Source organism: Meles meles, chromosome 1 (genome assembly GCF_922984935.1).
Source record: "Meles meles chromosome 1, mMelMel3.1 paternal haplotype, whole genome shotgun sequence".
NCBI classification, from domain to species: domain Eukaryota; kingdom Metazoa; phylum Chordata; class Mammalia; order Carnivora; family Mustelidae; genus Meles; species Meles meles.
In genome coordinates, this window is record NC_060066.1 from 131,565,787 (window position 1) to 131,637,875 (window position 72,089).

Consider the following 72,089-nt stretch of genomic DNA (forward strand, 5'->3'; position numbering starts at 1 on the left):
TTACTGCTGAAATTCTAACATTATAGATTCATTCTTCCTTTGAGTATTCAGTTGTTAAATCAAAAAAGAGTTTCTTCTTATTTCCAAAGGACTTGAATCAACAAATTAATTCTAGGGGATAATAAATTTCTCTTTCGAATGCACATCACCCTGGCAAGTACAATACACTGACATTTCCATCAGCCATTTACATTATATTTCAAAATAATTTAATCAGACTTTTCTGGCAAACCTATGAGAAACCTGGCTCTTAGGAATGGGAATGTGGACAAGTAAATACAAAAAAGGGAGAGTGGTTCTGCACTGGTGCCCTGGAAGCTTGTGGAGGGGGGCCTAGAGCTGCTGGGGCCGAACAAGTGTTTGACAGAGGTCATGGGGAAAGGATAAGAAGGGGCAGAACAAAGAGTTTTATGACAAATTGGATGGAGAGACAGGAAATAAGAATTGAAAGATAATCCTGAGATTTCTAGAATTTACCTGTTGTTACTATTTTAATGCTTAGACCCCTTTTCAAAAGCTATAAACAGAAGTCTTGGAATTTACATGATAATTATGGATTTTTCTAAAACGGAGTATTGCCTTTGAGCCCTTAAAATACAGTGCAAAATAACCCTTTCTTATATTGATAATGAGAAGTTATTTGTTACCAATTTTTTCTAAGTTGAATTATTTCATATTAATTCACCTTATAAATTTAGAAAAGTTCTATAGGTTACTTATTACTTTATAATTTTTTAAAGATTTTATTTATTTGACAGACAGAGATCACAAGTAGACAGAGAGGCAGGCAGAGAGAGAGGAAGGGAAGCAGTCTCCCTGCTGAGCAGAGAGCCCGATGCAGGGCTCGATCCCAGGACCCTGGGATCATGACCTGAGCCAAAGGCAGAGGTTTTAACCCACTGACCCACCCAGCTGCCCCATTACTTTATAATTTTATTATTTTATTCTTTATGCTCTCTGTCAAGCAGTTAGTATGTGTTAACAGTTAGATGTATTACAGTTAGTATTTAAGAAAAAGTAATTATTTTGTATCACCTTTATTTCTCAGAATATATAAGTTTCCTCTTATAGTCAAATAATACAAATCCAAATAAAAATATAGCTATTTTCTGATTTAAAACATTTTTATTTCAGTGGCCAGAGAGTCCATGTTTGTGACACTTATTTTACATATTTTAAGTTAAATTAATAATGCTCATGTGTATAATTATTTGTTATGTGTTATGCTTTGGGGGAGTATTTTTTGGTGGTTGTTGTTTTACTGGTAAGGCTGTGTCCTAGGTCTACTCTCTAAAAAGCTTTTCGATATAGACATAGGACAAGATTCAGACTTTCGTGAATCTATTTCCCTTCATGGCGGAAGACGCTGGAAAGACCAGTTTGTAAAAAATTAAATAAAATCTCTAAGGAAAAGAAAGGTTGTAAATACTTATTAGTTATGGAAGGTTTTTAGAGATGACTTTGGAAAATGTAATTAAATGAGAGCAATGTGGGGCTCATGACACGTTGGTGGTGTGAGTTCAACTTACCAGGAGGCAAAGCTGTAGCTCTAACAGGTTTTTCTGTTGTTACATCTGTTCCTGTGGAAACTGACCTGTCTTGCACACTTCTCTCTCTCTCTCTCTTTGTTTATTTATTTACTTATTTTTATTATTTATTTGACAGACAGAGAGCACAAGTAGGCAGAGAGGCAAGCGGTGGGGTGCTGAAGCAGAGAGCCCGATGCGGGACTAGATCATAGGATCCTGGGATCATGACCTGAGCCGAAGACATCGGCTTAACCCACTGAGCCACCCAGGCGCCCTCTCTCTCTCTTTTTAAAAAGAGGTTACAGAAGCAATGCCCGGGAGGAAATGTGAAATATTCATACAGTCACTACTTAGAAGTTTTGACTGATACACAGTTGTATGATTGCTTTTATAGGCCATGTACACAAACCCACATACTACCTATTTATAGTATATATATGTGTATGTGTGTGTGTATATATATATGTATATATATTACTATATGTATATATGTGTGTGTGCGTGTGTATATATATATATTACTATATATACTAGGTAGTATATATATTTATACTACCTAGAACACAGTAACAGAGTCTCTCTGACTTGGTAATGACACAACTTAATGATGATGCTCCAAGGTCTTGCAAGGCATGTGTGACGTGGACAGAGCAGGTTTAACAGAGCTGAAACTTAGTTTTGGGACAATACAAGTGTGTAGGCTCCTGACCCACACCTGGTGTCTATTGATTAATAAAAATATTAGAATAGAATAAAAGCTCAGTTTAGAGATAGTAATCATGACCTTGTTGGTCATGGATTTTTAAAGAGACCATTATTTTTTTCTCTAAGATTTACCTAGAGTTTTCTAAATAAGCTATTATAGTGTTTCTTTAAAAAAAAAAAATTATTTGAGAGAGGGCATGAGAGAGAGAGATCACAAGCAGGAGGGAAGGGGAGAGAGAGAAGCAGACTCCCCGCTGAGCAGGGAGCTCCATGTGAGACTAGGTCCCAGGACTCTGGGATTGTGACCTGAGCCCAAGGCAGAGGCTTAGCTCCTGTGCTTAACTGACCAAGCCAGCCAGGCACCCAAGCTATAGTGTCTCTTAAAAAAAATGACTTAAAAAAAAAACAGAATGAGAAAAAAAAAAAAATAAAAAATAAAAAAATAAAAAAATAAAAAAAAAACAGAGTTAGTAATTTGATTTACCTTTATCTTGTGAACTAATAAGTTCACAATAATAATAAGAAGAATGAAATAATAAGTAATAATATCTTGTGAACTAATAGCAAAGTGAACATGTTATGAAACGTGTGAAGTGATGAAACAAAGTGAAATTTTAAAACAAGGCTTCTAGTCAAACGTGTTTTATAAAAAAAAAAAAAAAAATCAAGGGACGCCTGGGTGGCTCAGTCAGTTAAGCACACGACTCTTGATCTCAGCTCAGGTTGTGATCTTGGGGTTGGGACTTTAAGCGTCATGTTGGGCTCCATGCTGGGTAGGGAGCCTACTTAAAAAAATAAATCTATCTATCTATCTATCTATCTATCTATCATCTACCCACCTAGGGCTATTGATAAGGAATTTTCCAGGCTAAATTACCTTGACATGGTTTTGGTGAATTAAATGCTTTGTTCCACCTTCCTCCAAGTCTCCTCCAGGCTGAATGAGTGGATATTTTTGAACCTGATATTCATCAAAAGGGGGGAAAATTCCAACTATTTTGTGGCTCACCATCACAGACAGAGCTGCAATCCCAGAACCCTGGATTTTAAAATCAGGTCTGTCAAGAGCTAGTTCGTGAGCTTGACAAAGTTTTTGCCTGTCATTTTTCAGATTGAAACAGTAATAGTTATTAAGTTAGGAGGATTTAACAAAGTCATATAGATAAGTTTGAGTTTCTTCAATGCCGAAGCACTGTAGTAAGCATTAGAAATACAATGATGAGTAAAATACAGTCCCTCTCCAACTGGTGAGTATGGCCTATTGCAATGGTTTCCAAATGGTTCCAAATGTTAGTGAGAAAAATCATCAGGTATTTACTAAAAGATGGAATTGTTAAAATGTGGACCATATTGCAGCTTTCTTGTGAAACAATCACAGGTTTGTATAAAATTATTTATAGCCCTTTCACTCAAGCACATATGTATTTATTCTTTTTAAATATTTATTTATTTATTTTAGAGAAAGGAAGAGAGAGAACAAGTGGGAAAGCGTGGAGGAAGAGAGAGAATCTCAGACTCCCCGCTGAGCACGGAGCCCCATATGGGTCTCAGTCTCACAACCCCGAGATCATGACCTGAGCTGAAATCAAGAGTGGGAGGCTTAACTGACTGAACCCACCCAGGGGCCCTTCAAGCACATATATGCTTTAAAAATTGATCAAGGAAAGTTTGACTACTTTCAAGCAAAATTTCCTCAGTATGTCCAAAACAGTATGTGTTTTGGACACAGGTAAAAACTGAAAACTGGAAGATTCAAGTGATTCATCAATATACGCTGATTAATATAAGCAAAGGAAAAAAAAAAGAAAGAAAGAAAGAAAGGAAAGGAAAAGATTGGAGAGGAAGGATTAATTATAGAGGCAAGAGAATAAAATCACCCTTGAAAGATTTGTCTTACTTCGCAACGCTTTTGGATTGGAAAGTGCATTGGAAGGACACACTTTAAGACCTTAGTAGAGACATCTCTTCTGCACTTTCTCCTCAGTATTTTTCTTTCTTGACCTGGAAGATGACCAATCAATGGTAAAAGGGAAGACTGAAAATCTAGTCAGGAAGTGTATTGTAAAATGGTCACCCGTTGATCTCTCCATAGTTTCACCTTTTCCAGAATGTCATATAATTGGAATCATGTAGTGAAGACTTTCAGACTGGCTTCTTTCACTTAGTAATATGCATTTAAGTTTATTCCATGTCTTTTCATGCTTGGCAGCTTTCTCTTTAATCGTAAGAATTCAATTTTAAGCACAAAGTTTCAATATTTTCACCCCCTATACTTATCATATCCTATGGTTACTTGAATACATCTGTATAGATGCATATATATGGTAGCATAGAGAACAAAAGAAAGGAACAGTAGCAAGAATTTTGCTTTTTCTTGATCTTCCTCCCCGTTAAATCTATGTGAAAGGAACAACATCGTATTTAGTTACCATGCTTAATAGAGTTTGGTGGTGACAAGCAGAGGGCCAGTGTGATACTAGAAGCATGTTTCAGTACAAGCTGAGAAGCAACTGGTGGGTGAAAAACTCAGATAGGATCTGAATTAATAACCTGTCTTATTTTCCCTAAAAATACAAGAAGGATGTGGTGGTTTATTTTTTATTTTTTTATTTTTTTACAAATTTTATTTATTTATTTGACAGAGAGAGAGATCACAAGTAGGCAGAGAGGCAGGCAGAGAGAGAGGAGGAAGCAGGCTCCCTGTTAAGCAGAGAGCCCGATGTAGGCCTCGATCCCAGGACCCTGAGACCATGACCTGAGCTGAAGGCAAAGGCTTAACCCACTGAGCCACCCAGGCGCCCGGATGTGACACTTTGAAGGTATGATAAAAATGACAGTGGGGATATACATTTGTAATCTCATAGCAAACTTTAAAATATATGTATATATGTAAATAGCTTTTCAAAAAGGGTAGAAATGCTCAAGGTCACAAAATTGGTGAGTGATCCAGCTAGGATTGCACTCAGTGCCCTGCATTTCTAAAATCTATCTCTGGAAGATAGACATGTTGAATATGATTAATAAGTATTTACTAATTGAATAAATAAAAGAATTATTTTGGGGTTATCAGTAACATTAGAGGAGTCTTTATTTGGATTAATTAAGGTCACTAGACAGCCTAACAGTGCATGGATAGTGCCACTGAGGTAGAGAAAATAGGTGTGGACTTCTCTCACTTTGTCCTCTGCTCTCGTTAAGTTCACTCTACATTCTCCATTTCATAGGTACCATCCCTGAAGGTTGGAGTTCCTTCATCGGGAAACTTCTCTTTGCCAATGAAGGGTACTGGATACCCATGTGTAAAGTTTTCATTGTTTTTCAAACTTGAATTTTCATAAACAATTTGAGGAATTTTAGGAGAATATCTTACCTGATTTGTGTTTTAAAGATGTTTACTCTGGCTGCCATGTGAAAAATGGACTATAAGGGAGCAAAAATGGAAGCCTTAAACCTAGAGAGGAGTATCAAGAGTCCATGGTGGTCTGGCCAAGACGAAAGACAATGAAGTTGGGGGAAAGAGATCATAGGATATATTTTGAGGCAGACGTGATAGGACTTAGTTCAGAAGTGAATGGTAAGGGAAAGGAAAGGATTACATATATAGTTTAGATTTTCTGCTTTTGCAACTGTAGTGGAGGTCAACAGTTTACTATTACTAAGATGGAAGAATACATTTGGGAGTAGAAATGAAGAAAAGTATTTTGAAAACGTTAAATCTGAGGTAATTATAGATATGTAAGCATAGATATCAATCTAGCAGGCTGTTGTGTATTTCTAGAGAGAGGAGAAGACTGAAGATAAAGAAGTCACACAGCATTGCCCAAGATTAAGAACCAATAGTTGTGTACTGCCACACAGTATTTCAAATGTTTTGCCTATATTTTTTTTCAAGATTTATTTATTTGAAGGAAAGGTACAATGGCAGGGGGAGAAGGACACACCCTGCTGAGCAGGGAACCCAGTGTGGGGCTTAATCCAGGACCTTGAGATCATGACCTGAGCCCAAGGCAGACACTTAACTGACTGAGCCACCCAGGTGCCCCTGTTTTGCCTATATTTATTCATTTAATCTCCATACCAACCCTAAACTATTATCCATATTATACAGGCAAGAAAAGTGAGGAACACAGTTGTTGGAGCTAGAATTTGAATACTTGTCAACCTGACCCCAAAGACATTACTCCACAATTATGAAAATAGTTGTGGAATCCTAAATGGTAGATTGGGTGGGAATAAGGGACCAGTGGAAGGCCAGATATAAAGAAATTGCTATAATCCTTGGACTCTAACAACTGATTTTGAATTAGAAAAATAAGTTTCAGTGTTGACTATAAGGAGGGCTTTCTTTCTTTTTTTAATGATAAAATAAGTCTTTATTGGCACCTTCCTCTACCAAGATTACTGTGGAGGTGGGAACATTTGAACAAACAACTGTTCCAAAATCATATCTATTGTGAGGAGACTGTTTGTTCCAGGAAATCTGGCTTACACAATGTCAACATTTGAAAAAGAGGCTTCAAATAAGAAAAAGGGGAAAAATATAAATAACAGTTATTTGGCTTCAGAGTCTTGGAGGGGGTTTCTGAGAACTGTAGGATTTGGAGACACAATCAAATAGATGACCATTTCTTTCTCTTCAGAATGCTCTCATACTTTCCTTTATGTGATGAATTCTATAACTTACTCATTTTGATCATTTTTTCTCTTATACTAGATGGAACATACTGTACTCATCCAATTATCCTTATATTTGAGTACCTGTTGGTCTAGGAGCTGCTTATAAAAGCTTGTAATTTAATGTGTAATAAATATCCAATGCCTCATTACTCAAATTGATTGATAATACAAACTGAGTAAGTGACTACATTGGTCATGCAGAACAAGGATTATAAATATAAATATTTCATTCATTCATTCATTCATTTCAAAGTTTATTGAGTGTCCAACCTATGTGGTGGGTGATGTGTTAAACTCTAGGGATTACAAAATGAGCAGGAGGTATTTTTTTCCTGCCCTCAACATCCTTCTTGGATCTACCACTTGTGCGGTTTTGAGTAAATCTCTTTTCATGTGTTCTTCTTTTCTCATATGTGAAATATAGGTAATTGTAGTGATTATACCTAAAAGGATGAGTGATATCTCAAATCCCTTCCAGCCCTAAAGTTAGAATAAAGGAAAAATTGAAAATAAAGGAATATTGACATTTAGCCTTGAAAGACAAAGGGGATTTTAAAAAGGGAAACAAAGACTTTCCAGAGAGTTAAAAATAAACCACACACACAAGCACCCACCCACGTCCCATCCCCCCACACAAATGAAGAAGCTGGACCTGTGGCAGCAAATAACTTTCAGTGGAGAAGCAGTGAAATAGAAGGCTCTACAGCCCTGTTGTGAAAGGTCTTGAAGCTATTATGACAGAAACTGATCATGAACCTCCAGGAGCCATTCTCATCCTTTTTCATTTCATAAGAGAAAACAGATTTTTAGCTGAGCCCAAGGCCTCTCACCTAGAGACTTCATCCCCAGCCTCTCTTGCAGTAAGGTGATCTGGTTTGTGCCATTTGGGTAGATTACACCTGACATACAAAACCTCTGGGCTTCTTAAAAACAAAGCTGCATGTCTTTGAATTCCTCCTTCCCACCCCATTCCTGCTGGGAAATTATGGCAACTGGAACAATTGTGGTAGTTGTGTGGTAAGGATGGCAAAACCACTTCCCCATATGTGGGTTGCTCATATCTGTACTGTCTCATGAGGTGGACTCATACAGCATGGAAACTTTTGATAGTGGGTTTTTCATTCAGCATAATTCCCTGGAGATTTATTCAAGCGGTACGTTATCAATAGTTCATTTATTTTTATTGCTGGGTAGCACTTCGTGGTTTGTTTAACCATTTACTCATGGAAGAACATCTGAGTTGTTTCCAGTTTGGGGCTATTAGTCATGAAACTGAGGTGAATATGTAAAGTATTTTGGGTGTGGACATAGTTTTTATTTCTGTGGGAAAATGTCCCCAATGTAGTTCCTGGGTCATATAACTGTATGTCTAGTTTTGTTTTTTAAAGAAATTGACAAATTGTTTCCAGAGTGGTTATACCATTTTTCATTTGCACTAGCAATGGATAAATGATCCAATTCCTCAACATTCTTTTCAGCATTTGATATTATTACCATTTTTTTAATTTTAGTCATTCTTATATGTGTATAGTAATATCTCTTTGTGGTTTTAATTTCTATTTCCCAAATGGTTAATGATGTTGAACACTGATTCATGTGTAATGAATCTTTGGTAAAATGTTTCTTCATACCTTTGTTCATTTCTTTTTTTTAAAAAATATTTTACTTATTTGACAGAGAGAAATCACAACTAGGCAGAGAGGCAGGCAGAGAGAGAGGAGGAAGTAGGCTCCCTGCGGAGCTGAGAGCCCGACGCGGGGCTCGATCCCAGGATCCCGGGATCATGACCTGAGCGGAAGGCAGAGGCTTTTAACCCACTGAGCCACCCAGGCGCCCCCCTTTGTTCATTTCTTATTTTACAGTTTTACTCTTTTAATCTTTGATATTTACTATGCTATTGTTAGTTTACTGTTTTTGATATTTATTGCCCTTATTGGCATTTTATTGTTGAGTTCTGAGGATTTTTTTCCTGTATTTTAGATTTGACTTTAAAAACATGGCCAAAGGGAGAGGACACATTGAACTTCATTAAAATGTAAGACATTTGCTCTTTGAAAGACCTTGTTACAAGGATGAAAGAATAGGCTACAGGTTGGAAGAAATATTTGCAAACCACATACCTAATGAAGGACTAGTAGCTGGTCCTTGTACTAGGTCCTGAATATTTCCTCTTGTATTTTTTATCAGGAGTCTTATACTTTCATAATTACATTTAAGTCTTTAACTCATTTTGAGTTAGTTTTTAAAAATACTTCTTTTTAGGGGCACCTGGGTGGCTCAGTGGGCTGGGCCTCTGCCTTCCTCTTAGGTCATGATCTCGGGGTCCAGGGATCAAGCCCCTCATCAGGCTCTCTGCTCAGCCTGGAGCCTGCTTCCTCCTCTCTCTGCCTGTCTCTCTGCCTACTTGTGATCTCTGTCTGTCAAATAAACAAATAAAATTTTAAAAAATACTTCTTTTTATGCCTTTGGAAATACCTGTCATTAATTTAGATGCAGAATGGGAAAGATTGATCTGGGAGTGGAGTGAATTAGATTTTCCTAGTACTCAAAGATTCTTTACCTTTTCTCAAAGGGACGTCTCAGGTTTGAAAGGTATAAACCATAACATGGGGGGAAGAAAGAGTTTCTAGTATAGAATATCTAACTTTGTTTCTAAAAGGCAGTACCTGGGTGCAGTGTGTCCTGAAGTGATTAAGGAAAAGGAGAGATTTTTTAAAGGAATACCATTCTCATACTTTTTTTTAAACCCATTTCCCACTTGTCAGTTGTACTATTTTGTAAAGCTAACATTAAACTTTAGATGGATTTCCTTCAAAGGCAATGGCTGAGAATCTTAGTGTAGGGAAAGTAAAGGAGATAAAATGGGCATTCAACAAATTTGTTAAATAGAATTAGTGGTAGAACTATAGATTTGCTCAGTTTGCCCTCATTATTATTGAACACAGTGCACAATTACAAACAGGAGCTTTCATTAACTAACAACAGTATAGACAGTGAAATAAATGTCATTTTTGTATCAGAGGATTCATCTAGATATTCTTTTGCAATTAGAAAATATGGTCACTGGGAATTTCCTATAATTGGATCTTACCTGTAATATCATATACTATTACTGAAAACTCTATTTTCTTCAAACTGGAACATTTGATCTTAGAGCATTTTAGAAGCTTTCTACAGATTAAAGACAGGAGACACATTCAATAAACAGAGGAAATGAAACACCCAGTCACAAGCAGACCTTGATCCATTTCCCAAGTTACATTTTCCTTTTAGATGAAACCACTTCAATTCCTTTTGATTTCCTTCAGTTATATTATGTTAATTAAATTACTTTCTGAGCTACACTTAAATTTTGACATTCCCTTTGAACTATAATAGCAATGACCCACAGATATTAAGTAAAGACTTGACCTGTACAAGACAGAAATGATATTGTTCCCTAATGATAGCTTTATCATCATATGATATATGATATATGATCCAGAATGCACTCACTTGGTATCTGACAAGAAAAGTACTAGGATGAGGGTTACTTGCATACCAGTCACCTAGTCTGACACGTTATGTAATGAAATGGTTGATGTAGGCTCTTCGCAACTCCATTGTTTTGCTTATATCCACTGTATGATCAAAGATGACAGTACTCATTTGTTAGTCATGTTAGACCAGCAAGTTATTTTCTATTGTCCTGACATTAGATTTCGCTCTCTGGATAAAATAGTTAATAATTATATATAGAACTTTAGAAAAGACTTTAGGATATCTTTTAGAAAGGATAATAGAGCCAAACATCCCTGTTTTAGAGTTGAAAAATCAAGATCCAGAGAATCTTATTATTGTATTTCGACCACAATAAGATACACATCGTTATACATATGTTAACATCTCTAAAATCAATGTGGTTTGGTTTTGTTTTACCAATGTGTTTTCTATAGTGAATTGCATCATACTGTGTTCGTTGGCCAGGTGGCAATCACGATGCATGAACTTGATGGCATTACTGGATAACTGTGACTTCATGTTTCAGTAAGTGCACCACTTCAGGATCATTTGAGTAAAGCATAATTCCCGGTCGAGGTCTAAAAACTTGTGTTAGTACCTTCTAGTGAAACATATCAGCAGTATCAGCAGTAAAACTCATATAACAGTTGCTCATGTCTTGGAAAACAATCCTGGAGTTAATAGTAGAGTATTCTTTTAAGGAAAAGTTGGCACAAAGGGCAATAATAATGGAGAAAAGAGGCCCAACAGCTATTTCATTCAAAAATTGATTCAGAGCAATTAGCCCTGACATATTTTCATTTTTATACTTTATAATGTTGATATGTGAGAAATCTATGTTTAAGTAAATTTAAAAGAGATCCTGTGATAAGCATAAAATCAAAATTCTAAATTATGTGGAAACATTATGGTATAGTTTGACAAACTTCTCTTTGTGAGTGCAATACTCTTTCTTCTAAACAATTATGAATATATTCAGCTCTGATTCATTCTTGTTTCTTCAGCTGTTTTCCAATAAGCCAAGTTATTATCCATTCATACTCTCTCTGAAGTAAAAAACCAAAATGTTCCAATTTTGGTGAAGAAATCTAATCTTTATTTCTATGATGTTAGCACAATATACTCACACAATAGCTTTAATCTGTACTTAACAAAATACATTATAGCACTTTACAAACTTTATCAGTTTGGAAAACATTGCATAACACTTTATTAAACACAATACTTTATATATATTATATATATTTTCATAATTTTATTTACTTTAAAAAGATAATTACTCTCTTTATTCAATACTTGGTTTTCTCAGTAAAGCACAGCCTAACAAAGGAAGAAGTGCTCTCATTAGCAAATCAGATAAATAGAACACTAAGAAGAGATACCACCTGTTAGTCTCATTTATTTTAAATTAAGGTACCAGTGGAATGTAAACAAATATTTTTTTGTAATTTTTTTTTTACAAAAGATGTATTATCAAATATACATGCAGAGGTCTGAGTTCTAGTGACTATCATTATATTTCCTTAACAATGTGGTACAATTGGTTCAGTCATTAAAAACTGTAGCCTTTGGCACTTTGAGTAGAAAAAGAATATATCAATATTTATGTAAAGAAAAAAAAAACCCTCAATGACTAGAGAAGTACTTTAAAATCTTTTGCTAAGAAATAGGAAAGATTAGGAAACATCTTACTGCACCTGAAATGCTGCAGCTTTTTTTTTTCCTCAGAGTACTAAAACCAGTCCACCTTTCTCTCTATGAAATGGCAGAAGCCAGTAGGAGTGTGGTGACGGTGGTAGTGGCGAGAAGTGGGGAAGGCAACGTTTTACTCCCACTCCCCTCTCTGAGAAGGAAATTGCCAGAAGGGATATAGGTGAATCATATTTTATTGCCAGAGTTTTCAATTCTGCTGGTTTCAGCTAAATCCCTAATGCTTTTAGGAAGTTGGTGACTCTAGAAAGCTTTGCCCTTTTCCTGTAGAAGTTGATAATGAAGTGATAGTCTTTATCTCAAACAACTCCTTCTGTCCTCAAAGATCAGTTCAACCAGCTTTGTTGTTACCTTCTATCCCCTTGGCAATCATTGAGTGTATATTAGAATTCTTAAGAAATGGTGTAAAAAAGGCTTGATAATAAATTCCAAGAACCAAATATTTCTCCATACTTAAATTTTTAAGTTGGAAAACACCTCCAAATGTTTTGGTTTTATCTTCTTCTCATTGTATTGGTTTCCCTTGATTTAGGCTGAAGGCTTTATTCAGGATAGGTAGCAAAACTATTATTTGCATATTAAGCACTAGCACTGTGACTACTTAGAGATTTTGAAGAAATATGTTCTTAATTTATACTGATATTTTCACTTATCAATTTGCATTTTTTTTTTCAGATCTTCCTGTTGATGTCCAATGAACAAAAATATCTGAGGGAAGAAGGTAAAACCCAACAACTGCTGTTCTAATTTACTGGTTATTAGGATATAAAAAATAATAATCTGGAACAAAATGAAGTTTTTGGATTACTTGTTAAGATAGCAACCAAAGCCAGCTGTTTGGAGACATCCAAGTGTAGACTCACCCAACATTGCTGGCAATGTAATCCACAATGTCAAGTGTTGGTTCAGATTTCTTATTCATAAATTCACAGCAATATATTTTGCTCAAGGAATGTCAACTGTTATTCTTGCTTCAAAAATAGAAAAACATATCCATAACATCAAAAGAATTTTCAATTAATAAATAAAGGAGGAGCCATAAAATGCAAAATATGATCACAATTTCCAAAGATGCTAAAACAAAGTATTTTTAAAATTCTGCCAATTTACTTACTAAAAAACAGAATCAGGAGTAGTAGCTATACTTAAATAAAAAGTAAGCAGTCAAAATAAAAACCACCTCTGTAGAAAAGTACTAGTTATTCCCTCTCACTGAAAATATTCCTACACAATTTTTGTTGCTGAACAAAGCATAATTTTGAAGAAATGCACAAAACCTTTTCGTTTTTTGACTGTGACAGAGCCACGACAGAGAAGCTGCGGGGTGTCCTATTCTACACAAAGCAGCCAGCATCTTCTTAATACAGTAGCATTTCTTTGACAAGGAATTGCACACCACTATTTCACAGCTAAATAGAATTTGAGAGTTTACATCGTATATGTACTATAATAATCAGCACCACCCTTACTGAGCTCTAGGTGCAGATTCTGCAAAATGAATATATAATACTGCATGGCCTCTGCTGTAGGGAAACATGTGTTCTGGATTCCCACAGCTAATTATAAAGAAAGATCCCTAAAGTTGGCACATTCAGGAAGTAAAATAGTATACACTGAAGGAAACCACTTTCTTCTGATACTGCCTTCTGCAAACCTTTTGAGTTTGAAGATAGGTTTTAAGATTCTTCACAATATCACATTAGTTAGGTTCCTGCATTGTGCTTTTCCCTCCCCATGATGTGAAATCTACAAGCTTGAGTGTAGTAGTTCTCAAGAGTCATTGAGTTGTGGGCTGACGGTAGATGACCCAGTTCGATGAGAAGTTTTCTCAAGCTGCTGGAACAGAGCACAGGTAGAATCAAGACGTGGTCTTTTGGGGGTCGCTCAAGTGCCAAATGCCATCACTCAATCTTTATAAGCCCGTGTTGGGGAGGTTCCCTTGTAGAAGATATTTCTAGTGTTTTCAGGGCTGTTACTTCTTTCAGGGATTAAGATGATGTTGCCCTTTCTCCGCAGGGTAGAGTCGCGGGAGGAGGAAATGGACAGCGTCTCTGACCCAATTTCGCTGCCCTCTACTGGGGTGACCCGGATTGTGGTGATTCCATGGTGGTGATGCTCATTGTTATCTATGTTGCTTCTCTTGCGGTCTCCAGAACCAAAACTGTCTTTCAGGGACTCACAGCTTTCTGAGTCCCTGTTGAGATCGTTGAGCTCATAAGTTTGGCGAAGGCTGCCCTTTTCAGGGGCTTTCCATTTCCAGGAGCCACTACCTTCACCTTCGGTGGATGGGATCTGTATGATGGGCCTGTTGTTCTCTGGGTGAGCCTCAACCCTTACGATCCCACTGGGTTCATGGTCTGTCAAGGTTTTGTAGCGGATGGAGCCCGTGCAGGAGACCGTGCTGCCTTCGGTGTTCTTAGGGCTGCTTTGGAGGACGCCCTGCTGCTTGGACATAGCGATTACTTGCATGATTCGGGGCTGGCTGTTGCTTCTATTACAGGCCACAGTCTTCTCGGCAGCTTTCAACCACTTGGCTCGAGCAGAGCTGCTTTTGGGAGAGGTGCTTATGTTTTCCTGGGTCTCCTCTGGGATGTGCACTAACTGTGAGGACCCAGGGCGGGACTGAATGGACACTCTTGGTCCCCCAGGCATGCTATTGTTACACCCAGGGACAGTGCCAGGCTGTACTTTGAGGTACTGATTGCTGGGAGCATGGTGGTCTCCATTCACCCCCACCCTGGAGGGCTCTGAGCTTGATCTCATTTCTATGGATCTGGGTGGTGACTGTCCAGGCTCAGTCTCTATAACTTGCAAGGACAACTTCCGACTTTCATTCTTATTCTTCCACTGGGTGAGAAGCTGCTTTGATCGAGCAGAATCCATAGAAGCATGAATGGAGGCATTTCTTCTGACGGGGTCTTCTACGGATGGAGTGTTGGCTCTAGGCAGGGTATTGCTAAAGGTAACCATGTTCTCCTTCCCCATGGGGCTCCGTGGAGTGATTATTTCCACATCAGCATTTGCTCTTTTGAGGTTTGTCAATGAGCTAGCATCTCTGTGGTTTCGGTTGAGGATACCTTCTGTGTGAGCAATTCCATCGCTGCTGCTACCATTTTTAGCGGATAAAACTCGGCTGGGGTCTTGGTTGAGGTCTGTCAGAGATCTGAGGGCATCTCTGTGCTGAAACATACTCTCATCACTAGGCAGAAAATTCCCCACAGCATACAGGCCCTATTATTGAAGAGAAACAATGAACATCATGCACTAGAAGACACAGTTAGTAAGAATTTGTCTCAAGAGGATCCACTGAAGCATATAAAGAAGGTATGTGTTCTCTATCCATCATTGACTTATACAAATAACAAAAAACCCAGACTGCAATTACTCAGGAAATCTTCTGTAAGTTATATCATAAATCACAGAACTGTTCAGAACTAAGGGGACCGTTTTCTATTAGTTGGATTTTCTCTCCTTTCTCCATCCCCCTAGATGTTTTTGTGAATCTTATCTTCTGTATGTTTTGAGAAAAAAAGACAGACAGTGAGAGAAATAAGGACGTTCTTCTGCATTTCAAAGCAATTCATTTTTCTGGATTTAGGTACCTCTTGTTGAGTGAAACCTTAAATAGCTTAACTGATTTATTTTACCTTCCATTTTCAATCACACCTCCTGATGGAAAGTGGGGGAGGCATGAAAAACATAAAACAAGGAATCATTCATAAAGCATGCTGTTAGGTTTTGCAGTGAGGTCAGAGACAAATACTGTTACAACTCAGATCGAGCACAGCCCTGGGTGGTCAGCATTACACAGAGTATTCTCAAAAGAAAGGGCAGACATTAGCGCCAGATGGGAGCATCCATGTTCTTTCCTTTACGTTTGGAAGTAATAGTTGATCAATTCAATGCTAGCACACTAAATCTGAGCTAAATTTTATGTAATTGTATCTTCATCCTCAACCTACCAGTTTTCTGTTATTTTGGGTTTGGGGGATAAAAATTTGGATGAGGCAAAGTTTAGATTCAGAATTTTTACAATTTTTACACATGGAAGACCAAATTCCTGTTAGATTTTCAGCTTCTGAGATGCTTTAGTTTAGAGGTAAGAGAAAGCAGCAGATACCTATTTGGTAGCCACTTTTCAAAGCAGCCCACAAGAATCCCTTGGATTTAACATTTTATAGAGCGCTTAACAATTTACAATAGCATTGGCTTGCAATGGATGAATTTCCAATTTCAGGGCACTGGGTGCAAAGAGAAATGAAATAAGTCTAGCTTCTGCCTCTCCAGAAGCTTTTCTTTTAAATAGTACCTATCTTTGCTCTCACTGCCAGAATTCTCAGGATGAGAACTCAGGATTAGAACTCCTACCTAATGCTCCATTAATAATTGTATTTAAAGGAGTAAGTTTGGGGCAACTGTCCACTAGACTGTAAGAACCTCTGCCATATTGTTCGACATGCAGTGCTGGCACCGTGGTCAGTAAACATAGTCGCTTCATCTTTGTTATTATATGAAACAGCCAGTTACTATTCTCACCTAATAAGTGAAGAAACCAGTTGCTGAGAGATAATGTAATTTGACCAAATATAATATACTTGAGATTCAAGCCCAAATCATTCAGACTACAGAGCTCAAGCTAATTCCTGGACACCGTGAAATCACATTCACACAAGAGCAATGGATGAACTTGAAGGACACAGCTCTCATTCTTCCTTGCTTATTCTGTAAGCATTGCCAATCAACACTCCCATGGGAAACCCAAGCTTATGCCCAGTTCCTGATCTGCTAACTTTACTTTGATCACTTTCTCCTTCACGGAAGAAATCACGTGCATAAGCACGAGATTTAAAGTGACAATCCTGACTGTGTTAGTTTATAAAAGTGAAAAATAAATCATCACATGCTTCGGTGCTTTTACAACTTTTTGTCATCATTGTCTTGTAACACCTTCCATGAACCAGGGCATCAAGATCCCATGATTGAACTGCTGTGATAGGTGATTTTCACTTCTCTGTCAGTTTCTTTCAGTTTCCTTGGTGACTGCCTGTTTCTCTGCATGCTGCTAGCATGTGAGTATTTCATTCTTATGACCTGGCAATTTCAGGTAACTCCTGACTCCTCCGTAACTATAATGGTACTTCCATCAATAATGTCCATGACTTCCAAACCTACTGCTCCACTCTTGATTGCCCTTTTGAGCTCCAGAAGCAACTCTTCAACTGCCTATCGATCCTTAACTTGAGCTCATCAAACCCTTCTCCACCAACCTACTTTCTCCATCGTGTTCCTGGTCTGCTAATGAAGTCACCATCTATTCCGTCTTCCAAGCTGGAAACTTAGCTGTTATTTCTCATTCCTCCTATTCCCTCACCTTCCACTTATACCTTCTCTCCTAGATGTCCATCTTTGTGCATGGGCAGTTTCTTTGCTTAAGTGTCCTTCCTCCTTTCCTTACCCTAAGAAAAAAATTTCTTATTTCTTAAAAACTGTATCACTTCTGTGAAAGCTTCTTTAACTTCCTTCTTCAGTGTGCTATTCCCAAAGCATTTTGTTCACACCTTAATATACCATTTAATATCCTGCAACTATCTATATTCTTATTACTCTTTATACTGAAAACTCCTTAAGGCTGGATCTTATTTCTCACAGTACTGATGCTCAGTATAGTACCTGGCACAGATCAGAGATTGAATGAGAGAATGAATGAATTCATGAATGAATGCATGAAGTGGACAATCTCAGTTTCTTTCTGCTGAGAATATTTCCTCGAAGGAAGACCGGGCTTGAAAATAGAGTACTGCTAAAGAATTCAGTAATAGTTGATGCTAATACATCCAGGTGCTACATTTGTGATGTTGGGCATGTTCTACAAACTTTCACCAAACCTGCACTGTCATGAACCTTACTTTTACAAATATTCACTTTCCTCATCTGTAAAAGTACAGTAGGAAAAACAGTCCTTGACTCTTTCTGGTGTGTGTGTGTGTGTGTGTGCACGTGTGTGTGTGTGTGTATAAAATGCAATAATCCTAAAGTTGCAGTGGATGGTCCATGGTAAGGGTTTAAAATACTATTTTGCTAAAAGTGGGATATATGTGTGGCTTAGGATGGAGAAGCACTGAGATTTTCTCATGAACACAAACTACATTGCAAGTAAATTATTACAGTGCAAAAGTGTTTGGTGCATGTTTTCCATTTAAACTGTGGTTTATCAAATGAGAATAGTAAATTATTTACCAAGTAGAGAGCAATTCCTCCTCCTATTAAAAAGCCACAATAGACATCAACTGGGTGGTTCTTATACTGAGTTATTCGTGTAAGCCCACAGATGATCCCACAGATGATAAAGGTGAAGACCAAGAGAGGTTTGAGAAGCTTAGAGGAATCCGTTAATGTGGAATTGAAGTACATCTGAAAAATGAAAACGATCTGGTAAGTATGTTAGAAAGGTCATTTTACTATTAAATCATAATCGAATAAAAAGTTAGACTCAAAGTCTAACTCATACACTTGACATCAATTTTACTGCTCCTTTCCCTCTGCTATGGCTATGTTTTATTCCTGAAAAAGAAGAAATATGTAGCAAAATTCATCAAATAAAAAGCAGATCTCATTTAATTACATGAAAGCTGGAAAGATAAGTTGAAGCAGTATAATTAGCCAGATAACTGTTTAGTTTCCACGTTACTTGTCACATAATTCCAGTCCACTTTTCTCACATAGGGCCTGATGGGCTATTATATTAATCAGACACTATGTGGATTCACTGTATATCGTTTATCAACTTTTCACTGACTTTGAACTCACTATTACATAAATACTGAAAGTAAAGCACATGTGTATGTGTTCATGTGTATGCTTAAACACAATTCTTTCAGTTCGAGAATTTATAACATTCATATAGTTCACAATATCTTGCCATGAGATATATTGCATTGAAGGGATACCACGCTGCATAAATATTATGACTGTGCAGAAAATTTCATTTAATGTAGTATTGTATACAGTATCATCCAATTTCTGGTTTCGATGCAATTGTGTTGAAGGACTGCTGTGCTCAAGTTTACTGTTCTGTTATTACACGGCTATACAATCTAATTAGTCACGTGGAGACAACACTCGTTTCTCTGATATTCTCTAGGACACAGACTGATGAAAAAGAGTCAGAGACTTACCGAAACGTACACAGCTGCGAAGGCAGCGAGGGTCGCATGTTGAGAAGGGAATGATTTTCTGCCAAAGGAAGACAGTCAAATTATGCCTTCTATTTCAGATTCACTGCTAACAATCATAAGAACCCTGGGTGGTTAAAATGTTCTATTTAAAAGCCTTGAGGCAGTAAGTGATAACTTTAATTTCTCTTTAGAGTTCTGGAGAAAGATCGGAGTGATAAACACTGCTAATCACTATTGGAATTAAAGAATAGCATAATGCGCTTTCCAATAGAAAGTGCTAGCTTTGGAGGAATCAATTTGTTACACCACTGGAATGGGGTTGAAAGAAGAAGTGGGTTGGAAAACATTATAATTGTTCTTTGGTATTCAAAGTATGTCAGTTTAAAGTAAAGGTCCATAAAACCTAGGATTTTAAAGCTTTGAAACTTCTCTTCTGCTCCTAAATATATGGGTGCATTTACACAAAATTTTAAAAGACAAAATTATTTTCTTACAGCAATGGGTCTAAATGTAATTTTTACACTCTAGAAAACACAAGAAGTCCAATTTTAACAAAGTGTTTCTCCACTTGAACGTAATTATCATCTTGAGAATCGTAGAGCATCTTATTTAGTTAAATAATTGAAGAAGCAAGCTGAGAGAGAGGTGGAACACAGGATATGGGAGAAACACCGAAAAGGACAGGCGAAGGTAGAGATTTCTCTTAATAGATAAAAAAATTTAAAAAGTAAAATTCAGTTATATTAATGTCCTCCTAATTATTTTGTACCCATAGAAAGGATTACCACTTAATGGAAACAAGGTATGTAGAAAGATTGAGAAAGAGTAGAGGACATAGGTCTTAAATGTAACTTCAAAATTATTGAATGGACTATGAGAACTTGAATGTGTATAATTACATAATATCAGGTTCTGCTTCTTCAAGGGTACTTACTAACTTATTTTCAACTCAAATTGATCTTGAGAACTCACTGAACAAAATGCAATTCTTACAGCAATCACTTACTGCCCTTCATCCTTCTGTAACTTATTTCTTTTGAATTTCCAAAACATTATCTCTTGCCAGAAAGTTTAATTTTTACTTTACTGATAGAGAAAAACTTAATGCATTGGTATTTTCTTGAATTTTTCTGTCTTTTATTTTCTAAAATGCAAGATTAGAAGCTATACTGATCTTCTGGGTTTATACAAAGTAGATGCACATATAAAACTCTACCAAAAGGAAAATTCACATGATTTTTAAAAAATACAACATACAATGGAGACGTGAATATAAATATTTAAGCTTCCACTTAAGTCAATACAGGACACATATTGACTAATGTGTGGTTATCTGTAAACATCCTAAGATAAATCAGTTGTGTTATCTATAAACATCCTAAGATAAATCAATTGTGTTAACCTAAAACCATAGAGAGTCTAGGGTACCTCGCAAAACATGAATAAGATTTGGTGATATGAAGATTAGTGACAAGAATGTGAGGCTGAAATTTTTGAGACAGGAGGATTTGGAAAGAATTTCTATGGTGTAACCACTAAAGAAATCACTGGATTGAAAATAAAGAAAAGAAAAATAAAACCAAAATCCTTATGACTGAAAAATGTATGCATCAAATGATCCCAAAGTCGCTATTTATGAACCATGAAAACACTGACATGGGAAGGTTAAAAATCTCCATTTCTGACCTGCCACTGTTGATAACTGTAAGGTCAGATCCTGAGCAAATATCTTCTACAATGTAGGAATTTTCTTTGCAAGACACATTCAGAGAGGTATAGTTTGGCTTGCACACAGTCAGAAAGTATGGTGCCTGATACCCTGTGGAGAGCTGTATGATATCCGTAATGAGAGCTGTAGAGCACAGTCCAAACACATGAACACCTATACGCAAAGGGAAAGAAATCCTTATTAAGTTAGTGCTTAGTACCAACATTGTACCATCATCAACCATGTTTACTACACATTAATGTGGTGACCTGTAAATCTGTTGTGATCATTTTCTCTGAGTTTATTTAGAGAAAATAAGGATAGAAAATTCCTGTACCTTTAAACCAGATAATGCCAAAATAAGGGCAATGAGTACCTCCAGGGTAGTCATTTGGAGTATTTTTGGTCAGTTTGGTTAAAAAGGACCTATTCATAATATTATTACTATAGGCCACTTGTCAGATACCTGGGGCATGTGAAGGTGACCAACTGTGTGATTTGAGGAGGATTAAATATGGGGGATGAGGCAAAAATTCAAAATAATTTAAAATTTCTTAGCACGTTTGAGCTTCCGGGGCTCTCTCTCTCCCCAGGACTCCCTAACTCCAGCCACAGTTGCCAAGCCCTACACTGGTTCTCCCCACAAGCTGCAGTCATACCGGGAATGCTAATTAAAACAGAGAAGAGGGTAGGCGGGCCCTGTCACGGAAATAATAATCATATCTTGGGTACAAGGCTGTGGGAGACTTCCTGCATATTTGTAATTCAGAGATGATGTTCTTGTATCTCCCCGTCCAAATTCTTTTCTTTTGTCTCCTGGCCCCAGTCTCAAACCATAAACTCACAAACTCTGATTCAGGCTTGTTCACTTGAACTCCATTCCTGCTCCAAGTCCCTTGCATGGGAATCTAGCTCTGCTCACATATATATGATCTGAACCTGGCTTCCTCTACGTTGTCTTGACACCCTGGATTCACTCTGACTTGACAGTCTGGATTCTGATTCATGATGTGCTCATAGAAATCAATATAAGAGGCAGCTGAGTAATTCATCAATAAACTCCTCCAGACAGTGGTCATTGGCCTGCCCATTACCCTGTTTTCCACTTTCCTTTTCTGCTTATCCCTACCTAGCAACGACTCTCCCAATTCCTTCTCCACCTGATCACCTGGAATTCAAGTTACAGGCCCTTTATTTCTAAATTCTAATTCCTAGCAGCATGCTGGTCCTGGAGAGGAGTAGGCTTCAGTGGGAAAACCCATCCATTTTTACCTTTGGAGAAGGAGCATCTCCAGACCCTCAGAGGATGGGGTTCTGGGACCTTGTTCTCTAGGGAAGGATGGACCATCCTCACAGGCACAAGGCTTTTCACAGAGGATATATGCCCCTTTGTCCAAAGCATTTGCTACATTAGCGAAATTTTCCCCTGAGATCGGCTATATGTCCTGAGGATTTCTTTCCTTGCCTCAATTGTGGCCCTGCTAAAGGGCTTATTCATGGTTCACCATCTCCAAGTACCTTGATCAGTGGATCAGAGTCTGGGCATTAAATCAGGCTTTTCCTCTAGTGGGAGAGAAGGTTATATTTAATTATTGTCTAGATATTATATAAAATTACCTATTCTCTTAAGCTGAGAGGTTACAGGTAAAGTAATTTTTTACTGACTTACTGGGAATGAATGTGAAGCATTCATATGGTGTGGTATACTGTGTTTTGACTTCTCAACTCGGTTAAAAAGAACAAAAAGGTCTGTTTCATCAAACAGGTCATCAAACATTAAGATGGTCCGAGGCTAATCAGAAGAGATGCATGTTTAGATTAAAAAAAAATAGGGGGTAAAGTTAGAGGATATAACCAAGGAAAAATAGCCATGATTCAGTTCTGTATGGTGACATTTCCATGTGTAGTAGTCTCCAGATGAAAACACTTCAGAACTGGAATCACTGATGTGGCTAAACTAATTTCTGAAGAGTTATCCATTCACAATAGCTTGCCGACATTTATTCTCCATTTTAAAAAACAAACACACATCCAGAGAAACCATTTTAAAGTAAACTTATGCTTCCACCACAGCTAAGACAAAAATATACTCAAATGCATGGCGTGTTAGCTTTCAAAATAAGGACTATAACTGTAAATAACATATTACAGATACAAAGCCCCAATCTTGGTGTTTTAGCAGTTTTTTTGTATAATGTAAAACTCATCCTGTACCTGAAATTATACATCTAAATTATAGCTTTAAAAACTTAATATCTGTAATTAAATATAACATTTCTCTTTGGAAAAAAAAATTCCTTTCTTTGTGGTTCCCCACACCCACCAACGAATCTGACGGCTCTTCTAAGGAAGGAGTTGAAATTGCAGCCTCCGGCATTTATGTTGGGCTCCAGTCCAACCCCATTTCTTCTTTTGGACAGGCAACAGTAGAGAATTCCTTCCCCTACCATAATCTGCAAAGACAGGATGGTGTTCAGAATGGACTTGATAGGTAACAAATGAATTCTAAGTTATCTGGTAACACATCATCAGTTCAACAAGGTAAAGATATATTTTTCTTTTTTTTAAAGATTTTAGGTATTTATTTGACAGAGACAGAGAGTGATCACAAGTAGGCAGAGAGGCAGGCAGAGAGAGAGGAAGGGAAGCAGGCTCCCTGCTGAGCAGAGAGCCCAATGCGGGGCTCGATCCCAGGACCCTGAGATCATGACCCGAAGGGAAGGCAGAGGCTTCACCCACTGAGCCACCCAGATGCTCCAAGATATATTTTTCTTTAAAGTGTTAGAGATGTGAGCAATTTCTCCTGAGTGGTTGGCGAGCAGTGAGAAGCAGCAATCAGGGCTCTGTGGAGAGCGCTAGTTGGATCTTCTGGGTTAAGGGTGTGATATGGTCCTGGCATTTTCTTGCGGTTGCAGCACTCAGTCTTTAGCCCTTTGCTCAACAATATCCAGGCATGATGCCTTATTGCTTAATTGCGCAGTTACTGATTCTGCCCGAATTCTTAGAGTCTTGGCATTTCATCTCTTATAGCACAAGAACAAGATGGCTGGGTGGGGGCAGCCCACCCAGTGGTGGGGGTTGGGGAAGAATAAAGTTAACACCAGAGCTGGAATTAGAAAATTTTACTAGCATATTATTTCAATAAGCCAATTCAGAATTGAGCAGAAGGTTCAATCCATGGAAAGCATGCATGAGGTTAGAAAGGTGCCGTCTACAGCCAAGCTGTCCAACAAAAATTTCTGTGATGATGAAAATATTTCCTGTCCTTTCCAATAGGGTCATCACTACCCACTTGTGGCTATTGAACCTTGAAGTTTAGCTACTATACCTGAGGAGCTGAATTTTTTTATTTTATTTCACTGCATTTAGTTCAGTATTTAAATTTTAAATTAATTTAGACTTAACACAGAAATAGTCACGTGTGGCTGGTAGCTATTTTGTTGGAGAATGCAAATTACAAGAGAATTTAGGTAAGCAGGGTACAATTTCTTAGGCATAAGATTAGAAAATTTGTTTACAGGGGTGCCTGGGGGGTTCTTTCGGTTGAACGTCTGACTCTTGATTCTGGTGCAGGTTGTGATTTCAGAATTGCGCACTGCGCTCCGTGTGGGGCTCTGCGCTAGGCATGGAGATTCTCTCTTAAGATTCTCTCTCTCTGGAAGTGGAGATGCAACGTGGGAGGTTTGGAGGGTAGGAAAAGAATAAATGAAACAAGATGGGATCCGGAGGGAGACAAAGGAGAAGAGACTCTTAATCTCACAAAACAAACTGAGGGTTGCTGGGGGGAGGGGGTAGGGAGAGGGGGGTGGGGTTATGGACATCCCGGAAGGTATGTGCTATGGTGAGTGCTGTGAAGTGTAAACCTGGCTATTCACAGACCTGTACCCCTGGGGTTAATAATACATTATATGTTTATTAAAAAATAAAAAATATATTTTAAAAAATTAAATAATTTAAAAGATTCTCTCTCTCTCTCCCTCTGCTCCTCCCCACCCCATGCTTTCCTTCTCTTTCTCTCAGGAAAAAAAAAAGAAAAAGAAAAAGGAAAAAAAAAAGGGAATGTATTTACAATGGACAGAGAGCCACGATGTAGTATCAGAAAGATTAACATATTAAAGATGTTAAGATAAAGAAAAGTATATTTGCTGTAGGATTCTAGGACATAGGACATCAGGGAAGGGACCCAATGCATTTGGTCATCATTTCCTTCAAGAAGTTTTCCTTGAAACACCCAACATCACCCTAAACTGAATTATATCTTCTTCTTTGTGGTTTCCTTAGCACCTTATCCTTCCTTTTTAGTATAACTCAGTGAAAGTGCACTTCAGTTGTTCATTTGTTTGTCTCTCACTAGACTGTAAACCCCTGAGAAAAGGGCCTTTTCTTTTTTCTTTTTTTTTTTTTAGATTTTATTTATCTATCTATTTATTTTTTTTTTTTAAATGAGAGAGAGAGCATGAGAAGGGGGAGGGGCAGAGGGAGAAGCAGACTCCCCGCTGAGCAGGGAGCCTGATGGGGGACTCCATCCCAGGACTCCAGGGATCATGACCTGAGCCAAGGCAGTCACTTAACCGACTGAGCCACCAAGGTGCCCTGGGAAGGGCCATTTCTTATTTACCCTTTATTCTCACTGTCTAGCACAATGGCTGGCATTGTGGGATTTGCATTTGTTACCTTCACTGTGGGATGCTTGTTGGCTAATTACCCTGGGCATTCAGGCCCTTAGTTGTGCTACAAAAGAGAAGCAAGATTTGAAATTATGAGTCTTATTTATGTGAAAAATTCAAATATTTAAGATCAGCATGCTTAAGAGATTGATATGAAATGAGACATTGACTTGTAGAAATGTGTAGAGCTGAGAAAAGTTGAATTACAGGAGATACTGGCAGTCTTAGATATAAGGGATGATGTCACTTTAAAGGTCATAGTCATGATAAGGGGCTCAAATAGATTTCCCAAGGGAAACTTCCCAGTTCTCACTACTAGCTTAACATTTATTTTATGAAGTATTTAAAATTATAGTGTTTTGTTTTTTTTTAACTAATGACAGTAAGCTTACAACCTTCTGTTTGGAGTGTTCAATCTGTTCTATTTAATTCTGTAGGTATCATGATATGTGTACAATTATAAAGAATCTTAATTTGTACAAAAATAATTTTTAATGGAACTCTATCAATAACCATAAGTGTGTGAAAATCATGTGGCACATATGATAAACATCTTGAAGATCAATTGTATAGAAATCATCAAAAGGAGGGTTTTTTTCCAAATCATTTAACAGTTAATTATTTATACTTCTTGAGAAATATCATCCAACACTATTACTTTAAGTTAGACAGAGAAACACAATAGGTCCTGTATTCTGCATAGATAGATGTGACACAAAACACCACACACATAGAATAAGATAGTGGTTATCTAAAATTCATCATTTCAAGAGAATTAACCACTCATTCCTGAAATGCACTCTTGCATGGTTAAAAGATATTGATTTTATCTTCACTTCCTCAAAAATAGTTCTGTGGATAATTTTTTTCTTCTCTTTTCAATTATATGTGTAATGATTCACATTTTGTCCATGAATGTTAAATTATATAAGAATTTATTTGTGTAGTGCCATTAGGGAAAAGTGCCTTAGCATACAACACAGTAGTCATTATCTCAAATGACCTTGAGATTTCAGGCATTTTATTTTAGTTGTTTAATATGTTCAAGACTCATATGTCAAGAGAGTGCTTTAATACTATTTGGCTTGATTATGGATAGAGGTTTCTTGTCATTATTTTGACATCACCCAACTGTCCTCTCTAAGAAACACATCAATTTTCTCCTCACACTTCTATTCATTTAACCTTGATCTATATGTCAGTACATGAATTTTCAAAGTGGTTCAATTTTGTCCAAAGATGGAATTTTCCTCAGGGCGAGGGGAGATGCTTCCTGATATATTTCTAAATGCGCCTGCTTGTTTCCTCATTCTGAATGGCATGCTGGTTGTGCTAAAATGTGGTTTCAGAGTTTAGGCTCTGACAATAAAATTATTTGCTGCTTTTGTCATTTGTAAACAGAAAACAATTTCTGACAAGCATCTTTTCACAATATTCTGTTTAATCTGTACACAGGCCAAAAAGAATTTTTTTTTCTTGTTGAATATCATGGACAGGTTTTTGGAAGAGATTCTGAAATGGCTCTGCTTCAGGGGAGACACAGTGAGAAATATATTTTTTTCTGTTAATCATATGGGCGCTGCCCTAGGAATATCTACCACAGGAAGAACTCACAATGAAAAAGTCGTTATTGGGACATCTGGGTGGCTCAGTCCATTAAGCGTCTGCCTTTGGCCCAGGTCATGATCCTGAGTCCCAGAATGGAGTCCTACGTAGGGCTCCCTGATCTGTGGGAGTCTGCTCTTCCCTCTCCATCTGCCCCTCCTCTCCACTCATGCTCTCTCTAGCTCTCTCCCTCACCCTCTCTTTCAAATAAATAGATAAAATTTTTTAAAAAGTCTTCGTTGTGGAAACAGCAAAAGAGAACGACAAAATAGTATTTATTATAGTGTTTAAATCTGTAGTGAAAGTCTTTTAGAAACCCTAGTACCTTTAATATTGTATAAGGTTCCCATCTAGGATCTATAATCAAATTCCAATAGAATTCTCCTATAAAGTTAGATATATTTATCCTTTAATAAAATGTAATAAAAGTTAACTTTCAGCGAAGAGAAAGTATACATTTTTTTTCTATTCATATAGATTACATGAACATTTATGATATCCTCTGCTGTTTTCCCTGAGATACAATCTCCAAAGGACTGAACAAAATGCTTATTTCATTATTACTTTAAAGTAAATGAAAAGTGAGTATTAAGGATGAAATTTTCCAATTCAAGGGCAATTTCAGAGACATAAGAAAATGTATTTCACAGACATGAAAGGAATTTTTACAGTTTCTGGTACAGAATCACGAAGACAGGTTATTTTTAAAACGTCTCTCAAAGCACTTTAAAAAATCTGAAAAGCAAACACTACGTGATTTATATTTAAATGCCTCTATCAAAAAACAGTTGATTTTCTTTTGTTCTTGTAAAGATTCTTTTGAAGAATATTGCTGACATGAGGTCTTTTGTTTTTCACTTGGTCTTCTCTCCAGATGAGTGGGTGAAAACCATGCCTCTCTTCATAGATGTAGCCTTTATCTATTTTTTTTTAAATTTTTAATTTAAACATAATGTAGTTAGCATACAGTGTAGCATTAGTTTCAGGTGCAGAATTTAATGATTCATCAGTTGTATGTAACACCCAGTGCTCAATTTCAATTACATCAAGTGGCTTCCCTAAAGCCCTTCGGAACTGGGCTTTAAAAACCATTTCCACAGGAGATTCCTCTTGCTTCCCCTCCTCCTTCACCAACCCGTTTTCTAACAGGTTAATGCTACATACATGTAAAAAGAAAACAGCATCCTTGGAAGTTGGCCATTAGAGTCTACTTGTTATTTTTCACCTTTTCACCAAGAAGGGAAGGAGATTAGAATTGTAACTATGTAGTAAAATTAGAGACAGAATTATGGGCGTGGAATAAGAGGACTATAGACCCCGTAAGACCAATGTTAAGAAAATAAATGTTTTGGGAGAAATCCTTAAAGATAGAGGAGAAAATGAAATTGGAAAGAGATCTAGAAGACGTATGATAGATGTTTGAGAGAAAGGTGCGAAAGTGATATTTGATGTGAGCAAAGTCAAGATTTGTTTTACCACCGAGTTGGTTATCCAGAGCTACGAACCCAGTGTGGAAAGAAAGAACCACGGACTCCTTGGAGTATCGTGGAGTTCTAAGTGATATGCGGGGATTTAGGGATCCCAGAATAAAAATATTTCCCTAGTTTGCCTCTTGTTCCATTAAGAGGCACGCAGCCACTATGGAGGGCCTGTGGAGACCCTGAGATTTAGTGGGTCCTTTGTGGGAGGCATTGGCACTGGGCTCCCCAGGTCCAGCTTGGTGAGAGACAGACATGGCAGATTTGCCCTGTCATTTCTCAAGGCTCCAGAAAGAAAGCTTTGGACTGGAAGCCCCAGAAAACATCCCTATGGCATCTTAAGAATTTATTAAGGAGTCTATGGCCATACCACCCTGAACGCGCCCGATCTCCTCTGATCTCGGAAGCTAAGCAGGGTCGGGCCTGGTTAGTACTTGGATGGGAGAATTTATTAAGGAAGTGGGGGAGTCACAGATGCAGGAACACAGTGATAAGGCCAAGGTCGTTGTCCCCAGGACGTGTAACAGTGTCAGCAAAGGGATCAGTGTGAGATAAACGGGGTCAGCAGCAGCAGGTGTCACAGCTAGACTTGTCTTCCTGACAACTTCATAAAATAACCTAGGGAGGAAAGGCTTCTGGATATATAAAAAATCCTTTAAATGAATAAATATCAAACATAGTCTCGTGTTAAATATCAATACAGTCATGAACATTTGTACAGAATTTTGTTTCACTTCAAGTATTCTATTACAATAAGTTTGAGGGCTACACCCCAACTAGGAGAAATGCTTTCTGGTGTAATAGTTTATTTATTTATTTATTTATTTAAGATTTTATTTATATTTGACAGACAGAGATCACAAGCAGGCAGAGAGGCAGGCAGAGAGAGAGAGAGGAGGAAGCAGGCTCCCTGCTGAGCAGAGAGCCCAATGTGGGGCTCCATCCCAGGACCTCGGGATCATGACCTGAGCCGAGGGCAGAGGCTTTAACCCACTGAGCCACCCAGGCGCCCTACTGGTGTAATAGTTTAAAGCATATATTCTTTTTGCTCTTGTCAAAGGACTGATGATATAGATTTTTTAGGAAGTCGTTAGAGAAATGACAGGAAAGTGCCGTTATTCTGAGCAATACTGCCCTTTAGATATGTTTTATTAGTTTGAATCACAGCTATTTCCAAGCACATCATTAATAGTTCCGATCACACTAGAGTTAACTGGAGTTTAAATAACTCAGTAATTTACAAAGTATTTGAGACCTTTTAAGTATGATTAATTTCTGTGGAATATTAAGTTCTGATTTTACCTTTTGAGAATGTTTTGTATAATTTATTTTGAGTGTAAACATTTGTTATAATTTAATGTAGGAGAAATTTTGAAAAATCAAATTCATAGCTACATAAAAGTATAGACTTCGGAAGGTTTATGTATAGATTTTTCTAAAATTGCTGATGTGTTGAAACAGAATTGGCCAATTCATTAGGGAATCTTGTAAAAACTCCATTCAAGTACAGCTTTTCATTTAATAATCACGTCCTCTGACATTCATGAGCATGATAAAAGCAAAGTAACAGTTCCTACTGGTAGAAATAAATGATGTTAACCTTGAAACATGTTTCTTGACCTTTATGTGGGATTCTGGGGGCAGAAGAGATGGTAGAAAGGCTTGTCCAGTCTTATTTATTAATGGATTAATGAAAAATGTGTTTACGCATAATGTGTAAGTTAACAAACTAAAAAGAATTATGTTTTACATTCAATTCCAGTAGGTTAGGACATTTCTTTATATTATACATGTAAAAATGCAAATTCCTGTTTGCATCTAAAGTATTTTATGTTTAGTTTGTGTGTGCATGTGTGAACCAAAATGCCAGGAATGTGAGTTGTGGCCTTTTTACTTTTAACTGTTGGTACTCAGTGTTCATAGTCAATAAAAAGTGTTAATCCAGTAAAAAATTGAAACTATGATATCAACATGCCTTTTGAGAAGAAAGTTCTTGGCTATATAATTATTTGTTTTTCCCCTCCAGCTTTCCAGACTTCAGATACCAAATCAACACATTAATTAAGAAATATTTCAGAAATGTCATATTAGCTATTCAAGGGGGAATTATGCAGTTACAAACATTTTTTTTAGAATGATTTATAAAACTGAACATTAGAGACCCATTAATTTTGCAATTATACAATCTTAACTTTTAATGCTAGTAATTTTCAACTATTAAGTCACAGGACATTTTCAACATATCCCAAAGACATGATCTTTCTGTTCCAAGATTTCGAGTTCACTTTTTGTTTGTTTTTAACCCATTTATTACACAAATGTGGTCATTCTTATTTTTGGGAGAATGAAAAATATAATTTGGGGGCAATTCTTACCGTAATTGCAGGTCCAGCAAAAGCCAAGCTCAGCAACATGAGGAACGGAATTGCCTCCTGGGTTGGTTCAATATAGGGCATGCTAAGACTCCGGTCATAGCAGCTAAATCCAGAGTGCACGGGTTTGAAGACATCCGTGAGTTCAAGGAAATAAAGGCTAACCACCGATGACGCCAATATAGGCAACTGAGAAGGAAGGATATAGAAGAGCAATTTATTATTGTGCACAGGTCATACATAGGATCGGTGCATCTTTAAGTGGAAACAAATGGCTACTTCCCCTTCTCTCACCACTCTCCTCTGATCTCAGACTTAACACCTTTCATAAATGCTATGGCTTCTACTTTCAGAACATCTAATTCACCTACCTGTCACCAGCCTCCTATGAGCTCAAGTCACGTCCCTCACCTTTGCTCTCAGATCACCTCCTAACTGGTGGTGTACTTTCACTCTTCTCTCCCCACCCCACCTATCCATTTTCCACCCAGCAAACCAAGGGGTCTTTGGAAAATATTTTTTTACCATATCCCTCCTGATCATAACCACTCTAAGTGCTTTCCATTCTATCTGAATAATATCCAAATGTCACATCATGGAATACAAATTTCTGCATGAACTGGCTCTTGTTTCAGTTTCTTACACCTTTCTGTATGATGTTTATACAACTCCCCAAGCTCCTGCCCACTATAATCTAATTGGTTTCCACACCTTTCTACCTAGTGTCTTTGCATTTGCTGTTCCTACTTCTGTTTGTGCTCTTCCTCTGGCTCTTGGTATAAACTGGTTTCTTTTCGTCATTTAATGATGATTTCCTGTCACCAGACCCCCCAATAGAGAGACAAGGCCACACAGGCTCTTGCCAATGGCATTGGGCCCAGGAGGAAGTCAAAGGTCAAAGGAAGAAGGAATAGTGAAGATGGTGAGGCCCACAGGAAAACAAAAGCTGAGAGTCAAAGTTCAAAATCTGTGGTCCCCAACGGCAAGAACTGTGCTGCTTTTCTAGCCAAAGCAAAGGAAAACCACATTCCTAAAGAGGTTGTTGTCCATGCGGCCAAGGAGAGGCTCAAGGCCAGGGCTGCTGCTCCTCCTAGGGAGGTATTTGAACCCCTGGTCAGGAAGACAGGCTTGAGGAGGCTGGGCATGCCCACCAAGGCCTCATTGTCCAAACTGGCCAGTAGGAAGGCAAAGGCTGAAAGCTAGAGCTGCTGTGGAGACATGGAGATCCTGCCTGAGTTGTTATTCCCCAAAAAACCCTCACGCTATTTATTTCATTATAACCTATTTATCAACAACGGCTTTTTTACACACACACACAAAAGATAGCCCTTGATTCATCCTTCCCTCTCTGCCCTTATCATCTTGCTTGATTCTCTTCATGACATTGATCATCAACGAAAATTACCCTGTCAATTTAATACTTCACCTTTTTATTTTTCATCACTCTCTCCCCATCTCCCACTGAAATACGTGCTCCATGAAGTGAGAGTCTGCCAGTGATGTTTATTTATTGCTGAGTCAGGGCACAAAATTGTTTCCGGCATGAGGTGGGCACATAGTACATCATTTAATAACTTAATACTGCATTAAATACTTGTTGATAAATGACTAATTGAATAAGTTAATAATTAGACTAGAGTTACCAGATTTAGTAATGAAAATACAGGTCACCCAGTGAGGTTATAATTTCAGATAGGCAATGAGCAATTTTTAGTATAAGTATGTCCCATGCAATATTTGGGGGATATTTAACTAAGAATTATTTGTTGTTTGTGTGAAATTGTAATTTCACTGGATGTCCTTTAGTTTGTCTGGCTAAGTCTATATTACACATTTACCTTCAAGACTTTGTATTATGGATTCAGTTATTTATTCACTCAACCTATATCAGGTACTATGTGGATGCGAGCTATAATATGGTTGAACAGGACATGGGCTTGGCCAGCAAGATTATGAGACACGGGCTCTCAGCTTAAGAGAAAATACTGTAAGTACATTGATGGTAGACCTTCAGAATCTGAAAATTCAGTTTAAATCGCACATATATCAAGAGTTGCTTAGCCTAAGGCTGTGTTACTTGTAGCAGATACAATATTTATTTGACTAAACAGAGCAGATTTTTGATGAAGACATTAGTGACCATCCATCATATCTGGATGTTCAGTTAAAAAAATAAGTTTACGAAACAGGATTATGCCTTCTATTCCCAAGGATCTTTTAATAATGAGGTGAGAATTAAGTTTATTAGAAAAACTAATTATCTATAGAGATTAATCTGGCATTGTCCTCTTTTTCAGATTGATGCTTTTCAACAGAACAAAAAGCACGTCAAAACACTCAACATTTCTCTCATTAGAACCCATGATCATTTGTTCACTTCAAATATCTGATCATTTCTCCCCACCACTCCCCTCTCCTGTAATACACTAGGAGTTTTCATTCTCAACCAATAAAACACCACTGCATGCTGCATGTGTGTGATTGAGATTTTTCATTTAAATCCACTTAAGTATATTTTAGTTTTAATTTAACAAGTAATGCATATAGCCCTTACTATGTGCTGTGAAGTTTGTTTTAGAAAGCTTAAATAATTTTATTAATTAATTTTTAACTCATTTAACTTAAGACTTTTTATTATGATATAATGTAGGTGCTATTATTATCCTTGTTTTGTAGGTGAATAAGCCCAGTCTTCTCTAGTCAGTGTCAGAGGTAGGTTTTGAGCCCATGAACTGTATCTCCAAAATCGTATTTCTTAAACACACTCTATGCTTTTTGTTTATTTTCAAAACTGGGATTAGAGTTTTAGGATAATGAAACACAACTAGCATCAATTAAAGGGGGGGCTATTTAGTTTAAAGTTCTGTTGTCTTCCCTAGTAAAGACATTATTTGCCATTGGATTTTGTGGATGATTAGTTTAGAATCTGCTTAACTGTACCAGTGAAGATACAGCCATGAAATGAAAGTTCTATTCCTATACTGCGCGTGTGTCTGTGTGTGTATGCGTGTGTACGTATATGTGTAAATAGGGAGGGACACTCTGAATTCAGCGTACTGTAGCCAAACCAGTCGGGTCATATGGTTTTCAAGGGAGGTTCTAATATCAGCTCTCCCACTCACCTCCACCAATGTGACCTTGGAAATGTTTTCCTTAAATCTCAGTCTTCTTATCTAAGAGGAAAGTACATTGACAGTATGTACCCACCATCACAGGCAGCTGAAAGGATTAAATGAACTAGTGCAAGTAATTTTCAACAATACGTAGAATGAAGAATACCTTATAAATGTTAGGATTATTATTGTTGTTGTTGTTGTTATAACTATTAATAATAATATACTGTCAAACGTCCCTTTTTTGGTAATTCTTTATATGGTAATCTGTTTTGAAAGTAATGTCCTCACTCTTAATTCCCTAGTGCTTCTTTTTAGGAATTTATTTTTTATTTATTTATTTTTTTATGTGACAGAGCACACACAAGTGAGAGAAGGAGAGAGTGAGAGAGAGAGCACGCAAGCCCAACCAGGGCGGAGGGGCAGAGGAGGAGGAAGAAGCTGACTCCCGGGGCGCCTGGGTGGCTCAGTGGATTAAGCCGCTGCCTTTGGCTCAGGTCATGATCTCAGGGTCCTGGGATCGAGCCCCGCATCAGGCTCTCTGCTCTGCAGGGAGCCTGCTTCCTCCTCTCTCTCTGCCTGCCTCTCTGCCTACTTGTGATCTCTCTCTCTGTCAAATAAATAAATAAAATCTTAAAAAAAAAAAAAAAAAAAAAAAAAAAAAAAAAAAAGAAGCTGACTCCCTGCTGAGCAGGGAGCCCAATGATGCAGGGCTCTCAGATCATGACCTGAGCTGAAGGCAATGCTTAACCAACTGGGCCACCCCCACGCCCCTCTTTTCAAGATATTTTTATATGCTCTTCTTTATTATCAGTTATCTGCTAGGTTAGTTGGAGCCTTTGCTCTGCTTCCCAAATGAAAATCTCCTTAAAGTGGGGGCCTAATCTTACTCATTTCTACACTTGCACGAATATTATACATCAGAGTGACTTCTAAATATATATGCATATATATGAATAAAATAAATTAGTTTTTTGTGTAAAAATTAATTTCCTTCGGTAATGTTATGCACCTTAGTCATTTCAGACATCAGCCGCCTTTCAAGATTTTTCCTAGCGACAAAGTCTTTCTACCCATGTATTAATAGCTTTTACAGTTCTATAGAAACATATTTCAAGACGCTCATCTGTTTTCAAAATAATGGTCATATTTTTCTTCTTTTTGGTGTTTGTTTCTCTGGATTTTTAAATTATCTTTTATTCCTTGTATTCTAATTTGTTCTTAAGAAATAGTGATTTGGGGAGGCGCCTGGGTGGCTCGGTGGGTTAAGCCTCTGCCTCCGGCTCAGGTCATGATCTCAGGGTCCTGGGATGGAGCCCCACATCGGGCTCTCTGCTCAGCAGGGAGCCTGCTTCCTCCTCTCTCTCTGCCTATCTATGATCTCTCTCTCTTTGTCAAATAAATAAAAAATAAAAAGAATTAAAAAAAAAAAAAAGAAAGAAATAGTGATTTGGGTACACCTGGGTGGCTCAGTCAGGTAAGCATCTGCCTTCCGCTTGGGTCATGATCCCAGGGTCCTGAGATCAAGTCCCACATTGGGCTCCTTGCTCAGCCAGGAGCCTGCTTCTCCCTCTGCCTGCCACTTGCCCTGCTTGTGCCATCCCTCTCTCTCTCTCTCTGACAAATAAATAAATAAATAAATAAATATCTTTAAAAAAAGAATGATTTGAACAAAATATTTATAATATTTGAGAAAAAAGTAATTTTATACATTGCTGTCCTATATTGTATTTTACTACCAGACAACAATGAATTAGATTACAATGCTTCCTTCCTTCTTCAGAGGTATCTTTCATCTTTTGAAATATTCATCAACAAAACTTCTTTTTCAATGGAAGAACTTTAACAGATGGTATGCACTAATTTGAGCACACATATAGAATTGATATATATACATAATAAAATTGCACAGACATCTTTCGAATGCATTTAAAATGAGATTTTAAAAGAGATTTTAAAAGATCCATATAGGCAAGAATTAAGAATTTTATTCTCCACTTATGTTGTACCAAGAAAAAAGTGTGAACTAGCTGTTTTTATGTAGCAACACAGAGGAGGGAAATTACCTGAAGATTAGGAAAATAGTTTTCAAAAAAAAAAAAAAGAGATTGATTCTTATAATTACTATCTGCTAAGGAACTTGTGAGTAAAAATAATAGAAGCAATTTTTAAGAGAAAATTACAACAGTTTTAGAAGACAAGGCAAACAAAAGAAATGTGTTTCAAAAGATTACATTTGCTGGATAATATTGATTTTTTGAGGCCTTTTTAAAAAATCAAATCGACAGTATATATCAATTTTAGCAAAACATTTTATGGAATCTATCATGACATTTTATCTAGGTCAGATAACTTACTTGCTTTTAGCATGTTGATAATGAGAACAAGCTTTCTTTCTCATTTGGGAGAGTTTTCTCTGCTCTTGGCCTAGAGTGATACAATTCCATTCCATTCTTTCCCTCTTTCATGGCCATCATGAATGTAGAGTCTTACAAAATCCTCTTAAACTGGTGGTATCAGAGCCGCAAGGAGCCAATTAACATATATAATATTAATGCTCCTTTGTTTTTTATTTATTCAACAAGTATTTACTGAGAACCTGCTAGCTGTGGGCCTTGTTCAGTGTCCTGGGAATAAGCCAAACAGTGTCCTTGTTCTCATTCCCACTGAGGAAGGCAGATACCAATTTAAAAATTATAATCTGAGGGGCACCTCGGTGGCTCAGTGGGTTAAAGCCTCTGCCTTCGGCTCAGGTCATGATCCTAGCGTCCTGGGATCGAGCCCCGCATCGGGCTCTCTGCTCAGTGGAGAGCCTGCTTCCCCTCCTCTCTCTCTCTCTGCCTGCCTCTCTGCCTACTTGTGATCTCAGTCTGTCAAATAAATAAATAAAATCTTAAAAAAAAAATTATAATCTGAGAACGAACATGTACTCTAAGGAAGATAAAAGGGAAGGCTGTGGTAACTGAGTGCCTGGATTGCTCTTCCAGATCTGGGAAGGCCTACCTCAGTAGGTATCATTTAAGCAGAGATTTCGCGGGACAAGAAAGACCTCATCGTCTAAAACCCAGGTGAGAAGCGGACTCAAAAGGGAGCAGTGACAGAAGAAGAAGTCAGAGAGGTGGATCTGGGGCCAAGCTTGGCAGAGAACTGAAGGCTGCAGCCTGAGTTAATATTTTAGGCAAAGTACATTTGGAAACGCTTTGGAGAATTTAAGCAGAGGTTTAATATGACTTGAAATAGGTCTTACAGACATCACTCTGACTGTTGGGTTGAGGATGGATGTGGTGGGTCCAAAGTAGAAGCAGGGTGAAAATTCAGAAGGCTCATCAAAACTCAGCAAATGCTTATTGACTATGTTGTGTGTGCCTGACCCTGGTCTGTGAGTGAGGAAGATGGCAGTCCAGACAGAAAACTCCCTGTCCCCACGGAGCTTCCATACTAGTGGACGTATGGGCCCTGACCTAAGCCAGGCAAGACACGGACGCAGGTAGAGAAGTTGCCAGATCTGGATCTGATTCTGGAGGCAGAAATGACAGGACTTATTGGCAGTCTAGTCCTGGAAGGAAAAAGAATCAAGGCTGATTTCATGGACCCTAGGCTTGAGCAATCTGGTCAGTGGCATCATTTATCGGAAGGAGGAAGGCTGGGAGAAGCTTGAGTAGGAGAAATCTAAGGCTCTGTTCTGGAAGTATGAAAGCTGAGATGCCTCTTAGGTATCAAAATTTAGCTGTAGAAAAGAGTAAGATGCCATTCTGGACCAAGGCTGCTGGTAAAAAGCTGCATGTGACTGATACAGGATGATTTTTTTAAAATTTTATTATTTAAAAAAAAATTTCTGTTTTCTCACCTTAGCACATACCCTCCCCAATGTCCATCACCCAGCCATCTCATCTCTCCCATCCCCCTCCTCTCCAGCAACCCTCGGATTTAAACAACACCACGATCGCTTTTGAACGTTTGCACAAGAAATTTCAAAACGAAATTACTTTGTTTTTAACATGAATAATGACACAAGAAGTCAAAGAATGTAACTGTGTAGATTCATACCACTCATATGCAAGAGGTAATCTACAAGAAAAGGAACATTTTAAAATGTGAATAATAAATTTAATTTGATTTGACTTATTTTTTGTGAATAAAAAAGTTGAAACGGGAGGCTGGGAACCCATTCTGGTAAAGTATCCGCAAATCATATGAAAAGTGAAATTTAAAACATTAATATAATATACTGAAATCAAGTTCAAAGTAGAAGAAATATTAGCAGATCAAAGTAATTTTACTAAAGCTTATGCCACAAAGGAGGTTGTCATAGGTCAACACAGTGATGATAGAATTTTCTACTTCCTACAGTGCAATATTTAATGACATTTCTGGTAATTTTTGCCTTGTAGTTAATCCAGATAAATGTTTTCTTAAAATATTGGCAATGATAATTAATAATATGTACTATAGTATAGTATATGGCTTTATAGTTTATATCACTATCTTAATTGCAGCATATTTAGATGAACTACAATGAATCTCAAAAATAGGGGTGATAAGAAAACACACTGACATGTAAAGGGTAGTTAAGGGAAGGAAATGATCAGGTATGAGTCTATAACACCATTCAAGGTCTAGGTATCTAAATTAGTTTTCACAAATAAACGGGCTGTGGTTTAAATGGCATGCATAGATACAAATTCAAACAAGGCAGTGTGATAGAACGAAACCAATGCCAGTTTCAGAGCCAGGAGAAGGCAGTTTCTCCCCTCATTTATTCCACCAGCTTCTAGGATTCCGGGCAAGTCGCTTCACCTTTCTGGGCCTCATCTGTTCTCAGTGAAATGAGGGGCTGCTTACATTGTTAACTACTTCTAGAATTCTCCATGTGCCGGCATGATTTCGGGGACATCTCACTCATTTCTTTTATATGGTCACTACTCTCTATAATGTATTAGGTGTGCTACCTGTGTCCTCCACATGAGTCATTTCATCCTCTAAGATATTTCTAGACTGATTTTTCTTTCTTTCTGCCTTTCTCTTTTCTTTCTTTCTTTCTTTCTTTCTTTCTTTCTTTCTTTCTTTCTCTTTTAAAGGTTTTATTTATTTATTTGAGAGAGAGAGAATGAGAAAGGGAGAGCATGAAAAGGGAGAGGGTCAGAGAGAGAGGTAGACTCCCCACTGAGCAGGGAGCCCGATGCAAGACTCTATCCCTGGAATCCTGGACCATGATCTAAGCCAAAGGCAGTTGCTTAACCAACTGAGCCACGCAGGCACCCTAGGCTGATTTTCCTAGAGTTCATATCTGATCATGGCTTTTAAGAGTGTCTCACTAACAACCAAATAAAGTGCCAGTTTTTTAGAATGGCACTTATGACCTTTTATATTCTTGCCTAATCTACTTTCTTGTTTAATTTTGCTCCATACCTACTTTCCACTGTCCCGCTATGTTCCCATTACACTTATGTGTCAAAAGACATGTTCTAGGCTCTGTTTTATATTACATTTTCACATTCATGTCCCATAAAAATTGTCCTCATAAAGGTCAAGTTGACATGATTTTTTTCTTCCTGAAACTTTCTCCATGATCTTTATTCAGAACAGAAGACTCTGACTCCTGTACTCCATATGTATTCTATTATAGGACCTATTTGTCTGCCTTGGACTATAGCTTTTTGTATATCATCAGCCCTAGTCTTAAGATTAACTACTTAAAACTACTTAAAAAAGATTAACTTACTTGAGACCTGTGTATCTCACACAGTGCTCTGAATTTTCAGGCGGTCAGTAAATGTTTACCAGATTTAATCAAAAGAAATCAAGACATTACTATTAACTAAATGGAAAACTTGAATGATTTCTTAACAATGCATAGCATATGCTTTGGGGATGTGGGTGCCAGACACTGTACCTAGGTCTATAACAGATTGCTGCATTCAGTCCACACCTTATAAAGTTTCTATTGGTATTCTCAATTTACAGATGAGAAAACTGAGGCAGATGTCGGTTATGTGAATTGTCCGGGGTCACAAAGCTGGTGAGTGGGAGTACCCAGATTCCTACGCAGATGCCCAAGTCCAGAAAACAGGCTGTCAACTTCTTTGCTCATGGCTATCAGCCTATTTTCCCTTCAACATTGCTACAAAGGGGGGCGCCTGGGTGGCTCAGTGGATTAAGCCGCTGCCTTCGGCTCGGGTCATGATCTCAGGGTCCTGGGATCGAGCCCCGCATCGGGCTCTCTGCTCTGCAGGGAGCCTGCTTCCTCCTCTCTCTCTGCCTGCTTCTCTGCCTACTTGTGATCGCTGCCTGTCAAATAAATAAATAAAATCTTTAAAAAAAAAAACAAAAAACATTGCTACAAAGGCTGTTATTGCCGAAGGGGAAAAGGGCTGCAGGGAATATGTGATTGAGAAAAGTCACCACTTCCTAACTCTTAAACAGTTTCTATATCAACTTCTTTAGCCCCCAAACATGAAAATGGATTCTTTCTTTAAAAAAATTATTTATTTATTTGACAGACCGAGAAAGAGTACAAGCAAGGGGAGTGACTGGCAGAGGGAGAAGCAGGTTCCCCACTGAGAAAGGAACCCAATGTGGGACTTGATCCCAGGACCCTGGGATCATGACCTGAGCCAAAGGCAGATACTTAATCCACTGAACCATCGAAGCACCCCATAAAAACAGCTTCTTGTGCTCAAATCTATTACCTGTCTTTTCTGCAGCTTGGTTCACTTCCAGTTACCAAAAGTAATATTTATTGAGCAATAATTCATATCTAAAAAGAAAAGAACTTTTATTGGGTTTTTATGTAGGCATTTCCCCATGAGTTATCTAATTTAATACTCATGACGTCTTTGGGAATTGTATGATAAATTTTGAGAGAAGATCCTGCCCCAGATAAGTTAAACAGTGTGCCTGGCTCCTCAGTGTGAAGCCGCAGTAAGGAACCTTATCTGTTCAGCTCCCAGAAGCACAAGCCCCACGCCACCCTGCTGCCGCTCTGGCACATGTCGCCATCTGGCACTAGTCCGGTGTTTTCCAGGAAAGAAGAGCCCCAGGCTTCCGTGGAAATGCCACATAAGGACAGAGGCGAGAAATGGCCATGTGTGTGAGGGGTTTCAACAGCGGCCGCAAGAGTGAAAAGCCCTAGGCACTTTCAAATCACGCTCTCAACGATCTCATATTCCAAGGTCTTAATGCTCTTCCCTGTGCAGTTTCTCCAATGTAATATTATTATTATTATTTGGTAATATCTTAAGAACCCTTACTTATATCTTGGATGTTTTCTGCTCTTATCTTCACTATTTTTTTTTCCTTGTAAATAACTTCTAGTGTAAAATACCAGGGATTGGGGCACCCTTAAATCTCCAGATGCTTTCCTGTCCTCGGTGATTTCTTTGGATCACTTTCTCTAGCTGCACAGGGATGGCCTCATGAATGCCTCTGTCACAGCGATTGCCGTATGAGACGGCAGTTGTTCTCTACTTTTCTCTTTTATTCAGTGATATGACCCTTGAGAACAGAGAAATGGTCTTATTCACGTCTCTATCCCCAGGCCTAGTAGAGCAAAGGACATACTCAGTAGCCTCAATGTAGAATAAATACGTACATGGCTGGCTCAGACAGAGATGTTAAGTGATTTACACAATTTTTGTCATGTGGCTAATATGATAGAACAAAAATACCCATGTTAAAAGATCCTTGCCTACTTCTCTCACAGAACATGCTCCTATTGTAAACTTCTACAATTCTAATAATGATTTTAAGCACTGAAGAAGACAAGAAACTCAAACTAAGTCCTTCAAATAGTAAAGTTTAAAATAAAAATACATGTCTGTTTTATCACCTGAATATTGATCCAGCATAAGGCTTGGGGTAGTAAGCTTTGTAATCACAGTTTTAACCTCAGGTTTTGAAGATTTGCTCCTCTGACATAATTAGACAATGAAGTATGTGCATTGTCTTGGAAAACATTTTGTTCTTTAAACCAAATTGGACACTAAGACCTGAGGCTGGGGACCCATACCTCAATTGTTAAAAGTAATTGGTTTTAAATCTTTCTAGAGTTGTAATTTCGTTTCCCTTACAACATATACCTGACTTCAAAAAATATGGGTACAAGTAGCAATTTAATGCTACTTCCAGGGGCCACTTAAAGTAGTTTACGTTTCTGAACTCTTTCAATCTTCATAAAACCTCTTACTATTATTAGGTACCACTATTTTCCCACATATGGGAGAACTGAGGCAAGACAGATGACATGATTTGTGCAAAATTATACAGCTGGTTAGCTAGGTTATAAACTCCAAGAAACCCAGCATGTGTTCATGTTCGTGATCATTATACTTCCTGCATTTTGCTAAAATTTCCACCTCTGACCTTTGCCTTCAAAAAGACAATGAGAAATAGAAAAAATAAACATATATAAAGTACATTTTAGCTTTATATACCATGGATACCTCCCTATAATTTCTGCTGTGATTGGTATTATGCATGTATTTTTGACATCTCTTAAAAAATTGCAATTTTAGGGGCGCCTGGGTGGCTCAGCGGGTTAAAGCCTCTGCCTTCAGCTCAGGTCATGATCCCAGGGTCCTGGGATCGAGCCCCGCATCGGGCTCTCTGCTTAGCAGGGAGCCTGCTTCCTCCTCTCTCTCTCTGCCTGCCTCTCTGCCTACTTGTAATCTCTGTCTGTCAAATAAATAAATCTTTAAAAAAAAAAATTGCAATTTTAATATACTTAGATTAAATGACATTTTCACTATCACTTGGATTATTTAATTCATATAGAGAAAGCATAAATATTTTCCCCTGAATGGTCTTACAGAGGAAATACATAATACATTTGGAGCCCAATACATATTTCCTAATATGAAACAACATAGGATTAAAAGAAAAATAAATAAATATTGTCATGCAATGTTAGGGAAATGAAATCTAACTAAAAATTACTGCAATTTTGAGACATGGAATAACAAAACCAAAATTCTGGTTTTGAGATCTAAAGTGATACCTAATTTTGTGTTATGAACACAGAAATTATTGAATTCCATACATCAGTCATTTGAAAAATTTTTGAGTTGTTTACTAAATTCAGGCACCAAATTTATCATTTAAACTATTTTATGTAAGTACTATTAAAGTTTATATTTTTTACTACATAATAATTGATTTAAACCTTACATTTATTAAGTGTATACTTTGTAGCTGATATATTTTATTTGACCTATCAATTACCCAGCAAAGGGATTTCTAATCCATTATTTTAGGTAAGAATTTAACAATGTCTCGTGAGCCACTCTCTCCTTCAAGCTTGTCTCCTACATACTTAGATGCATACTCAAATGCATATTATGAGCCCACCTTCAAGATTAAAGATTTTCCAAGACTGCTAAGGCTTTTATTTACTTGAATGTATCTGTGAAAAATATTAACAAATATAAACAGAATATTGAAGGTAAAATATTAATGTGGGACAGGATATTAATAACTTTTATTTCCAACATTTTAAGGCTATAATTAAATTAAGTATAATTGTATCATGTGTTTCATTTTGACATGCATCAAAAAGTCAGATGAGTAGATATACACACAAAATACAATGTGATGTGACATACAAGTACATCTGGCAAAGAGGCACATTTTATTACTCAAGTTTTAAACAAATAAATCTAATTACTGATGAATTGCTTGACCAACACAAAAAACTGGGAAAGCCAGTAGTTTGAACCAAAAGTCAAAGAATAAATGAAATCATATGTTTGCATGTGCATGTGTGTGCGTATGTGTGTGTGCGCGCGCGATCTGGCAGATTTTTCTAGAGTTTCACCTGGTACCATGCACAGATCTTCAGAAGGTGGCACAGTAGGATGGAAATGTCTCTGAGCTGGAGGGACCATTAAGCATTGTTGTAGCTGATGACATTTTTAAGCAACCTCCCCACCCATTTCAAGAAGTAGCCATCCATTACAGATTTGGTTAACCCTTGTTCATATGCCAAGATTTCAGCAGCCTCTGATTTTGGCAATCCAACCATCTGGTCTGTGTAGCTAAGCAGCTCTATTTTGCCACTGAAGAAGGGAAGGTTCCCTGCCCCACTGCCCAAGCTCAGTGTCTGCCCCTCTGCTATGCTTAACTGCCTCTGTCTAGATTAGAAGTTGTTGTCCTCATTATAGGTTTTTAATGCGGCCTGGAAAATGAAGGCACACACAGGAGAGGATGAGAGACTGAAACACAGTTCATGAAGGTATTTGTGTTTCTTGGGGTCATCTCTTATTACCCATCTCTCCTCTCCTCTGTTGTGTTGACTTCTGCAATCTTAAAGTGCAAGGGTGGTGATGAGGAAGGGTCAGAGCCTGTGGAGTCAGGTGGTCTGGGAGCTTTGGAATGGACAGTATGTACACTTCTTTTATAGCCCCAGAGAACAGGCATCTTCTGGAAGGTATTGCACTTGGCCCTTCTTGGACATGTTGGAACACATATCCGGGTGATGAAGTCTTGGTGATCTCTTCCCTTGTTTCTGGACTGGACTAGAAAGACCACTGGCCTTTGGAATCAGCCAGAGAAGACTGAGGCCAAGGCTAAGACCAAAGCTGAGGCCCAGTACACTCTCTATCTCCCTATCTCCAGTGACTGACAGATTTCTTGACCAATGTGACATTAATGCAACATAAATTTATTGAGACCCTATTACCTTCTCTCTGCTATTTCTATTGCTCTAGAGGTTAGAGTTAAAAAAAAAATAATAATAATAATTATCTTAACTATCTCCTGGTCTAACTATCTAAAAAATCACCAGAACCAATTTTGTCCATGAAATAACTATATACGCACGAGACTTAATTATCAAAGAATCCAGCATCATTGAATAAATTTCTTCATACATCTATTAAATTCAACTGGAAACTAGAAACCCAATGAGAACCTAAGGTAGAAAAGTTTCAAAAGTTAATTTCTTTCCAGTATACAGTTTACAACAGAGTGTTGCCTGTCTTTTGATGTCTTCCCATGGAGAAGACTCATGATCTAAACCCAAATCTTTACAATTGGAAGCTGTGTTTCAATCACTCAAATCTCAGTTGCTACAATACAAACATTTCCAGATCATCACACAGGAAGAAAAAAACTTGTTAATTCTTTGGTGTGTATACAACTGTTTCCCCAAAAATTTCAATGAATTTCACCCCAATAGCCTCAGTGAGGTTACTTACTCCCAAAGATTAGATTACCCTTTGATTCATCTTTTCTTGTAGAATATATACATTTTTTATCTCACAGATGGCTAAAATGAAACATGAGATTATATGTATTTTGCACGGATAGCTGCTGCTGAGTTCATATACAGTACCATAGAATTCTAAAAAGATTTGAATGGCAGGGTCTCGCAGAGTATGGACCTACCAACATCCTTGGAGCAAGAACCCGCAGTAGAGTGCTGCACTAGCATATAGAAAATGTTCAGTGAATGTGAATTTTCTCACTGACAAGGTTAAGTAAGGATACTAAAAGCAAGTGGTTTCCATTTTGTGAATGTGTGTTTTGTGTGTGTGTATGTGTGTGCCTGTATCAATAAAAAAAGAGCATACAATCCAACAAGCTTTTATTTATATGTATTTTTATTTTGAAACAGATTACTTTATCACTGTATGCAACATTATAAAACATACCAAAATGTGTGATACAAAAAAAAAAAAAAAATCAGGACAATAAACTCCTTTCCAGGGAATCTAGTAAAGTCTGAAGCCAATTGAAAAGTTTACTTTAGACGAGATGAGGGGTTGGAGGGTGTTGGCAAATGGGAAAGAGAAAACTCATTTACTAAGCATTGAGTTTCCATTAGAAATTGCTAGCCATATTGTATAATTTGTATACAATCAAGGAGTCACAAAAACGAATGTGCCCACAGTATTTCCACCATTTTACAAGTGTGGATACTGAGACTTGGAGGAAGTAAGTTACTTGCCCAGAGTTTGCTAGAATGTGTGCCTTATGTAACTTAAAGAGTTATCTATGAAAATTAAAATGATGAGTTCCTTCTTTAAATAATACCACTCCTTGAAGTCTCAAATCTCAAAAACTCCATAGGTATGCCTTACACCATAATATGGGTATAAGTATACTTAAGAACTGGGGACTCATAGAGACCATAGAGATTGATTTAATCTTCCATTGTTCAATAATTCACGAGACAGAGCAACATATTTGATGGGATATTCATCAGCATTTACTTTATAAACAAAAACATCTCCATTAGCTTAAAAAAAGAAAGTTAAGGACAAATTTATGTTCAGATTAGTTCTGTTTTATTCTATCCATCCTGTGAAAATTTACTGAAACTCTCCTATGAACTAGGAAATATGCCAGCAATGGTTCTATATTATTTCCACTAATTTAAAAGGCACATAATAAGCAATCAATAAATATTTATTTAATGAATAAATGAACTATCATGAAGATACAAACAGATTACACCCTGGTACTTCATTTTAGTACCCTTTTTTTGGAGACCACTTCATGTAAGATTGGTCTCTTGGGGGCTCCGCCCATGTGGGCTCAGTTTCTGAAGGCATGATTAGGACTTTATAAAATAGCAGTTTTACCACCAACACAATTAAGTAGCCCAGGCTTTTGGTGAGGACATTAAATTGTAAACAACACATTCATACACAGTTCCATGTTCCCTCTCCCAAACAACAGCCTGCTAAACAAACTGATACATCATTTACCTTTTCCTCTAAATACACTGATTTTAATTTCCAAATTTTTCCCTCTCTTTAATTTATACCTCAGTGGCCTAAGGCCAGTTCTGGAAAAATATACAGAAGCCATCTTGTGACAGCAAATAAGGAAGCAATTATCCTCCTTTATGTTGCGTTAACATAAATGTTTGTGACTTGAAAACAACCAAAGATTAATGGAACTACAGGGCAATTGATTCCGTGTCTAATTAATGACAGAAAAAAGACCTCCACGTTAATTGTGCTAAAACGAACATTTCTGTCCTTAGCTTCCATATTCCAAAATCCACTTGACCATGAGGAGGTATTGGAAGTACATTTCTCAGCTAATTAATTCTAGAAGAAACCACAGAAGCTAAGATGCTCATAAATAGACATTTCACAGTCCAAATACAAACTTTTTTTTTTTTTTTTTTTAACAAACTTCAACATAGGCGTTTGGACTATTTGGGTTTTAGGCATATTCTTGGACCTCCTTGAGTCTCAGTTACTGCATTTGTAGAACAGAGTTAGTATCTACTGCTACTGTCCAGTTGTATTTAAAGGATCAAAAAAGACAATGTATGTGAAAAACTACAATACATTATAATAGAAAATTCAGGGTTTTTTTTTTTTTTACTAATGATGTAAAGTATATTCTTATTCCTTCAATGTTTCATCTTTATTGTCTGTCAGAGACCTCGTGTCAAAGGAAGCAATTGTGAAATTATAGGTGGGCAATTAGGCAATGAGAAAGAAAAATACCACTTCCAAACTTACAGTCGTTAGCTATAGCCATGTTTTTCAAAGACCCAACAATTTGGGAAAGCAGAAGATCCATTCACAATTGCTTTAATATGTTGACTAATGCAATGCCATGTCATGAAACATGTACCCTAGGTCTCAAGATGCAACTTTCAAACAACTAGCACAATTTGTTCACATGTAGAATTAGAATGGCCTGTATTTTTAGTGTTATAATCCAGGGAGACATGTTCTAATATGAGCAATTCTAGAAATAGTAGTAATTAGGACTGAACACTGGAACAGGAGACGGGAGACTCAGGTTCTATTCCCGATCTGATATTCACCAGAGTGTGTCTTTAGGTAACTCAGTTAACCTTTTCAAGGCACAATTTTCTAATCTGTGATAGAGGAACCAAGCCAGATGTTCCTGGAGTGCAGGATTTTATTAGACTTAATTCTGTAATACATTTCCTCACTTTTTAAACTTTTCTAAATTTTTTTTTTTTTTTTTTAAAGAGAGGTTGTCTGAAAATAGCCTGGTGTGTATACATACTCTGGAAGGAAATCTGCTGTGCATTGTATCTGCAATACATTCTCGACATAAAAACTGACCATTGTGCCTTCAATGCTTTGTATTTAACAAGCCAGTTTAGATGACCCGGATGCCTAAAGGAGTCTCCATGGTTTGTTCACACACGGGATCCCCATCCCCTCACGTGCACTTCACATCTACCTTCTATTTTCTCACACATCTTCTCCTAATTCCCCCATGGCCTGGCCTCTCTCTGTTTCTGTTATCTCTTTGGAATTCCTTCTTCCCCAGACCTGCAGATTTTCCTTTTCTAAGCTTTATTTCAGTTCCAACTCCTCACTCCATCCCTGCTGCTCCTTTGGTCCCCACAGGAGACTCATGGGTGCCTTGGGCTGTCCGAAAGGAAGCTCCTTCTGAGGCAGACGGATACCGTGTCATGTACACCTCCAGGTCAGGATTAAATCCCTTCCTGTGAGTAGGAGACAACACTAACGGAGCCCCACGTTCACGGAGCTGAATAAAAGAGAAAAACTTTACCCCACAACTCAGAGGGAGCCCCGACCAGATAGCCTTCAAGGACCTGCCTTCAGACACCAGGAAGCTAGCCACCGGGCATGGTAGAGGCGGGTATCCCCACCCCACTGCTTTGTTCCATTGAGCAGAGTGTGAGTGAGGGGGAGTAGTGTGACCGCAATGCAACAGTGAGAGGCACCGGCGCTCAGATCCCGGCTGCTTCACTGCATTGCCCTGTGTCCCCACAAACGGCTCTCTGAGCTCCAGTCTGCTAATGTAAAACATAAGGATAATAATCCTTTCTTGGTACTACCTCAACACAATATTAATGCTAGTTCTAGGGTAGTTCTCAAGATTAAAGATAATGTAGGGACAGCGTCTGTCACATAAAGGAGGACTGAAATTGATTCTCCTACTTATGATTATTATTGCCGTTGTTGTCTTTAGTCTCCTCTGAGGTTGGTAGAAGCCAAATGCTTTTTTTTTTTTCTTTTTCTTTCTATTAGAGAAAAGTAGGCCACAGAACATTACGAGTGACTTGGCCGTGGACAGTAGGATAGTGATGGTGCCTAAAACAGCACAGAATTTCCTCAAAGCAGGTTCTGCATACCTATCAATATTTGGTATTTGTGGAAATGTCCTCATTTAGTCTCTCTAAAACTTGGGAATCTATTCTCTATTTCCTTCTTGTTACTCATTCACCAGAGGGCTTTGCGCACTGTGACTCTAAAAGAGGAGGGGGAAAAAAAAGAGCTGAAAAATGTCAGCTCATCTCTGTTGGCAGGTTTGTGGGACTACTTTGAGCAGACTACTTCACCATGCCGCCCAGAAAAGGGAAAAGCCTCCAGCTACTATTTTGGTATATGCAATGCGGAAATGTGATTTTGTACTTCTTACTGATGCCAAAGTTTATGGAGAAAGAAATAAGCTAGCTATATCTCCCAGAGAGAAGATCAAATGAGTTATATAATTTTCACACAGATCACGAGCTAGAACAGAAATCGTGTGACTTCAGGTTTGCTACGATTAAGAATCTGGGAACACTTTCCAGGGGGAAGAAAATAAAATTCAAATTAATGTTTTATCAGGACACCAGAATGTCTGCGCATGGTGTTCAGTCTGATCAAACTAGGATATCCATGCTCAAACAAAGGCTTTTGGAAGTTCTCCAGGTCGGACGGCAACCAAGAAACAAGGGCTTTTACTCTGGAACACACTGTCTGGTTACCAAGCCTACAGTAATTAACCTGCATTAACAAAATCTCGAGACATAGCCATTGTTAAGTACAACATTCAAACTATTGAACATCTTCTGTATGATTTCAAGTTTGTTGTGTTTAAAATATTCTGAATCTGGAATTCTTCAGATACTGCTATTTGATGCTTAATGGCGAGAGATGATATTCTCACTGGACCTGGGTTTGTGCCTGCCTGTGTGTGTGCAGGGGTGTGTGTGGGTGTGTGGATGTGTGTGGTAGAAAAACAAGAATTTCCAACCATCTGTCTCTATAATCCTATAAAAATATCCTTGCATATTGGTCAAACACAGCTTTTCAACCTCCATAAAAAGAACATTAGATTAGTAATAAAAATATAGGTCATAAAACAGAACATTTAAATGAAAAGAAGCTCTTTCCTATGTATTTATTAAGAAGTTATGCCTTTTGGCTTAAAGGGTATTTGTCATTTGTTTATATTACCTACTGAATTGATGTGAACTCCTATCTTTGAACGGGATGACTAATGAGAACAAAATGGTGAGTCTGAGCACAGGTACAAGCATATGATGCCTTGTATAAGGGAAATGCTCTAGGCACACAGATAATCAGCCTTACCTCATGTAATTGTGGGTGATGAAGCCTGCAAGACCTTTCACTGAGTGTAGGTGGGCTGCCAGTGCAGTTGCCACTGAAAGTGATACAACCATCAGCCCAGAGGGCTGTGGAACTTTAAAGGCAAAAGAAACCTTTTCTTCAGTGGAACATTCCTTTTTCACCTGCTTTTCTGTCCAAACTGATAAGGCCTTGGATGTGCTTGTCAGAGAGTTCCTTTCGAGTCGAACAAGGCAAAACCGAATTAACAAACTAGATCATAGAGGTACCGTGCTGGAAATCATCATGTGTTTTTTCAATCACCATGTACTATTAATATATTTCATTACTGTCGGCCATAAGCCCCTTCATCAGCAGACAACTGGCAGCATAAACCAAAGGTGTAAGAGAAATGAATTTTAGGAGTGCCTGGGTGGCTGAGTGGATTAAGCCTCTGCTTTTGGCTCAGGTCATGGTCTCAGGGTCCTGAGATCGAGCCCCGCATCGGGCTCCCTGCTCAGCAAGGAGCCTGTTTCCCCCTCTCTCTCTGCCTGCCTCTCTGCCTACTTGTGATCTCTATCAGGTAAATCAATAAAATCTTAAAAAAAAAAAAAAAAAAACGAGAGAGAGAGAGAAATGAATTCTATCCATTGATTTAATGTTTGCTTAACATTGAGTTTGGTGGTGAACTGGGACAAGATTACTCGCTGTTAGTGGCTGAACCAGTGCCCAAGGACGCAATCTCCACCCTCTGACATTCTGCACCTGGACTGCCAGGGTCTCCACCACTCTTTCTCTGTACCTGGTCATGGGGAGTTGTTGAAGGGACCCTAGCCGCTAACTACTGAGTCCGTACGGGGAGTGGACCCTGTCCACCGACCCTTTGTGTCTAGAGGCATCCTGTGAAGGAGGAACTCAGCTGAGGAGGACGGTCTGTTATCAGGCAAAACTGTCATCTTCATTAATGTATCCTTACTTGAAACTACATGTTTCTGTGTTTATCACTGCGAGGCCATAGGCAGTAACTTTGCCCTGTGAATATTCTTTCAGCATGTCAAGGGAGACAGTGGGTGCCAGGAGCACACGCTCTGAATCCATACCCAGCTCTACCTCTGACCTGGCTTTGTAAACCCTGGGCAAGCTGTTCAGTTTCCCTGAGCTTCTGTTTCTTCTTCTCTGAAGCATAGATAATAATGGTGTCTCTCTTAACGAGAACCTTTGAAAACTAAATGAGATGGTGCAGGTAAAGAATTTAGCTTGCTTTATTCTTAGTAGCTCTTAGGTGCTTCATAATTGGTTGCCATTATTACTGTACGAACTGTAAATAGCACTCTGTCGGTTACTCTCTCCATTCCTTCCATCAAAACTAGTCCATTTCTGGAATGCTATGGAACCCATACCACCTCTAGAAATTGGGGAGAAGGTGGGGGCTTAAATTACTGCCTGAAGTAACATAGAGAGCCTTGAGATATGGGCTTTGGGCTGATATGTGATGGAAGATTCACTCATGTTTCACTTTTCCATTTTAATTACTAAGGTCTTGGGAAACTATGTTGTAAGACAAAGTGTCATTATTCTAGGGCATTTTGCTGGCATCTTAATTCCTGCTATTTATTCATCCTCCAAAGGAAATACAAAGCTCATTTTCACTGGCTTCAAAATGAGTCACTCCAAAGAAGCTTGGTAGTGCATCCTGTCAACCCCTTAAATAATTGTTGTACTAATGTCTTCTCCAATTTTCTTTGGTGGTTCATCGTGCATTGAAGTTTCAGGGAGATAATTTGCAATCCGATTTTTGTGGCTCTCACTTTGTGTTACCCCCAGGATATAATGTCACTAATGCTCATTCAAACTCCATGCATAGTCTTCAAGTATTCAAGCTATTCTATAGCTTGCTCTGCTAAGGAATTTGTAGAGGGTTATCTGAACAGATCGAAGGGAATGTAATGATTTGGGGTGATTTCCACTCATGGAAAAGAAGTGACATTTGTGAGATGTTTGTTCCTAGAGATACATTTCAAAAGCATTATGAAGCATTTTTACTTATAAAAATTTAGATTAAGGGATATGTATGTACCCCTGTGAAAGGTCCTTCAAAAGTGCACACATAGACTCTTTAAAGACAAATCCTTAATTCTCTGGTTTGCATCCTTTTTCATAAAAAGTATTTGCTTTGAAGCCATGCAGCTGCAACCCATATGTGGTCAGCTTCTAGCTGACCTCAGGTGTGCTCCATCCTGGAGGTGAAACCCAGAAATGAACTGATTCCTCCTAGAACACATAAAGGGTCCAGATATGGATGAAAGTGCTTTAGTATAAAACCACAGTGGCTTAGCAATGCGACAAGTGGCCTGACATGATTTAGCTTAAAGTCAGGTATCCCATTTTCTTTCTATTTATTTTCCCTTTTCATCATGGAATCTTCAGCTGCCCACATTTTTCTGTAGGAAACTATGATCTTTCAAAAAAATTATCTAAACCATGACCTCAAAATCCCTTGTGAAAGAGAAAGGATAAAAACAAATTAATCAATTAATTACTTTAAATAAACAGGATACCTCTTTTTTTTCTTTTTTTTCTCTTTCCTATGGGTCATGAATGAAGGAGTCACCCATCATTATTCGGAGACTTATGCAAGTCACATACATCTTTCTTAAAACTGAAACCATTTTTAGAATTTGGGACACCTAAGAGAAATTTGCAAATATTCTGTCCTCTACAAGAACAATCTGACAACGTCCCTTCCCCCAAGTTTCAAGGCAGCTTCAGTATAGATAAGCCTCACCATCAATCATCAAATACAGAATCTACTATCTGTACTTGGAAGTACTAAACCTCCATATTTGCCTGAAAAGACAACCAATGAAAGATATTTATAATTCAGCAACACTCTAATACTCTCTGTTGCAATCCAGGTTTTAATTACTGAACATAATTTTATGACTACAACCATCTAATTTCTCCAAACCTATCCAATGTATCTCTTTTCTACCTATGACTTAATAAACCTCTTGCCTAAAAAATGTCTTCCTAATGCAATGGACCACGGTGCATGGAATCACTGTACCTGTCAATCTTTTTAACCCTTCTACAAATTGTTCCTGTCTTAAATACTGCATTTTGGTAAGTTAGAGGTTCATTATGATTACATCTGCATGTTAATTGCTTATCTATAGTACTGCTCAGCACAAAATAAATGTACATGTAGAAATCATGCAAAAGCAGATGGTGTCACATATTTTAAAAATATTATACATACATATATACATACGTATACACATGTATAATTTTTGTTAGCCATGGAAAAGGGCCAATAGATTGATGCCTAGAGAGGCAGACCCAATTTTAGAAGCAGACGTGAGCACCATAATAATTATAATAGGGAAATGTTGTTTGTTGTTGTTGTTGTTGTTTAATAAAGCAGTCAGTAATTCTAATGCTCTATAAACATCTCCAGACCTCATACATTCTGAGCATGGCTATGTGCATTTGAATTCTTACCAAAAGCTCACAGAGTTCTAGATACGGACTCGTAGACTGAAAACACAAATCCCGGAATACGTGCATCATGGCCCCTGTGGGCCACGGACGCTTTGCACACCGGCAGAACCGGAGGGCCAGAGAACTAGCCCCACACTCACTCACACAGGTATCTCTTCCCTGCAGGCCACCCAGCAGCGACACCACCAGTGACAGTCACCCCTGGCCGGCAGACACTCACAGGCACACTCGGGGGAGCTCCGGAGAAACCTAGGGGAAGGGGGAGGGTCGGGCATCTAGGGCAGCGGCGCGCACCCCCGCACAGTCTCCGCGCCTCCAACACCGTCCAGGACCCAAATTCGCTCCCGAGCTGCCCTCAAGATCTGCATTATGCCAAAGAGCTGAACCAACTCACCTCCACGAAATAAAAGCAGGGCAAGAGGGTCACGCTGTCCTTGATCACTTTGCCCTTTGGCCTCTCCTTCGCCGACATCCCGGCCGCCTGCCCGAGTCCACGTCCTCCCTCGGGCGAGGTGTGCACCGAGCAGCCGAGGCGAGCTGCCTTCTCCAGCCGCAAGCGCCCGGAGCCGCTGATGTCACATTCCCCGCGGGCACCGCTGGAGCCAGCGCGTTGCATGCAGCGCCCCCGCCTTTCCCCGCCCCTCTTTGCAGCACCCCGGTGGCTCCCTGAACGGGCAGGTCCCTTTCCTCCCCCTACTCCGGCCCCCGCTCCCGGTTTTGTTCCACCGGGAGACGTCCAGCTCCCTCCTGCAAGCTGTTGCTGCAATGGCTTCCCCTCCCTGCCACTCTCCCTCTGCTCTCCACCGCCCTTGCCAGGCTCCGCGCTGTTGGAGCTTGACGTCAAGAATCGAAAAAGGGGGGACGCACCCCTGGATATTGCAGCAGCAAGGCTGAGAAGCTAAGACACCCACGTCCCCTCCGGAAAGCCTCCTGAGCCGCTGGAGGCTCTTACTTAAGGATTGCTGGAGAGCGGAAGCCCAGCTCCTGCGCACTGACCCACAGAATGAACACTGACCTCTACCTGCGTGAAATTAAAAACTTGGATCCCATACTGAAAAGTAGGCCTGGTGGGAACTTACAGATTGCTGGCTGCTATCCAGGAAAGAAGGCCCCTTCTGAGGGAGGATTCTCTGCCTAGGATACTCCCTGGCCCCCTACAACACCTTCCTGCTAATAAACACCATCACCTGTCTGGGAATGGTGAGGGTTCCTTGCACCAAGGGAGGCGGGTATGTGGGCATCCTCACTGTGCCCAAAGGCCAGGACGTGTTCTGACCGCATCATCACACCTACAGAACAGAGTCAACATCACAGTCTTAACTGTGATGGGAGGCACCTCTTCAGACATTAACAGTCTAGAATAAGTCCTCCACCTTTTGGCAGTGAACTTGGCTGCTCTCAACTGTGTGATTATTCTGACAACCTAGCAAGGTCAAGTGATACAGAGGAGAAAAACACCCAGCAAATATAAAACACTGTATATACTGTATTGGGCTGATAAAGATAACCCACTCCCATGATCACGTGCCCCAATATCTTCAAGGTCTCCATTTCAAGCGTCTGACCTCCAGCGCCGACATTCCCACCTCAATTCCAGTTCGCTCATGACCTCATCTAAACAATGACCTTTCAAATGCCCCATCTCCAAATAGCATCGCATTGGGGGTTAGGATTTCAGCCTAAGAATTTTGAGGGGCACAGAAATTCAGTCCACAGCACGCTCCAGTAGATCTAGCAGCATGGAGACAATCTGATCCACCAATGTCCACATTTCACGGGCAGTAGCATCTTATGTCCTCATTTTCTTGGGTTCCAAGAATTCTTACCAAAAGCTCACAACTGTACAAACCTTCTATCTCCCTATGTTCTATCTCCCTATGCACCACACCTAGAAAGCAAAATCCCAGCCCGAATTGAATGAGATTTTCTACCCTTGCCAGAAAAACTGAAGGTGGGTAGAAGAAAACACACAACCATGTGGTGTTGTCTCACATTCGAGTGATGACCACAAACTTCAAACTGGCCCCTCTACCCCATGATCCTAGTATTTTTCCATAGTCCGTTCACTTTCTCACTCTCTGGGGACCAACTCACACTTTCTTTTTCTTCAAGTCTTATCATTCTCAGCTAATGACATCAACTCATTTCACCCAGAGAGTGGAAGTAATCAGAAGAGAACCATGTTAACCTTCCACAGCTGACTACTTGCCCCATTCCTCACCCTCCACAACTACTGCCATATCTTCCTTGGACTGACACAATAGCCTCCCGACTGTTCTGTCAGCTTCCACTCATGTTAGTCCTGTAACCTATAAAGCATTTCCTATGCGAGAGGAGCCAGAATGATCTTCTGAAAAGTAAATCCAATTGTGTCACTCCTCTGCCCAAACCCTCTAAGAGCTCTCCATCATACTCAGGAGAAAAATCTAACCTCCCTAGCCTCAGGGACTTCGCACGCACTGTTTCTTTGTCCCAGAATGCTCTTCTGTCAACACTGCATGGCTTAACCTCTTAATTAATTCATACCTTTGCCCAAATTTAAACTCTTCAGGACCAGTGACTCCACCTAGATAGCATTAATCACCTCAGGCCTCTGTTATTCTTTATTCTTACATATTATTTTGTTTTTCTATACAGACCTTGTCACTATCTGATAGTTTATCAAGTATTTATTGGTCAATTTTTCATTGACTTTTATTGACTTTATGTCCCATTAGAATATAAACTCTAAAAGGTCAGTAAGTCTTATCTAGTAACTGGAATTGCACTTGGCAAATAGGCATTCAGTAAATATTTGTTGAAGAAATGAATCAATCAATTAAATTAAATGATAGAGGTGGGTGGGGGTATGGGTAGAAAGAAAGAAAACAATGCATACAAAACCATGTAAAATAGTTTCTTCCACATACTAAATGTTCAATGATTGTCGGTCGATTCTGTTTATCAATCATCATGCTATTAATCAGCAATTATACTTCTCATAACTACCGAAGTTCTTCTGTAGGGATTTCCTTTTTCCAACTTTCTTGGTACCTCAACAGAATTTGCAATTCTTGGTAGTGGTAAAAAGTAAGTTAGAAAATTTCTGAATTTATCATCCAGGAAACTCAGCTTTTCTATATAAAGGGGGAGGTAAAACAGAAGGCTAAAACTGCAGTTCCCTAATGTCATTAGCCAAGAGCTGAAAACCTGTGATAAAATGCCAGAGATGCATGCTGACCACACCTTAGTAATTCAAGAAATTATTGAAACATTAGAAAGGTACCTTCCTTTTCTCTCTAGGTGGTCTGACCAGCGTGACCTGACCACATGGTCCAGGATCAGGAAATGCTTCAGAATTCAAAACTCAGTTCTTATTGTAAATCCTTTATTCTTCCCTTGACCAGATTCTCTTTTCTTCTGTCCCACCTCTTTTTTTTTTTAATTTTTTTTTTTTTTTTATTTATTTGTCAGAGAGAAGGAGAGAGAGAGAGAGCACACAGGCAGGCAGAGGTGGAGAGAGAAGCAGGCTCCCTGCCGAGCAAGGAGACCATGCGGGACTCGATCCCAGGACCCTGGGATCATGACCCGAGCTGAAGGCAGCGGCTAAACCCACTGAGCCACCCAGGCGTCCCTGTCCCACCTCTTTTAGAATATTTTCTTTCCCTTCTAAAACCATTTCACAAAACAATGCAGCTACCTTCTGCAATCCCCCCAATACTAAACACAACAATAATTTTATATTGGAGTAACAGTGTGATGTATTTTACCTACTCTAACTTTTGATGTTCAAAACAATGCAATGAACAGGGCAAATGATTTCCCTCTTTCAAAGAATAATCTTGTAGATGCAATTCAGAGGTCGAAAACATTAAGAAATAAAAGACTGAACCAGAAGAGAATGAGATTTGGAGTCAAAGACCAGAGCTCAAGCCCAGGGTTTATATTTGAAATCTGCTTTCAAGCAAGTCATTCCACATTTCAATCTCTTCTTTAAAAAAAAAAAATATTTACTTGACAGAGAGAGCAAGGGAGCGAGCAAGAGTGGTGCGGGGTGGGGCAGAGGGAGAGGGAGAAGCAGACTCCCTGCTGAGCAGGGAGCCTCAAGTAAGCTGGATCCCCGGACCCTGGTATTATGACCTCATGACCCAAGCCCAAAGCAGACACCTAACTGACTGAGCCACCCGGGTGTCCCAACATTTCAGGTTCTTAATATATTAAATCACACACATATTGGCCCCATCTGACCACTTGGGAGCTCAAATGTGACAAGATATGTGAAAACACTTGGGACGTTATCAGATTGGTCCATCCATTCATCTGTCCATCCATTCAGCCTACAAAGCTTGATTAACCCCTCCCCCACTACCTTGGAAGGCACTTTTCTTACTGGATACCCATTGGATAAAAAATAATAGATATGCTTCCTGCCCTCACAGAAATCAGAGTCTAATGCAGGTGGAAGGAAAGAGGTGCAGGACAATAAATTAATCATAACAATAGAAAGCACTTATATGATACTCACTACAGATGAGTCACCGTTAGAAATGTTTTGCACCAGTTAACCTCGCTTAAATCTTACAACGACTTTAAGAACTGCATACACTGGCTCACATGTTTGGGTTACAGGACCTGAGACTCAGAAAGGTTAGTTATTGTGCACAAGGGCAACAACTACAATTACCTGAGATTTTGAACCTAGTAGATTACTCCAAGCTCTGTGATATGTTGATATATTGATATACTGACACCCCCCCTCCCCCCGGCTCCAGGCCCGTGTGGAGCCCAATGCAGGGCGTGAACTCGCGACCTTGAGATCAAGACCTGAACTTAGATCAAGAGTCAGATGTCCAATCAACTAAGCCACCCAGGGGTCCCCCCAAACTCTATGATCTTAAGGGCTACTACACACACTGCTTCTCTTAACAAGCATATAATTACCTCTTGTGATGTACGCTACTAAGGAAACAATTAGGATGCAGGTGTAATTACTGTGGAGAAACTTCTTAAGTGTGGTGGCCAAGGAAGGCTTTGGGAAGGGTTGACCTCTGAGCCACTTTCAGCCTTGAGGCTACTAGAGGACATCCCTGAACTCAAAAATGCTCCATCCCACACTCACCACGCATGTCCGTGTTTGTGCCAAAGACAGAACTTATATGTTGAATGTTGCTTCAGGTTTGCTGGTTTCAGCTTCTCATAATAATGGTGACATTAAAAACAATTTAATGTGCCTCATAGAACTTGAATGTTTTTCAGTGGAAATCCTGTTCCAGTGTGTTCAAATGAAAAATGGCACCCACTGAAAACACAGCACCCTGACATTTCTCAAGACAGAGTACTTCACAGCGCAAATAACCTGGAAAAAATATGCCTGAAAATGCATTTGACGTGATCATTAAAACTGTCAGATTCCTGAGATAAGAAAGAGGTCGTTTTCCTGTGTGTTGGTTTTGGGCACTCACAGCCAAATACGAACTCTTTCTCGGCTTTTTGGCAACTATGCTTCCTTGGGGTATTTGGCATTTCTCTTTAAGGTTGAAAAAAAGTGTATTTAATTTAGTAATGTATTTCTCAAACATCAGTCCACTTCTCAGTAGTATGGGGAGGCAATTTAAGATTTTATTTCCTTTTCCTAAAAGAGAGAGGTTTAGAAGGACTGAATGTGTGAAGGAGAAAAAGTAGTGAAATGAGGAAAGTTCTGGCAGATGGGAGAGTGATGTTCTAATTCTGACCTCATCATGGACTGAGGAGACTATTTTACCTCAGCGACGCGGTTTCTTCACCTAAAAATGGAGTTTGAATGGTAAAAATGAATATCTGTTGTTTTTGTTTGTCTAAGACCCATTGTTCTTTCTTGTGATGGTGTCTTGAATTTTCATGATGAACTGTCTATTCCTGCAGTCAGAGCTATACTGAAGGTGTTTGGTCCTCTCCAGGCCAACTGGGGAAGTGGGGATGGGGAGCCACGTAAAAACAAAGGGAATCAATTCCCTAGGAAGTTGAATTTTGAAGGGAGGGATACAGAGTTCGAAAACTCTGAGTGTTGATTCATGGCAGGTGCAGAGAGAACAGCCATTACTCTTGGTCTTTCAATTCTCAGAACTGAGGTGTTCCTTTCCTTTCAGAAGTTTGGTTTTCTCCTTTCTTTTGTCCCTTTGTAAATCCGCATAGCTTTTCAAATAAATCCTTGTCTCTGTCTCTTTCTGTCTCTCTCTCTCTTCCCCTCTCCTTTTCTCTCATAAATTTAGCCAGAGTCCACTTCTTTGTGGCTGCAAGCAAAACCCCCAAATGAATACAAAGACACCTATTTGCTAAAGGATTAACTTAAGACCTTTTTAAAAAATATGACACCTAACAGTATTCTCTGGCAGGAGATACTTTTTTTTATTGAGTTTTACATTTTCCTGCTATCAGTGACTTTTGCCCACCATGGCCTTCTGTGATTCCTGGTGAGGAATCAAATGGGGCTTACACAGTTCTAGTGAGTCCCATTCCCCAGGAACATACCTTTGTTCTGAGAGTTGTAGCTATCCTAAGAAATCCCGTAACAGAAGGAACCAAACAAAAAGTTGCATTGCTAAGTTTTGCTATGGGTGTGCATTGATATGTTAATGTGTTGAGAATAGGTTACAACTGCTCCACAAAATATTTACCTCTTCAGGGGTGTGGCAGGGTTTCTGTGAGAGACCTTCACTGCAGGTTGCCTCTGTTTGCAAACATTCTGGTTAGGGTAGAGCATCGTAAGACAACCAGGCTAAAGGGCTGAGAGCCAAAGGAACAGAGAAGGAGCCTCAGGAACTGGTATCTACCCCAGTGCACTGACAGAGCCAGGAAGGGGCCTCATCACCTGGAAACCCACTGGACATACCCCCCAGCCAATCAGCTGCAGAACATGTTATTGCCCAAGGGGCACCGGGCACAACCCCAGATGTGTTGGGAGTGGCGAGAGAATGGAGACACCCAGCATCTTCCTCCTGCGTACAGATAAAAGCAGTGACTAATACCTCTGTCTTCTATGCGTTAATTTTGTTCATGGGAGACCAATGTCTCTTATGGGGGAAAATGCCCTAAAAACACATACACGTTTTGGAAATAAGACCAAGATTTTTGTTTTGGGACATTTGATATAAAAATCTTAACTGGATTTGAAAACATCCAATTATCACAAGGAATTTAAACATGACTTTGCTCAATGAAAGTAGAGTTTTTGGATTTTTTCAGTGTCATTTCAAGGGTTGTTCTATTTTCAATGATTGTAAAGCAATGATTTTAGATTTTTATTTTATTAGCTACTCGTGCAAAGTTTTTTCAACTGTAGCTATCACAAAGTTAGATAAAAATTTTTAATTTTATATAGCCATTCTCTGTACAAAATCATATTTATGACAGTAAGCTTGGGTTTCTCATTAAAAAAATAGAATGGATTTTATTTGAAAGTTTTATATTTAATATATTCCTCTAAAATTTGATTTGTCTTCATGCTTATATACTGTAAAAATAGGGCACCTGGGTGGCTCCTCTGCTTTTGGCTTAGGTCATGATCTCAGGGTCCTGGCATCGAGCCCCGCATTGGGTTCTCTGCTCAGTGAGGAGCCTGCTTCCCCCCTCTCTCTCTGCCTGTCTCTCTGCTTACTTGTGATCTCTGTCTGTCAAATAAATAAATAAAATCTCCCTATACTGTAAAAATACAATTAATTTTTCCCACCAAGTTTTATACAGCTGCCCTTAATTTTCTTTTACTTTACCTTATTGTGCTGTATTAATACACTATTTAATATGTGAAAAGGTTAAGAAATACATGAATATAAATGGATGCTTCCTTTTCTTTCAGGGTAACTGGGCAAATGGTTCTCTACTCTCTTACTGGTAAGTAACGAGCCACAACTAGTTAAATTTAAGATGGACCAAACCACTCAGTCTAAAGATTTTGCTCGCCATCATCTTGGCTTTATTCATACCTTTCATCCCTTATATTTAGTCTCCAAATCCTTTTGAATGTCCAGTGCAATTTGGTTCTTTCATATTTGTGTCTCCTCTATTTCCACTGGCATCAATTAATGCCTGGTTTCCTACAAAAGTTTGCTGTGTCCTCCAAGCTCATGTTGCCACATGATACCCCTCTAAGTAAAGGCTCCACTGGACAACGCTCTTCTCTGTTAAACAGCCTCATTTTCATCTCCTGTGATGAGCTTGTTTGAGCCATACTTGGATCATGCTCATTCTACCTCTGAGCCCGCTCACATGCTGTTCCCCTATCCTGGAACACACGCACACCTGACATTTCTGAGTTTTATTCATGCTACTCCACGCTTTCAGTGATCTCTGTCTGAACAGCAATAGACATTTTGCCCTGCACAATGTAGCACTTGATTATGACCTTGATTATTTTGTTTTATTAATGTATTGTAATCTTGTATTCCCACCTGTAGGGGTGAATTGGGGGAATGACACATGTCATTTCTCTGCTATTCATCCCCTCCATTACATTTCTGCTCTCACCATTTTGTTCCAGACTTCATTATCTCTATGATGTTATGATAGCCTCTGGCTTCATTACTTCATTTTATGATCAGTTCTTTAATTTTGCAGCAAGATATCTCCCCCTAAACACAAATTTTGACCATGTCACTTATTTGCTAAAAAATGCTCCATGGTTCTCCAGTCTTTCACCTGGCACGTAAGGGTCCTTGTTCTGGCTGCCACCAACTTCCTGTCTCATCCCCCATTGTTCCCTGTATGGATCCTACACACAACCCTTAGCATCATATTTCATACATTTCAAGAGTTCAGTGAATACTTATTGAATAACTAAAATAATTTCTATTGTCTTCTAGGGTTGGTAAATCCCTGGAACAATAAAGATTCTGAATAAATACTTTGATTAATTTAGGGTTTCACAATCTTTGATCCTGCTAGGATAAGCACTCTCTCTCTCTCTCTCTTCTTTCTCTTATATCTCTCAACACTTTGAGCGTATCGGCAATTTTCACAAAAAGTGTGAGAGGCATCTGACATGCAAATAAGAACCTATTTTAATTAGTCCAGAGTAACTCCTGTTCTCTTGCTGCTTCTGCATTTATCCATTGATTGCATAGAGTTTTTATAATAATCAGTCCAACATGAGAGTTTTGAGCCTCTCTCTGGAGCTGCAGAAAAATGTTCACCATTAAAGCAGCTCTCCATTTTCTTCTCTTCTCTTTCCAGTGTGTGGCTAACCCTGCACTCTCTTAAATACCGCATCTCAAACTCTCCTAATGTCTACTGAAGACTCACTACCCCTATGAAGTTTTCCAGCCTTATCTCCAGGTTCTAACAGCTTCAGATGTTTTCTAGAATCCAAATGTGAGTTCTCTTTTTTCTTTTTTCTCTGAGCACCTGTACACTTATGTATACATATCTTACATATATATATATATATACACATATATGTGTGTGTGTGTGTGTGTGTGTATAAATATATCTTTTCACCCATCCTTGTCTGCTTGGCTGTTGAACTCCTCTGTGGACTGGGAATTATATTTTATTTGTCATACTAAACTGAAATTTTCCCATGTTCCCTCTTAATTTGAATGTCATGATAATAACCATTTTTTTATTGAATGTCATGATAATAACCATTTATTTTTATTTTTATATACTATTCAATTAGTTTTGGGTATACAACGTAATGATTCAATATTTGTATGTATTACAAAATAGTCACCATAATAAGTCCCTGTACATAGCTAAAATTTCTTTTTCTTGTGATTAGGACTTTTAAGATCTACTCTCTTAGCAACTTTCAAATATGCAGTATTTCAAATATTCCATACACTATTATTAACTACAGTCACCATGTATATGTTTTAGAACAAATTATGAGAAAAATTAGGACAGGAGTTGAAAAGATCTTAAAATGAATTATTAAGAGACATGGAAAGAAATGTAAGATGATATAACTCAGTGGTTCTTAACCTTTGCTGCCACTCACGCCACTTTTGTTCTTTTAGTACGTTCTGGAAACAGTTATGAAAAGACCTAAACCAAGATATTTCTTAAAATTAAGATATTACATAACTTTAAAACAAGTAGAATTATAATTTAATTTCACAGTAATATATATATATACACTACATGAAAATTATACACTTAAAATAATTTTTACCCCTTCAGTTATACCTTTGATAAAGATTTGTTCATTGATATTAGAAAAATAGGCATATTAATGCTGGACTTTATTTTGAAGTACAAAATTAATACAAAGTTGATTTTACATAGGTATGAAGTCATAAATGACAGATCTTCGCAAATGTGGAGATGGTGCTTATTTAAATGCTAGAATTCTTAGATTCATTGGTTCACCCTTTGCATTGAATTATATGTCATTGATTTATCATTTGGTAAACTATTATTTATCAGTTGTTTGTCCTTTGTAGATTCCAGGCATTGGAAACATCTGGTACTTTGGTTTACATCCATCCCTTCTTTTGAGGTATGACTTCTCCAAATATAGGCCAATATATGGTTCCAAGAAATGGGGACATTTATTGTCTCAGAATTCACCATATTGGTCACATAACTGAAGTGAGAACTATCATATATGATACCCTGTCTTCTGGCAATGGAGATTTGCCCAGAGATGGCATAAAACCAACAGGAACCTATCAAAGTACCCTCACAAGGGCTTCCTAACTAGAGTCAGAGGGAAGTGTGCCCTTCCCTCTCCTTTAGGTAGCAAGGCTATGCCAATGTAAGTCCCAAGCTTCCCATGGTCCTGTTTCCTCTGCCAAATGAGACAAGTCTTATAGTTGTAGAAGAGAATAAAGCCAATGTTAAGGGAGAAGAATATATAAGAGAATTTTGAGCTCCTGAATTCAATTGCCACAAAGCCAGCAGCAACACAAGCTTCTCAGGGATTCAGCTACATGAGTCAATAATCACTTCCTTCTTAAGCCATTTTTGCCAACGTTACTTTTCTTTGAGTTCTGGTCAATTATAAACCAAAAACTTCTGTGTAATGCACACTCTGTAAGACTGATAATGATATTGTAAGAGTTCTTCTCAAAGAATAAAGTACGAGATGCTAATAGTCAGTATCAAATTGATTTCAAGCCACAACCCTACCATGCCATCATCCTGCAATGTATCCCAATAGACTATAAATTAAACCTCAACTCAAGTGGTCTACCACTGCATTGTTTTGCTGCCACCCACAATCTGCAAGAAGGCATGATGACAAATGTGTCCATGAACCTCTCTTAAACAGTGGTTCTGGACCTTCACTATTTGCAGGCATACACATCTTGTCCACGTACAGAACTCACTGGGGTTAACTAAGGATGACAAATTTTGATTGGTGAACTGAGCAGATTGTGTAATGGGCCAGCTCATGTGAGATGATGCCAGAATAAAGATAAGTGGTATATTAGCAATTTAAAAGAATCAAGATATGCAGTGTTGGTCTAATTTGCGTTTTAGATAATTTAGCTTCTATTCAATTTAGAAAATCTAGTTCTTCCAGAAAGAGCTGCTTGCATCCCAAGAAAATGACCTCACCTGAATAAGAGCTTCTTTTAGACAGGGCTAAATTTTCTTTTTATAAAGACAAACTGCACATTCATTCTATAGACAAAGAAAGAAGTCACCTTGGAACAGATCTCTGCTTTGAAAAGGGTTGACATAGGCAAATGTAAATCGAATAGAACCCACTGTCCTTAGGGAAGGGTATCATACAACTTCTGTTGCCAGGAGACAACTTTTCCATTTTCTTTGGTATTTTGATAGATGAATCAGCTTTATAAAAAAGCTAGGGTTGTGGTGGAAGAAAAAGACACAGACTCTGATCCCAATTTCAAAATGAAGGGGGAAAAAATTAAGGTCAACTCTCAAGGTGATCTGTTGTGTCTCTAAACAAGAAGTCTTCAGGCAGGAGGAGACATAAAGACTCCCAAGAGGAACCCACCGGAAGGAAAAATATTTCTGGTTTCATGACCCAAATCTAAAACAATAGGACCCAAGAGTTGCTAAGGAGAGTTAGCTCTGGATGGGTATGTAACTAGGTTTGGAAGATCCCTCGGGACTTGATCCTGGCGTGGTGGTGCTGTGGTTTGAGAACAATGAATGTTCCAAGTGGGCAATGCTGCAGACTATGCAGGTTTCCAAGTCACTGAGAGAATGTCAGCAGCCTTGGGCTAACTTCCATTGGATTATGAAGGACAAGGGTCTGGCAGCAAATGGAGCCAGATGCCACAGGAAAAGTGAGGTTTTTGATTCACTCTTCTGGCACTGAAAGTGGACCGAACCCTTCTAGCAACAAGTTAGCTCTTGGAGCCCTAGAATCCTCGTCAGCAGGAGTTGGTGAGCCACCAGCTCACAGACCAAACCCAGCCTGCTTTCGTATGTAGTGTTACTGAAACACAGCCACACACGCCCTTTCTGTGCTGTCTCTGCCTGCTTTGACACTACAGTGGCTGAGTGGTGGAGTCAAGTAGCTATGACAAAGGTTATGTAGTTCATGAAAGGTAAAGTATTTACTCTCAGTTTCTTTATAGAAAACTGTGTTGATGCCCGATATAAAGGGCTTTCAGATTCCCCTTCACCCCATCTATCCTGATTCTAATTCCCAATTTTAGTCTCTGTGTTTACTCTGAGCCCACGGGGTTGATCTTACTGTCTTCAGGATAGACCCTCACTTTTTCTGCATATACCATTTCTCAACAATCACTCTCACAGCAGAGTTCGTAAACATCCTTCTACATCCTTTTACGTATCCTTCTACAATATCTAGTCTTGACTCTTTAATGTCACATCTGTGGACGTGAATTCATGGAGAACAGCAAACTTGTGACGTGACTTCAGATACACGGGAATAACACACATAGAATAGTCTATAGTTTATTTTTCACAAAATATTTGATGGAAATTAAAAATATTTCCTAATATGCCATAAAATATAGTAGAGAAAATTTTAATGTTCTATTTAAAATTCAGATATCTATTTCCCTCTGTAAATATTATTCAGGAGAAATTTTAAACTTTAAAATGCCATAAAATGGCAAAAGCCTCATTATACAAATATCTTTAATTTGTTCAATCTGTGCTGGGTTCTTTCAAGGTTACTTAAGATGGAATGCAAATTAGAGTAAATTAACCAATATTTCAGAAGAAGCAGATGGAACCTTGGTCTTAATGTCATTTGAATACTGAAACCAACTGTTGTATTGATTAGAAAAGAAAATGAATAGATTTAATGAAAATAATGTTGTTTTCCATTGCTGATCAGTTCCTCATTGATGTCGGACACAATATAATTTGAAAATTTGAGAAAAATAAAAATGTAATAATTCAAGAAATATTTCTATACAAGGTACTGTACCAAATACTAAAGGTCTAGGGATAAATGAGCACATTTTTGTTCTAAACAAGTTTACGCTGTGCTAACAGAAGTTATGTGAAATCAAATACTTAGAAAATAGACACTAGCTTTCAAAATTTTTCTCAACTGTCTCTTGAAATAATATGAAAAACCTTTTCTTTGTCCATTTTATGTTAGTATCTTAAATTTTAAGATATTTATAAATTAGTGAAAATGATATAATTTTGGCATGCTGTAAATACTGGTAATATTAGATAAATCTGTCAGATCATTTTAGAATGTATGTCCAGTGGAATCTAAATGCTCTTATGGGGATGCCTGTGTGGCTCAGTTGGTTGGGCCGCTGCCTTTGGCTCAGGTGGTGATCCCAGGGTCCTGGGATCGTGTCCCACATCGGGCTCCTTGCTCAGCGGGGAGTCTGCTTCTCCTTCTGCCTCTGCCTGCCACTTTGCCTGCTTGTGCTCTCTCTCTCTCTCTCTGACAAATAAATAAATTAAAAAAAACCTTTAAATGCCATTATGATTTGATAACTACCTTCATTCACTAGTAATATAAATGAAAAGATGCTTCCAGTAGTGATTTTTTAGGTGATTTGATTAACACTTGCTGAAATAAGGAAAAGAGCTAGACAAAAATACAGAAAATATCTTCCTAATAGTGTCGAACACTCAACAAGTTAGTGAAAAATAACTAATCTTGGACTAGTGAGGGTAAACACCACAGAGAGGTGAGCTAGAGTGATTGACACCAGAGGCTTTTGCCCAGGGAAAGGAGGCAATTCACACTTCAGTGAAGAAGACTAGAATGAGTGGGAACACCCCATAAACAGCTGAGAGGCAAGCTGTGCTTTGGGGCAGATTGCCAAAGGCGGGGAACTGAGCCTCAGCTCAGCAACTGCCAAAGCTGGCAATAACCCATCCCTGTTATGAGCAAACACCTCAGAGAGCTGAATTCTGGAAGCAGGATGTACAGATTACTCTGGGGACTCCCTAGGCAGCTCAGAGACTCCTTGAACATCGAGCCTATACAGCAAGAGTCCACGGGTAATTGAAAGTGGGAGATAAAATCCTTTCTGAAGAAGATAATATCACGCAAAGTGCCACACTTTATCTAAAAGATATTTTTTCAAATAAAACTGACCATCAAATAATTTAGTATTACAAGGCATAAATAAGTTTGTGTGAGCCAGAATCAGCAGGAGCAATAGACAGACCAGAAAGAACTCCAGATACTGGATTTATCAGACAAACACTGGGGTAAAACACTTATTCTGTTTATAGAGATAAAAGTCAAACTTAATTTTTTTCAAGGGATTTAAGTAAACAGACTTGAAGAGGACCTACCTAAAAATTATGTAATTGAAACATTATACAGATCAGTTTAACAGATGATTAAACCCTTATGAAAGCATAAGGATGTAGAAAGAAATATGAGCAAAATAGCATGAAAGTCAGGAAAAAGTCAAATAGGTCTACAGTGTTCTAAGGTTCTTCTTCAGGAGGGAGAAAAGAGGAAAGGAAAATATATCAGGTCAAGAAAAGCATACGAGTTGGAACAAACAAAAAGAACATAGGAAAATGGAAGATATAAGTACAATATATATAATTCATAATGTATATACTACATCATTACTTATATATAATGCAGGCCTTCAAGTTGACTGTTATTTTACTTAAAACATGAGGACCATACAACAGATTTAAAAATTAATTGTGACCTATTTATAGAAGATTTTGAAATTCTGAAAATGGAAAGAACAGAAATAATACACCATATAAAAACTTGCCCAAAGAAACTGACATAGCTATATTAATTTACAATGGGATTAAAAGTTATCAAAGTGTTATAGGAATTAATCTAAAGTTTTGCAAGATCTCTACAGTAAAAGCTAAGACACTTTAATGAAAGAAATTAAAGGCCTAAATAAATAGAGAGCTATACTTATTTATGGAGCAGGACACACAATATTATAAACGTGTTGATTCTCTCTGAAACCTCCTATAAATTTAAGGCAGTCCTGAAAAAAATTCCAAAATAGAAGGCCTTGACCATTTGATTCTAAAATTTATACAAAAAGAATTTTGCCTATCTTGGAAATGATTCGTTATTATAGTCATTTTTTGTTTTCTCAATTTCTTATGAGTATATCAAAATATATTACCAAGACATAGCAAACTACCAAACTACACCTTATTCATTCAATTAGAAGCACTTTGACTATCAAGTGAAATTTATATAAGAGTAAAAGGGACTCTATAAAATCAGAAGTTATTTATTTTTGGGCTTGTCCATTAACTTCAAGTAAAAATTTATATATTTGTGCCATACCTATTTCAAATGCCACTCAGAGTGCTTTATTTTTTTGAAGATTTTATTTATTTGTTTGTTTATTTGAGAGAGAGAGCGGGAGAGAGCATGTGCATGCAGATGTGTGAGTGGCGTAGGAGCAGCAGGAGAGAGATAAGCAGACTCTGCCTTAAGCAGGGACCCCCATGTGGAGCTTGACCCCAAAGCCCTGAGATCAGGACCCAGGCCTCCAACACTTAACTAACTGAGCCCACCCCTTAGAGTACTTTAAAATTTAAAACAAATGAACTGGGGCCATCTGGGTGGCTCAGTTGGTTAAGCCTCTGCCTTTGGTTCAGGTTGTGATCCCAGAGTTCAGGGATCGAGTCCCACGTGGGGCTCCCAGCTCCATGGGGAGTCTTTTCCCTCTGACCATCTCCCCTCTCATTCTCTTTCTCACTCTCTCTCTTGCTCTCAAATAAATAAATAAAATCTTTAAAAACATTTTTAGAATTTTTTTTTAAAGATTTTATTTATTTATTTAACAGACAGATCAGAAGTAGGCAGAGGCAGGCAGAGAGGGGAGGGGGAGAAGCAGGCTCCCTGCTGAGCAGAGCCTGATGCGGGACTTGATCCCAGGACCCTGGGATCATGACCTGAGCCGAAGGCAGTGGCTTACAAATGAACAGAGAAATGGATATGAGAATTATTACACAAAAATTGGTTGTAGCTTTTATAGCCAAAAGTGATTACATTTACAGTTATGAATTTGAACAGCATATCTCTACCCTAAGAGGATAAAATAATCCTAATTAACTGAAGTCAGTTTTTAAAATTCATCATATTAAATTGTTGTTTGCTTTGTGGGATCTGATACACCACAAGAGTAAATGTGGGTGAAAATTGTATCTGTCTTTTGTAAGGTGGAAATAATAGCAGACTTCTCATTCCCTGGAACCCTGTTGAACAGCTATGTAGATGTGCCTGGGCTAGCCTACTGGTTGATGCGAATCACATAGACCTATTGTGTCAGCCAATACCCAGCGCAAACATCAGAAACAGCCACCCAGTTCATTGGCATCTGATTACAGACCCATGAGAGAACTCAATCCAAATTGTTGAACCACAAAATTGTAAGCTAAACAAATGGTTGCCACTAAATTTTGGAATGACTCATTATACAGCAAAAATCATTTCAGTTGGAATGATTTTGCCTTGGATTCTGGCTACAAAATTCTTTTCCCCAGCCCTGGTGTTCAGCTTCTTAAATAAGTTCCTTTTCTGCTTAAATCAGCTAGAAATGGTTTCTGTTGCTTACACCTAAGAACTCTGACCAATACACTTGGAATAAGTTGGGATTTTGATATTATAACACATTTTTTTCATTTCTAGTAATTTATATAATCTCATGACCCTTTCTTTGATTCCAAATATCCAATATATTATATCCTAACTTATTTGGAGAACAGATAAAATATATGGCAGTGAACCAAAAAGGCAGTTCTTAAGAAAAAGCTTATCGTTTTCCCTGTCTTCTCTACCACCTTTGGCACCCTTACCAAGCTCAGAGAAGGAACTTGAGAAAAATTTAGAGGAAGAGAAAAAAAATAGAAGTAGAGCAAAGTGAACTTATTTATTGGTCAATCTCAATAAAGAGTCTGAGCTCTGACCCTTCACACCAGACTGACATTCATGAGGTTGTAGGTTAATAAAAACTCAACATGGTTTAATGATCTAGGAGCAGAAGGTACCTGCAAAGCTCAGAGTGATATTAAAATTTCAGCATTCTAATTGTCATCCCAGGAGCGTGAAAAGCGTGCATGAGATGAGTCTAAAGTCACCCAGCAACCACCAGTCTGTCATGTCACCGAGGCACATGGGTAACCTTGTGTACCAAGGAGGGCATAGGATTGTAGTTTCTTAGTCACAGGAGAAGTCAATGGCTTTCACTTGTCTGGGAGGGCTCAGAGGCCCCATATTGTTATACAAGGGCAATCTCAGCCATGACCAGTATGGCTTCTCCAACCAAGAGTAAAGTAAAAGGTCTAACTCTGTAGGGGGCTGAGTAATGTAGTTTTTAAGGTGGGCACATTGTCTTCCGCCCCCAAAATCACAATTCTGATATTTAGGTGAGCGATTAGCAGTTTCTGTCAAGTGTTTGTGCAGGTAATTTGTGAACTCTAAGGAAGAATGAAATGTAAGACAATGTCTTTGTATTTGTAAAACATGTTTTCTTTGAATCAATTTCAGATGTATTTATTGTCAACAGGATATTAAACTGGAAGAAAATGTAAATGTAACCTAATTCAATCTAAGTATTAGATGCGGATATCTGGTTAACAAATTATAACATGGCTTAGCATATCTTTCAGAAAACATACCTGTGAGTACTGAAAAAAAAAATGATGAAATAATGAAAAATACCAAC

The 72,089-nt window shown here is 38.4% G+C and overlaps 1 protein-coding gene across 1 annotated transcript; it reads right to left on the reverse strand.

The window, feature by feature from the left end:
• Positions 1-11,492: 11,492 nt before the first annotated feature.
• Positions 11,493-54,878, reverse strand: PLPPR4 (phospholipid phosphatase related 4). The gene is made up of 7 exons (XM_046021202.1): positions 54,437-54,878; positions 31,131-31,316; positions 23,329-23,458; positions 20,984-21,179; positions 19,298-19,355; positions 18,360-18,533; positions 11,493-15,353 (listed from the first exon to the last, which is right to left on the reverse strand). Exons 1-7 carry the CDS (start codon positions 54,656-54,658, stop codon positions 14,028-14,030), a joined length of 2,292 nt encoding a protein of 763 aa, XP_045877158.1. The 5' UTR covers positions 54,659-54,878; the 3' UTR covers positions 11,493-14,027.
• Positions 54,879-72,089: the final 17,211 nt, after the last annotated feature.

Coding starts and splice junctions, on each gene's coding strand:
- PLPPR4 (XM_046021202.1), bottom strand. CDS start 54,658: ATGCAACGCGCTGGCTCCAGCGGTGCCCGCGGGGAATGTGACATCAGC. Junction 21,180..23,328: donor AAGAGCCGTCAGATTCGTTG/GTGGGTGTGGGG, acceptor CTTTGCGTATAG/GTGTTCATGTGTTTGGACTG. Junction 15,354..18,359: donor GAGGAATTGCTCTCTACTTG/GTAAATAATTTA, acceptor CTTCAATAATAG/GGCCTGTATGCTGTGGGGAA.